Source organism: Tachyglossus aculeatus, unplaced genomic scaffold, assembly GCF_015852505.1.
Source record: "Tachyglossus aculeatus isolate mTacAcu1 unplaced genomic scaffold, mTacAcu1.pri scaffold_101_arrow_ctg1, whole genome shotgun sequence".
Classification (NCBI taxonomy): domain Eukaryota; kingdom Metazoa; phylum Chordata; class Mammalia; order Monotremata; family Tachyglossidae; genus Tachyglossus; species Tachyglossus aculeatus.
Window position 1 is genome coordinate 1293088 of NW_024044842.1, and position 63673 is coordinate 1356760.

At 50.5% G+C, this 63673-nt stretch overlaps 4 protein-coding genes across 4 annotated transcripts; 3 read left to right on the forward strand and 1 right to left on the reverse strand.

The window, feature by feature from the left end:
- Positions 1–1214: 1214 nt before the first annotated feature.
- PSMB9 (proteasome 20S subunit beta 9) lies at positions 1215–11196 on the reverse strand. Its single transcript, XM_038742247.1, has 6 exons — positions 11109–11196; positions 6450–6517; positions 3487–3618; positions 3241–3370; positions 1575–1716; positions 1215–1431 (listed from the first exon to the last, which is right to left on the reverse strand). The coding sequence occupies exons 1-6, from the start codon at positions 11136–11138 to the stop codon at positions 1304–1306; spliced, it is 630 nt and encodes a 209-aa protein (XP_038598175.1). The 5' UTR covers positions 11139–11196; the 3' UTR covers positions 1215–1303.
- A 1680-nt stretch (positions 11197–12876) lies between these two features.
- Positions 12877–28941, forward strand: TAP1 (transporter 1, ATP binding cassette subfamily B member). Its single transcript, XM_038742244.1, has 11 exons — positions 12877–13466; positions 16314–16428; positions 19037–19167; positions 20125–20330; positions 22290–22487; positions 23400–23528; positions 24527–24715; positions 25511–25684; positions 25936–26095; positions 26796–26932; positions 28648–28941. The coding sequence occupies exons 1-11, from the start codon at positions 12938–12940 to the stop codon at positions 28876–28878; spliced, it is 2199 nt and encodes a 732-aa protein (XP_038598172.1). The 5' UTR covers positions 12877–12937; the 3' UTR covers positions 28879–28941.
- Positions 28942–35095: 6154 nt separating this feature from the next.
- Positions 35096–41866, forward strand: PSMB8 (proteasome 20S subunit beta 8). Its single transcript, XM_038742223.1, has 6 exons — positions 35096–35224; positions 37475–37622; positions 38850–38961; positions 39054–39183; positions 40392–40596; positions 41643–41866. The coding sequence occupies exons 1-6, from the start codon at positions 35096–35098 to the stop codon at positions 41729–41731; spliced, it is 813 nt and encodes a 270-aa protein (XP_038598151.1). The 3' UTR covers positions 41732–41866.
- Positions 41867–43695: 1829 nt separating this feature from the next.
- Positions 43696–56758, forward strand: TAP2 (transporter 2, ATP binding cassette subfamily B member). The gene is made up of 12 exons (XM_038742221.1): positions 43696–43727; positions 45963–46490; positions 48068–48182; positions 49139–49269; positions 50494–50699; positions 51579–51776; positions 52483–52611; positions 53036–53224; positions 53822–53995; positions 54530–54689; positions 55271–55407; positions 56465–56758. Exons 2-12 carry the CDS (start codon positions 45971–45973, stop codon positions 56651–56653), a joined length of 2148 nt encoding a protein of 715 aa, XP_038598149.1. The 5' UTR covers positions 43696–43727; positions 45963–45970; the 3' UTR covers positions 56654–56758.
- The last annotated feature ends 6915 nt before the right edge of the window (positions 56759–63673 follow it).

A 63673-nucleotide genomic window follows, 5' to 3' on the forward strand; every position in this document is an offset into this window, starting at 1 on the left:
CTCAGTTACTTCATCTGTAAAATGGAGAGTAAGACCATGAGCCCCACATGGGACGAGGACTGTGTCCGGCCTGCTTATTTTGTACCTTCCCAGCTCTTAGTACAGTGCCTGGCACATAGCGCTGAACAAATATGATGGTTAAAATAAAAAAAAAACTAACAAAAGGGACCATAAGGAAGGCAAAAATTGCTAGCGTGAAAAGGAGAAATTCCATCCACTACAGGGATACCTTTTGGTACAGTGAGGGAGACAAAGGTGACTTGCTAATGAAAATGAATGAGGTTTAGTTTGTTTGTTTTTGATTTTCCCCAAGCCGGGACAGCCCCTGCTGGGCTGGATTATGACCCTTCTTGCATTTTTGTGACCCCCACATCTATGGGGAGTGTGGGGGTGGAATGTAGAAGGGGGCAGGGAGACCCCCGACTGACTTGGAGAAGTTTTACTCCTGCATAAACGCAGCCCCTAGCCCCACTTTTTAAAGGTTGGCTCTTTCCCGGTGGACTTACCTGTGATCCAGTAGCTGTGATCTTTGATATTTTTCTTATTTTAACCGTGGATAAATTGAAATGAAAAAACTTTATTCCTCCTGCCTGTGTTGGTTTATTTGGGGCCCAGGTTGGGGGGTTGGAAGTGGGGAATGGGTCGTGGGAACTAAACTTGGTTCTCCCCTCGGCCAGCAGAATTTTATGTATATACGTATAATAATAATGATAATAATGGTATTTGTTAAGCGCCTACTATGTGCCAGGCACTTTACTAAGCCCTGGGCGGGGATACAAGCAAGTCAGATTGGAAAAAGTCCCTGTCCGGCATAGGGCTTACAGTCTTAGAGCATGGCTCAGTGGAAAGATCACCGGCTTTGGAGTCAGAGGTCATGGGTTCAAATCCCAGCTCCACCAATTGTCAGCTGTGTGACTTTGGGCAAGTCACTTAACTTCTCTGTGCCTCAGTTACCTCATCTGTAAAATGGGGATGAAGATTGTGAGCCCCCCGTGGGACAACCCGATCACCTTGTAACCTCCCCAGCGCTTAGATCAGTGCTTTGCACATAGTAAGCACTTAATAAATGCCATTATTATTATTAGAGAGCGAGAGTGCGTGTGTGAGTGCATGCACAAACAGTCTCCCCTCTGCCCCCAAAGTCCCTTGGGCTGTAACACCAGAAATGCTGAATAACGTAATTATTATAATACAGTCCTCCTCCTCGTTTGAATAGTGGGAAATCACTGAGGCCGGGAGCAACGTTTTTATTACAAAAGAGAAAAAAGTGGAGGTCGATGGTGGGGCGGGGGTGGGGTGGGGATCACTTATCAAAGAACTGGGGCAGATCCTTGCCGGAGATGACTTGATGTTCCACGCCCGAGGCTGTGATGGTGACCAGATGGATAACGCCGCCACTGACCGCATCCCGGCCCATGGCCAGAGCGATGGCTGATGGACAGAGAGGGGGCCGAGGGGTCAGGACTCCAGCCACCGGCACGTTCCCCCTGCTCTCCGGCCCCCGACCCGCTCCGTCGGTCCACTCCCACGCCCGCCCCCCCGACCCCGGGGACCCTTCCCCAAGGGGCAGTTACCGTCAGTGGTGAAACGGCGGCACTCAGCCGGGGTCATGTCAGGTCTGTAGGCCGCGTCAACGTAGCCGTAGATGTAGACGCTTCCAGAACCACCCACGGCAAAGGGCTGGCGGGTCAGTATGCCCCCCAGGGTCCCATATACCTGGTGGGGGGGGGGGGGGGGGGGGGTTGAGGGCCGCCCCCACCCCGGGAGTCGAAGCTCTCTCTCCTCCTGGGGGCCTGGCTTCAGCCTGTCCTCCTACATGTTCCCTGCCCACAGCAAGCTTACAGTTGAGAGACTGTTGCTCCCTTACATTCATTCCATCGTATTTATTGAGCACTTACTGCATGCAGAGCACTGTACTAAGGGCTTGGGAGAGGACAATACGACAATAAACACTATGTTCCCTGCCCACAGCAAGCTTACAGTCGAGAGATTGTATACTCTCTTCTTTCTCCACCCCCGCCCTCAGTTCCACAGCACTTATGGACCTACCCATAATTTATTTCTATTCATGTCTATCTCCATCTCTAGACTGTGAGCTCGTTATGGGCAGGGAATGTGTCTGTGTATTGTTATATCTCTCAAGCGCTTAGTACAGTGCTCTGCACACTGTAAGTGCTCAATAAATACAATTAATTGAGTGATTGGAGCCTTCCCTGTCTGAACCTTCATTTCCTCTTCTCCCACTTCCTTCTGTGTCACCCTTGAACTTATATTTGTTCCCTTTCTTCACCCCTCCCTCAGCCCTGTGGAACTTATGTACATATCTGTAATTTAATTATTTATGTTTGTGTCTCTCTACACTGTAAGGTTCTTGTTACCAACTCTGAGAGTTGTATACCAATTCTGTTATATTGGACTCTCCCAAGTGCTTAGTACAGTTCTCTGCACAAAGTAAGCCTTCAATAAATATGATTGATTGATTGATTGATTGATTGGGGCATGGGTCTGACCTGAACCTCGAGACTCTGGGGTAGGGGAGGAGGAGAGAAGGGATCAACGTTTCTTTGCAAGCTTCTTGAGGGCAGGGAACGTCTCACTTCTTGTTTGCACTTTCTCAAGCTGTACTGTACCCAGTGGAAGCTCAATAAACTCCACTACCACTGCTGCATCATGGGGAAGACTCCTTCTCACACTCTCATTCAATCCTATTTATTGAGCACTTACTGTGTGCAGAGCACTGTACTAAGCACTTAGGGGACTAATAGTGATAATTATGGTATTTGGTAAGCACTTACTATGTGCCAAGCATGAGCTGGGGTAGTTACAAGGTCATCAGGTTGTCCCACGTGGGGCTCACAGTCTCAATCCCCATTTTGCCGGTGAGGTAACTGAAGCCCAGAGAAGTGAAGTGGCTTGCCCAAGGTCACAGGGCAGACAAGTGGCAGAGGCGGGATTAGAACCCACGTCCTCTGACTCCCAAGCCCGTGCTCTTTCCACTAAGCCACGCTGCTTCTCAACACCACAATGTTGGTGGATACGTTTCCCGGCCCACAGTGAGTTTGCGGCTGGAGGATTTTGTCTATCGATCAAGGGGATTTAGTGAGCGCCTACTGTATGTAGAGCACTATACTGAGCTCCTGGGAGAGTACAATTTAACAGGGCTGGTAGACACGACAAGGGGTGGGACTGGGAGCCTGGGAGGAGGAAGAGGGGGGGTGGTCTGAGTGTGGGGATTCTCACCTGTCCCCCTTTTTGGCAATCCCACCCGGCTATCAGCATGTTGGCGGAAAGCTCTTCTCGATACTTGTAAGTTATGTTCTTCACCACGTTGGCAGCGGCAACCACCGGCGGGGAATTCTCCAGCTCCATGCTGAAGGGACGGGGAGCGGGACCGATATTACCGGGGTCCCCCTGTGCGGACCCCCACCCCCGAGACCCAACCCCAGGAAGCCCTCGGAGAGGGAGAGGGAGGGACGGAGTTCGAACCTGTGTAGCTCCAGGTGATAGGCGGCCATGTCGGACACGGCCTGCACGTCCGCCAAGGATCCGGCCACGGCGCAGTAGATGTGGTCGTGCAGCCGAGCGAGTTTGTCAAACACCCGACCGACCACCGCCTGCCTGGTGTAATAATAATAATAATAATGTCATTTGTTAAGCGTTTACTAGGTACCAGGCCCTACACCAAGCGCTGGGATCGATACAAGCGAATCGGGTTGGACACAGTCAGATTCACAGTCTAAGTCCCCATTTGACAGGTGAGGTAACTGAGGCCCAGAGAAGTGAAGTGTATATATGTATACATATATACACTGTATATATATATATGTATATATACATATATATATGTATATACGTTTTATACATATTTATTACTCTATTTATTTATTTATTTTACTTGTACACATCTATTCTATTTATTTTATTTTGTTAGTATGTTTGGTTTTCATCAATCGTATTTATTGAGCGCTTACTATGTGTAGAGCACTGTACTAAGCGCTTGGGAAGTACAAATTGGCAACATATAGAGACAGTCCCTACCCAACAGTGGGCTCACAGTCTAAAAGGGGGAGACAGAGAACAAAACCAAACATTCTAACAAAATAAAATAAATAGAATAATGTACAAATAAAATAAATAAATAGAGTAATAAATATGTACAAACATATATACATATATACAGGTGCTGTGGGGAAGGGAAGGAGGTAAGATGGGGGGGATGGAGAGGGGGACGAGGGGGAGAGGAAGGAAGGGGTTTTGTTCTCTGTCTCCCCCTTTTAGACTGTGAGCCCACTGCCGGGTAGGGACCGTCTCTATACGCTGCCAACTTGTACTTCCCAAGCGCTTAGTACAGTGCTCTGCACACAGTAAGCGCTCAATAAATACGATTGATGATGATGAAGTGACTTTCCCAAGGTCACACGGCAGACCAGGGGCGGAGCCGGGATTAGAACTCAGATCCTCCTGACTCCCAGGGCCGTGTCTAGCCACTAGGCCACCTGCTTCTCTGGGGGTGGGGAGGGCGGGGTGAGAGGGGAGGGAGATAGGATTCCTATGATTTCTTTAAACCACTTGCTTCGTGGGGGCCGAGAGTTGTATTTTTTTTATGGTATTTGCTAAGGGTTTACTACGTGTCAGATACTGTTCTGAGCGCTGGCATAGTGCCATGTAAGTTAAGTTTAGACACGGTCCCTGTCTCACAAAGTAGGAAGGAGGACAGGACAACTGAGGCACAGGGAAATGACTTGCCCAAGGTCACACAGCAAACAATTGGCAGAGCCGGGTTTAGAACCCAGGTCGTCTGATTCCCAGGCCGTGCTCTTTAATAATAATGATGGTATTTGTTAAGCGCCTAATATGTGCCAAGCACTATTCTAAGCAGGGGGGGGGGGGGGTAGATACAAGGTTAAAATAATAATAATAATGGTATTTTTTAAGCACTTTCTATGTGCCAAGCACTGTGCTAAGCTCTGGGGTGGACACAAGATAATCAGGTTGTCCCAAATGGGGCTCACAGCCTTAATCCTCATTTTACAGAAGAGGTGATTGAGGCCCAGAGAAGTTAAGTAGCTTGCCCAAGGTCACACAGCAGACAAGTGGCGGAGTGGGGATTAGAACCCATGACCTCTGACGCCCAAGCCCGGGCTCTTTCCAGAAAGCCACGGTGGTTTTTTTTGTTGTTGGGCACAGTCCCTGTCCCATGTGGGGCTCACAATCTTAATCTTAATTTACTAAGCGCTGGGGTAGCTGGAAGGTAATCAGGTTATTACTCTATTTATTTATTTATTACTCTATTTATTTATTACTCTATTTATTTATTTATTTATTTATTCTACTTGTACATATCTATTCTATTTATTTTATTTTGTTAGTATGTTTGGTTTTGTTCTCTGTCCCCCCGTTTTAGACTGTGAGCCCACTGTTGGGTAGGGACTGTCTCTATATGTTGCCAATTTGTACTTCCCAAGCGCTTAGTACAGTGCTCTGCACATAGTAAGCGCTCAATAAATACTATTGATGATGATGATGATAATCTCCATTTTACAGATGAGGTGACTGAGGCACAGTGAAGTGAAGAAGCAGTGTGGTTTAGTAGAATAGTGCTTGGCACACAGTAAGCGCTTAACAAGTACCATCATGATTATTATTATTATTATTTGCCAAGGTCACACAGGAGACAGGTGGTGGAGCGGTATTAGAATCAATCAATCATATTTATTGAGCGCTTACTGTGTGCAGAGCACTGTACTAAGTGCTTGGGAAGTCCAAGTTGGCAACATAACCCAGAATATAACCCAGAACCCAGATACTTCTGACTCCTAGTCCATGCACTATCTTCATGGCTCTAATGGAACGAACACGGGCTTTGGAGTCTCAGTGGAAAGAGCCCGGGCTTTGGAGTCAGAGGTTTTGGGTTCGAATTCCAGCTCCACCACATGTCTGCTGTGTGACCTTGGGCAAATCACTTAACTTCTCTGAGCCTCAGTTACCTCATCTGTAAAATGGGGATTAACTGTGAGCCCCACGTGGGACAACCTGATCACATTGTATCCCCACCCCCAGCGCTTAGAACAGTGCTTTGCACATAGTAAGCGCTTAACAAATGCCATCATCATTATTATTATTTGGAGTCAGAGGTCGTGGGTTCAAATCCCGGCTCCGCCAGTTGTCAGCTGTGTGACTTTGGGCAAGTCAACTTCTCTGGGCCTCAGTTACCTCATCTGTCAAATGGGGATGAAGACTGTGAGCCCCCCGTGGGACAACCTGATCACCTTGTAACCTCCCCAGCACTCAGAACAGTGCTTGCACATAGTAAGCGCTTAACAAATGCCATTATTATTATTATTATTCTAGGCCATGCTGCTTCTCCCTTTCCCTGTATTCCCGTTTTTTCCCCCTCCCCAAATCTCCCCCCTTCTCCCAGAGGGACCCGATCCAGACGGAGGACTTACCCGGCCGAGACCCTGGAGTCCGAGCCTACCACGACCCCCCCGTCGAACTCCACCGCCATGATGGTCGTCTGGGGAGAGAGAGGGGGTCGTTTAATCCAGGAGTTTTCCCACCCACCCACCTGTTGTTTCCAACCCATCACCCCCCAAAAACCAGAAACCCCTACCCCCTGCTCCTAGCCCTCAGACCTGACGATGATGACCATGGTATTTGTTAAACCCTTACTATTTGCTAAGCGCTGTGGTAGCTACAAGGTAATCAGGTTGTCCCACAGCCTTCATCCCCATTTTACAGATGAGGGAACTGAGGCACAGAGAAATGAAGTGGCTTGCTCAAGGGACCTGGGGAGTTCCCCTCTCCCACTGCCCTCCTCTACTGGCTGAGCCCCTAATGGCTTAGTTGGAGGGGGGTCGGTCCACCACCACCAGTGGTATTTATTGAGTGCTTCCTGTGGTGCCAAGCACTGTAATGAGCACTTGGGAGAGTACAACATAACAGAGTTGTCGAGGATTTCAAATTATGGTGTTTACTGAGGGCTTACTATGCGCAGAGCACTGCATTAAGCGCTTGAGAGATTACAATACAACCAAATCAGCGCATACATACCCTGCCCATAAGGCCTAGCGGGGCCTTGGAGTCAGAAAGTCCTGGGTTCTAATCCCACCTCTGCACTTGTCTGCTGTGTGATCTTGGGCAAATCACTTCACTTCTCTGTGCCTGTTGCCTCATCTGTAAAATGAGACTGTGAGCCCCCCGTGGGACAACCTGATTACCCCGAATCTACCTCAGTGCTTAGAACAATGCTTGGCACAGAGTAAGCGCTTAACAAATACCATCATTATTATTACTTAACTTTTCTGCGCCTCAGTTCCCTCTTGTGTAAAATGGGAATTAAGACTGTTAACACCCATGTTTGTACATATTTATTACTCTATTTATTTATTTATTTATTTTATTTGTACATATCTATTCTATTTATTTTATTTTGTTAGTATGTTTGGTTTTGTTCTCTGTCTCCCCCTTTTAGACTGTGAGCCCACTGTCGGGTAGGGACTGTCTCTATGTGTTGCCAATTTGTACTTCCCAAGCGCTTAGTACAGTGCTCTGCACATAGTAAGCGCTCAATAAATACGATTGATGATGATGCTGATGTTAACCCCATGTGGGACAGGGACTGTGTCCAACCTGATTAGCGTGTATCTACCCCAGCGCTCGGTACAGTGCCTGACATACAATAAGCACTTAAATATCATTAAAAAAACTTTACCATCTAGGGGGGAAAACAGATATTAATATAAATAACGAATTTAACCGCTTACTTCTTCCTTGCAGGGGACAGGGGGACTTTCAGGTGCTGGATTGTGGCAAGACAGGGGTGGCCTGACTCTGTTCTTGGGGAAAAAGTTCGTGGGGCACGTATAGGTGCAAACAGGTGCCCATGGGGGAGGGAGGGGAGTTGTCTACTACAGTGTACTCCCCCAAGCGCTTAGTGCAGTGCTTTACACACAGTAATCGCTCAGTAATTGCTTGATTGACTGTCACTGTGGTTTAAGGGAGGAGTCAGAGCAGGGATTGGAAAACCCAGATAATTGGGAACGGGTCTGCTGATTGTTATACTGTACTCTCCCAAGCGCTTAGTACAGTGCTCTGCACATGGTAAGTGCTCAATAAATGCTATCGACTGAAGACAGAGAGGGAGTCCGACCCTCCGGTGGGCCTTCTCCCCCGGGAACACCCCCCCGGGACCTCCCCCTCAAACTGAAGCATAATGGCTTAGTGGCAAGAGCTGGGGCTTGGGAGACAGAGGACGTGGGTTCTAATCCCGCCTCCACCTCTTGTTTGCTGCGTGAGCCTGGGCAAGCCACTTCGCTGGGCCTCAGCTTCCTTATCTGTGAAATGGGCATGAAGACTACGAGCCCCGTGTGGGACAACCGATGACCTTGTCTCTCCCCCAGCATTTAGAACAGTGCTTGGCACATACTAAGCACTTAAACACCGTTATTACTATTACTATTCGTACCTCATTATCATTCTTATTATTACTACAAGGACCTGAGGACCTTTTATCTACCCTAGTGCTTAGACCAGTGCTTGGCACAGAGTAAGCGCTGACCAAATACCATCATCATAAAGAGTAAATTCCCGCCTGCCGGGGAAGTGAAAGCGAAAGCTGCCGGGAGTCGCTTCCCCCGCTCCCAGGGCCGAGTCCCATCCCCCCAAGAGACAGAGAAGTGGCTCAGTGGGAAGAGCCCGGGCTGGGGAGTTAGAGGTGGTGGGTTCTAATCCCGACTCCCCCACTTGTCAGCTGTGTGACCTTGGGCCAGTCACTTCTCTGGGCCTCAGTTCCCTCATCTGTTAAATGGGGACTGAGAGTGGGAGTCCCACAGTTCAATGGGGATGACCCTGTATCCCCTCCAGCGCTTAGAACAGTGCTGGGCACATAGTAAGCGCCTAACAAATACCAACATTATAGTAATAATAATTATTATTACTCGTCCCCCCAGGGATTGAGACTGTGAGCCCCACAGTTAAATGGGGATGACCCCGTATCGCCCCCAGCGCTTAGAACACTGCTTGGCACATAGTAAGCGCCTAACAAATACCAACGTTATAGTAATAATAATAATTATTATTATCATAATCCCCCCTCGTCCCCCCAGGGATTGAAACTGTGAGCCCCACAGTTAAATGGGGATGACCCCGTATCACCCCCAGCAAAGAGAACAGTGCTTGGCACATAGTAAGCGCCTAACAAATACCAACATTATAGTAATAATAATAATTATTATCATAATCCCCCCCTCGTCCCCCCAGGGACTGAGACTGTGAGCCCCACACTTAAATGGGGATGACCCTGTATCACACCCAGCGCTTAGAGCAGTGCTTGGCACATAGTAAGCGCCTAACAAATACCAACATTATAGTAACAATAATTATTATTATCATAATCCCCCCTCGTCCCCCCAGGGATTGAGACTGTGAGCCCCACAGTTAAATGGGAATGATCCCGTATCGCCCCCAGCGCTTAGAACAGTGCTTGGCACATAGTAGGCGCTTAACAAATACCAACATTATAGTAATAATAATTATTATTATTATAATTTCCCGGCCGCCCCCGCCAGGGATTGAGACTGTGAGCCCCACACTTAAATGGGGATGACCCTGTATCGCTCCCAGCACTTAGAACAGTGCTTGGCACATAGTAGGTGCTTAACAAATACCAACATTATAGTAATAATAATAATAATTCTCTATTATTAGAGAAGCAGCGAGGCTCAGTGGAAAGAGCCCGGGCTTTGGAGTCAGCGGTCATGGGTTCCAATCCCAGCTCCGCCAACTGTCAGCTGTGGGACTTTGGGCAAGTCACTTCACTTCTCTGGGCCTCAGTGACCTCGTCTGTAAAATGGGGATTAAGACTGTGAGCCCCCCCATGGGGCAACCTGATCAGTTAGTAACCTCCCCAGAGTTTAGAACAGTGCTTTGCATATAGTAAGCGCATAATAAATGCCATCAAAAAAATATCCCCCCGCCTCGTCCCCCCAGGGATTGAGACTGTGAGCCCCACAGTTAAATGGGGATGACCCTGTATCAACCCCCAGTGCTTAGAACAACTCAGTTCCCTCATCTGTAAAATGGGGATGAAGACTGTGAGCCCCCCGTGGGACAACCTGATCACCTTGTATCTACCCCAGCGCTTAGAACAGTGCTTTGCACATAGTAAGCGCTTAACAAACACCATTATTATTATTATTATTATTATAAGGACCGTCTCTATATGTTGCCAACTTGACCCTGTATCTCCCCCAGCGTTTAGAACAGTGCTTGGCACATAGTAAGCGCTTATAGGGACCGTTCCATATGTTGCCAACCTGTGCTTCCCCAGCGCTTAGTCCAGTGCTCTGCACACAGTAAGCGCTCAATAAATACGATTGAATGAATTAACAGACACCAACATTATAATGATAATAATAATAATTATTCCATGTTGCCAGCCTGTGCTTCCCAAGCGCTTAGTCCAGTGCTCTGCACACAGTAAGCGCTCAATAAATACGATTGAATGAATTAACAGACACCAACATTATAATGATAATAATTATTATTATTCCATGTTGCCAACTTGTGCTTCCCAAGCGCTTAGTCCAGTGCTCTGCACACAGCAGGCGCTCAATAAATACGATTGAATGAATTAACAGACACCAACATTATAATGATGATAATAATTATTATTCCACGTTGCCAACTTGTGCTTCCCAAGCGCTTAGTCCAGTGCTATGCACACAGTAAGCGCTCAATAAATACGATTGAATGAATTAACAGACGCCAACATTATAATGATGATAATAATTATTATTCCATGTTGCCAACTTGTGCTTCCCAAGCGCTTAGTGCAGTGCTCTGCACACAGTAGGCACTCAATAAATACGATTGAATGAATTAACAGACACCAACATTATAATGATAATAATAATTATTATTCCATGTTGCCAACTTCTGCTTCCCAAGCGCTTAGTCCAGTGCTCTGCACACAGTAGGAGCTCAATAAATACGATTGAATGAATTAACAGACACCAACATTATAATGATAATAATAATAATTATTATAATAATCCCCCCACGTGTCCCCCCCCACCAAGAGATATGATCCTGGGGTCCCGGCTCACCCCGGTGCTGACATCCCCGGAGGTCTGCATGGCTCCCTACTAGACGCCACTCTGACCGGTCCCGTCCCGCCCCGGCCTGCTAACCTGCGTCAGGAGGATCTGCCCGGCAACAAGTGACGCGCCCACCAGCCGGCCTAAAAATAACAATAACCATGATGGTATTTGTTAAGCGCTTACTGCGTGCCAAGCACTGTTCTAAGCGCTGGGGGGATATATATGTTTGTACATATTTATTACTCTATTTATTTATGTATTTATTTTACTTGTACATATCTATTCTATTTATTTTATTCTGTTAGTATGTTTGGTTTTGTTCTCTGTCTCCCCCTTCTAGACTGTGAGCCCACTGTTGAGTAGGGACTGTCTCTATATGTTGCCAACTTGGACTTCCCAAGCGCTTAGTACAGTGCTCTGCACACAGTAAGCGCTCAGTAAATACGATTGATTGACTGATTGATCAGGTTGTCCCACGGGGGGGGGCTCACAGTCTTCATCCCCATTTTACAGAGGAGGGAACTGAGGCCCGGAGAAGTGAAGTGACTTACCCAAGGTCACACAGCTGACAATTCATAATGGCATTTGTTAAGCGCTTACTATGTGCAGAGCACTGTTCTAAGCGCTGGGGAGGTTACAAACTGATCAGGTTGTCCCACGGGGGGGCTCACAGTCTTCATCCCCATCTTACAGAGGAGGGAACTGACACCTTGTCACCTCCCCAGCGCTTAGTACAGTGCTTTGCACATAGTAAGCGCTTAATAAAATGCCATCAAAAAAAAAAAAGTGCCTTGCCCAGGGTCACCCATCAGAGGAGTGGCAGAGCCGGAGGACAAATCAATCAATCAATCGTATTGATTGAGCGCTTACTATGTGCAGAGCACTGTCCTAAGCGCTTGGGAAGTACAAATTGGCAACATATAGAGACAGTCCCTACCCAACAGTGGGCTCACAGTCTAAAAGGGGGAGACAGAGAACAAAACCAAACATACTAACAAAATAAAATAAATAGAATAGATATGTACAAGTAAAATAAATAAATAAATAAATAAATAAATAGAGACAAATCAATCAATCAATCGTATTTATTGAGCGCTTACTATGCGCAGAGCACTGTACTAAGCGCTTGGGAAGTACAAATTGGCAACACATATACGAGAAGCCCCTGGATTAACGGTGAGGAAGACGCCCTTTGGGGACGGGGCAGCGGGAGGAACCGGGCTGTTCCTGGGGGTCCCCGGTCCGGGGGGAGGAGGACCACACGCTCCTTGAGGGCAGGGCATCCTGGCGTAGACTATCCAGACTGTGAGCCCACTGTTGGGTAGGGACCGTCTCTATATGTTGCCAACTTGGACTTCCCAAGCGCTTAGTCCAGCGCTCTGCACACAGTGAGCGCCCAATAAATACGATTGATGATGATGATGTTGCCGACTTGTAGCTCCCAAGCGCTTAGTCCAGTGCTCTGCACCCAGTAGGGGCTCAGCAAAGACGACTGAATGAATGATCATAATGCACGTGCTCGGCCCCCGAATCAATCAATCGTATTTATTGAGCGCTTCCTGTGTGCAGAGCACCGGACTAAGCGCGCGTCATGTACTTCCCAAGCGCTTAGTACAGTGCTGTGCACCCGGTAAAACGATTGAATTTTGAGTGGAGGGGGGAGGCTTGCGGTGCCAGGCTTGAGAAGGGGAGGGGGGAAGGCAAAGAGGCGTCGTGGCTTTCACTTTCCCTTTCCTCTAAACCGTTCCTCTGTTGGGGTGAGGACACTGGGCCTGCTCTTCCTGCTCAACCGGCCTGCGGGTGGCTTGGACTCTCGGGCCTCCCATCCCCAACCCATGGCTGGCTGCCCCTCCGCCGCCTCCTGGAGGCCCTCCAGGCTGCCCCCCGTCTGGCTGTGGGTGCCCTTGCTGCTTCTGCTGGACTGGGCAGTCCTGCGCCCGGTGCTGCCCAGGCTCCTGGCCTGGTTGATGCCAACTGCAGGCCCACTGGGGCGGCTGTGGGGGGCCGGCCTGGCCCGCTGGGGCATCCTGGGGTTGGGGGCACGTTGGGCAGGCAGGGCCCAGGGATGGAGGGCATCCCTGGGACCCTTGGTGGCAGCCCTGACCCTGGCAGTGCCCGGGCTGGCCTCGCTCCAGGCCCTGGGTGCCCCCGAGAAGGCAGGACCCCTGCACTGGGGGAGCCGCCCTGACGCCTTCGCCCTTGGGTACCTGGCGGCCTTGGCCGCCTTCGCCCTGTGGCACCACCTGGGGAGGCTGGCCCTGCCCAGGGGGCACGGAGGGCGCCTGCGGAGACTTCTGAGCTGTCTGGGACCCGAGCTGAGCCGGTTCCCGCCCGTCCTCATCATCCTGGTGCTGTCCTGCCTCGGTGAGGGACCCTCGGGGGGCAGGGGAAGGGCTAGGGAATGTGGCCTGGATTTGGGGGCGTCAGGGATAATAATAAGAATGATGATGAGCATGGTTATTATTATTATTGCATCCCCCAGCGCTTAGAACAGTGCTTTGCACATAGTAAGCACTTAACAAATGCCATTATTATTATTCTTGTATCCCCCAGTGCTTAGAACAGTGCTTTGCACATAGTAAGCACTTAACAAATGCCATTATTATTATTCTTGTATCCCCCAGCGCTTAGAACAGTGCTTTGCACATAGTAAGCACTTAACAAATGCCATTATTATTATTCTTGTATCCCCCAGCGCTTAGAACAGTGCTTTGCACATAGTAAGCACTTAACAAATGCCATTATTATTATTATTGTATCCCCCAGCGCTTAGAACAGTGCTTTGCACATAGTAAGCACTTAACAAATGCCATTATTATTATTATTGTATCCCCCAGCGCTTAGAACAGTGCTTTGCACATAGTAAGCACTTAACAAATGCCATTATTATTATTATTGTATCCCCCAGCGCTTAGAACAGTGCTTTGCACATAGTAAGCACTTAACAAATGCCATTATTATTATTATTATTGTTATGATTATTATGAGGGAACTGAGGCGCAGAGAAGTGAGGTGACTTGCCCAAAGTCCCACAGCTGACAAGCGGCAGAGTCGGGATTTGAACCCATGACCTCTGACTCCAAATTCCGGGCTCTTTCCCGGGCTTCTCTAAGTATCTATCTGTATATATCTGTAATTTATTGTTTTATCTATTTGTCTTAATGTCTGTCTCCCCCGCTAGACCGTGAGCTCGTTGTTGGGTAGGGACCGTCTCTATATGTTGTCAACTTGTACTTCCCAAGCGCTTAGTACAGTGCTCTGCACACAGTAAGCGCTCAATAAATACGACTTAATGAATGACTCCCCACAGCACATATGTATCTATCTGTATATATCTGTAATTTATTGTTTTATCTATTTGTATTAATGTCTGCTCCCCCCCCCCAGATCGTGAGCTCGTTGTTGGGTAGGGACTGTCTCTATATGTTTCCAACTTGTACTTCCCAAGCGTTTAGTACAGTGCTCCACACACAGTAAGCACTCAATAAATACGACTGAATGAATGAATGAATACTATTATTATTATTTGTTAAGTGCTTACTATGTGACAAGCGCTGTTCTAAGCGCGGAGGTATCAGGTTGTCCCACAGTGGGGCTTACAGGCTTGATCCCCCTCTTACAAATGAGGTAATAATCGTAATAATGGTGTTTGTTAAGCGCTCACTATGTGCCAAGCACTGTTTGCACATAGTAAGCGCTAAACAAATACCATTATTATTATTTGTTAAGTGCTTACTATGTGCCAAGCGCTGTTCTAAGCTCAGAGGTATCAGGTTATCAGGTTGTCCCACAGTGGGGCTTACAGGCTTGATCCCCCTCTTACAAATGAGGTGATAATCGTAATAATGGTGTTTGTTAAGCGCTCACTATGTGCCAAGCACTGTTCTAAGCGCTGGGCAAAATACAAGGTGATCAGATTGTCCCACATGAGAGCTTACCTCCTCCAGGAGGCCATCCCAGACTGAGCCCCCTCCTTCCTCTCCCCCTCCTCATCCCCCCCACCTTACCTTCTTCCCCTCCCCACATTCATTCATTTATTCATTCAGTCATATTTATTGAGCACTTACTGTGTGCAGAGCACTGTACTAAGCGCTTGGCAAGTTGGCAACATATAGAGACAGGTGCTGTGGGGAGGGAAAGAAGGTAAGGTGGAGGGGATGGGGAGGGGGAGGGGAAGGGGAAGGAGGGGGCTAGCACCTGTATATATGTATATATGTTTGTACATATTTATTACTCTATTTTACTTGTACATGTTTATTCTACTTATTTTATTTTGTTAATATGTTTTGTTTTGTTGTATGTCTCCCCCTTCTAGACTGTGAGCCCATCTTACCTCCTTCCCTTCCCCACAGCACCTGTATATATGTATATATGTTTGTACATATTTTTTACGCTATTTATTTATTTATTTTATTTTATTTTATTATTTTATTATTTTATTTGTACATATCTATTCTATTTATTTTATTTTGTTAGTATGTTTGGTTTTGTTCTCTGTCTCCCCCTTCTAGACTGTGAGCCCACTGTTGGGTAGGGACTGTCTCTATATGTTGCCAATTTGTACTTCCCAAGCGCTTAGTACAGTGCTCTGCACATAGTAAGCGCTCAATAAATACGATTGATGATGATGATGATGAGCCCAATGTTGGGTAGGGACCGTCTCTATATGTTGCCAACTTGTACTTCCCAAGCGCTTAGTACAGTGCTCTGCACACAGTAAGTGCTCAATAAATACGATTGAATGGATGAATGAATGGGGCTCACAGTCTTCATCCCCGTTAGACAGATGAGGGAAGAGAGGCCCAGAGAAGTGAAGCGACTTGCCCAAAGTCAAACAGCTGACCAGTGACGGAGCCGGGATTAGAACCCACGACCTCTGACTCCCAAGCCTGGATTGGCTACACCACGGGATTCATTCATCATCAATCGTATTTATTGAGTGCTTACTGCGTGCAGAGCACTGTACTAAGCACTTGGGAAGTACAAATTGGCAACATATAGAGACAGTCCCTGCCCAACATTCATTCCTTCAGTCGTATTTATTGAGCGCTTACTGTGTGCAGAGCAGTGGACTGGAGAGAGGGTAGCGAACAGAGAGGACCTGGAGTCCCCTCGGGGAGGAGTTAGGGTCCCTGGCCCTGGCTGGATTTGGGGGCTTCCAGGGGGAGGAGGGAGGCCAGACGGGTGGTGACGGGGTCTCTACCCCTCCAGGGGAGATGGCCGTACCTTTCTTCACCGGCCGCCTGACCGACTGGATCCTGCAGGATGGCGCCGCTGCTGCCTTCTCCCGCAACATCGGACTCATGGCCTTCCTTACCTTGGCCAGGTGAGGGTCAGGGATGGAAGGGGGAAGTGGGTTGGGGACCCATTCATTCAATCGTATTCATTGAGTGCTGACTGTGTGCAGAGCACCGTACTAAGCGCTTGAGAGACGACAATGTGACAATAAACAGACCTTCCCTGCCCACAACGAGCTTACAGTCTAGAGGGGAAGATGGGCATTAATAGACATAAATAAATGACAGCTATGGACATAAGTGGTGTAGGCCTGGGAGGGGGGATCATCAATCAATCATCATCAATCGTATTTATTGAGCACTTACTGTGTGCAGAGCACTGTACTAAGCGCTTGGGAAGTACAAATTGGCAACATGTAGAGACAGTCCCTACCCAGCAGTGGGCTCACAGTCTAAAAGGGGATGAATAAAAGGAGCAAGTCAGAGTGACGCAGAAGGGAATAGTACAGTGCTTTGCACATAGTAAGCGCTTTATAAATGCCATTATTATTATTAAGGGAATGGGAGAAGAGGGAAAGGGGGGTTTAGTCAGGGAAGGCCTCTTGCAGGAAATGGGCCTTCAGAAAGGCTTTGAACAGGGTGAGAGTCATTGTCAGATAGGAGGAGGGAGGACGTGGGCGACGAGATAGACGAGATGGAGGCCCAGTGAAAAGATTGGCATTAGAGGAGCGAAGCGTGTGGCTTGGCTTGGAGTAGGAGAATAGCGAGGTGAGTTGGGAGGGGGCCAGGGGATTGAAGGCTTTAAAGCCATGGTGAGGAGTTTTTGTTTGATGCGGAGGCGGATGGGCAACCACTGAAGTGTCTTGAGGAGCGGGGTGACAAATCTGGAACGTTTTTGTACGGAAATGACCCGGGCACCAGAGTGAGGTATGAACTGGAGTGGGGAGAGACAGGAGGCAGGGAGGTCAGCAAGGAGGCTGAGGCAGTAATCAAAGGGGGATAGGATCAGTGATTGTATTAACTTGGCCAGGAGATACCTCGGAGTAGAGGCTGGAACTCACACTCCGCCTCCTCCCTCCAGACCCGTCCTCAATCAACACCATGCTGCTGTTTCCCTCCACATTATCCTCCCCCCCAACCTCAGTCCCTCCTACCAGCGTGGCCCGGTGGAAGGAGCACGGGCTTGGGAGTCAGAGGTCCTGTGTTCCAATCCCGACTCCATCACTTACCCTGCTATGTGACCCTAGCAAGTCACTTCACTTCTCCGTTCTTCACATCCCTTAACTGCAAAATGGGGATTCGATCCCTGTTCTCCCTCTTCCTTAGACTGTGAGCCCCATGTTCATTCACTTATTCAATCGTATTTATTAAGTGCTTACTGTGTGCAGAGCATTGTACTAAGTGCTTGGGAAGTACAATTTGGCCACCAATAGAGACAATCCCTACCCAACAACGGGCTCACAGTCTAGAAGGGGGGAGACAGACAACAAAACAAGTAGGCAGGCATCAATAGCATCACTATAAATAAATAGAATTATAGATATATACACATCATTAATAAAATAAATAGAATAATAAATATGTCCATATATACATAAGTGCTGTGGGGCTGCGGAGAGGGGGGTAGAGCAGAGGGAGGGAGTTGGGGAGATGGGAAGGGGAGGAGGAGCGTATTATTGCGGGACCTGATTATTGTGCACTCTACCCCCAGCATTTAGTACAGCCCTCGACACATAGTAAGCGCTTAATAAATGCCTATTATTATTGTTATCATTATTATTATTCTGGCTCCGCCACTTGCTTACTCTGTGACCTTGGCCAAGTCACTTAAATTCTCAATGCTGTGGTTTCTTCATTTGTAAAATGCAGTTTAAATCTCTCTTCCCCCCTTAGACTGTGAACCCCCAAAATTAATCAGTAGTATTTATTGAGCACTTTCTATGAGCAGAGACTGTACTAAGCACTTTTAAAATTATTATTATTAAATGTCGAGTCATTTCCGATTTATAGCTGCTCCATGGGTATATTTTCTCCAGAGCATCCTGTCCTCGGCCATAATCTGCAGCCTTTCTAACGGTTCTTCCGTTCTCGTTCTTATGGTCTCTGCCTGTCTAGCTGCCGGGCTGCCTCTTCCATGTTTTCCCTGAACTTTTCCGGGCATTAGTGTCTTCTCCAGAGAATCAGTCCTCCTAATGATGTGTCCCAAATATACTCATCTAAATCGAGTCATTTGGCCTTCCAAAGCCCACTTTGGTTTAATTGGCTCCGAAATCCATTTGTCTGTTTTTCGGGCAGTCCACGGTATTTGCAAAAACCTTTCTCCAACACCGCATTTCAAAGGAATCGATGTTCTTTCCGTCCTGTTTTTTCACCATCCAGCTTTCGGAGCCATACATTGTCACTGCAGACACCACAGAGTTGACAATTTGTATTTTTGTGGCAATTATTGCATCACTAAGCGTCTGGGAGAGTACAGTATAACAGAGTAGTTAGCCACACTCCCTGCCCACGAGGAGCTTATAGTCTAGAGGGGAAGACAGACGGGGACCGTGTCCGCCCTGATTTTCTTATTTTTACCCCGGCTCTCGGCACCTGATAAGTGCTCAACCGATGCCACAGATATTATTATAATATTATTATGATTCTGCCCCCACGTGTTGCCATCTCCCCTTACCGGCTCTTCCCTTGCCCCCCCAGTGCCGGGCTGGAGTTTTTGGGTGACGGGATCTATAACAGGACGATGGGCCACATGCACAGCCGCCTACAATCCCAGGTGTTCAGGGCTGTCCTGCGTCAGGAGATGGACTTCTTTCAGCAGAATCAAACAGGTCTGGGTCACCCTGGCACCACCGAGACCCCTCCTCATTGCTCCCTCGTCCCCTTCCTCGGCCTTCCACTGCGACCCACTCCCCTCCGCTAAACACCCCTTCCCCGAGAGAACAACTGACCCCGCGTAACCTCGGGGACACTCTTGTATCCAAGAATCTCTCACCCCTGTACCTCCTGCATACACCCCCGCCATGTGCTCCGAATAATAATGATGGTATTTGTTAAGCACTTACTATGTGCCAAGCGCTGTTCTAAGCGCTGGAGTAGATACAAGGTCATCAGATTGTCCCATGTGGGGCTCACGGTCCCATTTTACAGATGAGGCCACCGAGGCCCAGAGAAGTGAAGCGGCTTGCCAAAGGTCACCCAGTAGACAAGTGAAACAACGTGGGTTAGTGGAAAGAGCATGGGCTTGACAACCAGAGGTCGTGGATTCTAATCCTGGCTCTGCCACTTATCAGATGTGTGACTTTGGGCAAGTCGCTTCGCTTCTCGACGCCTCAGTTCCCTCATCTGTCAAATGGGGATTAAGACTGTGAGCCCCATGTGGGACCACCTGATTACCTCGTATTTACCCCAGTACTTAGAACAGTGCTTGGCACATAGTAAGCGCTTAACAAATACCATCATCGTTATTATTATTACCGTTAAGTGGTGGAGCCGGGATTAGAACCCACATCCTCTGACCTCCAAGCCTGGGCTCTTTCCACTAAACCACGCCGATGATGATGATGGTATTTGTTAAGCGCTTTACTCTGTGCCAAGCACTGTTCTAAGCACTGGGGAAGATACAAGGTAATCAGGTTGTCCCACGTGGGGCTCACAGTCTTCATCCCCATTTTGTACCCACCCAGCTGCGTGCCCCGGATCCACCCCCTCCATGCGCCCCTTTCTCCACCCCCCGCTAAGCGCTCCCACAGGCACAGGCAGACCCCCCTCCCCTCTTCCCCACTCAGGTGCCATCACATCACGGGTGACAGAGGACACGGCCGTGCTGAGCGAGTCCCTGAGCGAGAAGTTGAACCTGCTGCTGTGGTATCTGGTCCGGGGCCTGTACCTCCTGGGGCTCATGTTGTGGGCTTCTTCCCGCCTCACCCTGCTCACGCTGCTGGCACTGCCCCTGCTCCTCGTCCTGCCCAAGCTCCTGGCCAAGTGGCAACAGGTACAGCCTGGGATGACCCCCCCTTCTCCGGACACTCCAGGAACACTAATAATCATCATCAATCGTATTTATTGAGCGCTTACTGTGTGTAGAGCACTGTACTAAGCGCTTGGGAAGTACAAGTTGGCAACATATAGAGACAGTCCCTACCCAACAGTGGGCTCGCAGTCTGAAAGGGGAAGACAGAGAACAAAACCAAACATACTAACAAAATAAAAAAAAATAATAATAATAATGGTGGTATTTGTTAAGCACTTACTATGTGCCAGGCACTGTTTTATGAGCTGGGGTGGATACAAAGGGTAAAATGGGGATTAAGACTGTGAGTCCCACATGGGATAACCTGATTACCGTGTATCTACCTCAGTGCTTAGAGCAGTGCTTGCCACATAAATCATCAATCGTATTTATTGAGCGCTTACTATGTGCAGAGCACTGTACTAAGCGCTTGGGAAGTACAAATTGGCAACATATAGAGACAGTCCCTACCCAACAGTGGGCTCACAGTCTAAAAGAATCTATAAATAATCATAAATACCATAATTATTATTATAATTATAACTCCCCCCCCCCTTTCAGAGTGCATGCTCCTCTGGGACCCTCTCCCCATACCATCCCTCAGAGAAATTCCCCCTGGGGACCCTCACTCATGTGGGCCCTCCCCCATAAGTCCCCCCAGGGACTCCCAAGCGCTTAGTACAGAGCTCTAAGCCCACTAAGCGCTTAATACAAACTGATAGTACTAATGACTCCCCCGACTCTATCCCTTCCCCAAGATCCTCACTGGAGCCCTCCCCTGAGGAAACACCCTCCAAGCAACCCTCCTCCCCATTTTTTTATGGTATTAAATTCAATTCACTGAGTCGTATTTATTGAGCGCTTCCTGTGTGCAGAGCATGGTATTAAGCGCTTGGGAGAGCACAATAGAACAATAAACAGACACGTTCCCTGCCCACAATGAGCTTACAGTCTAGAGGACGAGTTTACAGTTTAGAGACTCCCCTACCTCTTGGAGTCCACTGAGGCATCCCCCGCCCCAAACCCCAGGTCCTCCCTTAAAGCCACAAACTAATAATAATAATAACTACTATTATTGTAATAACTGTGGCATTTGTTAAGCGCTTACTATGTGGCAGGCACTGTGCTAGGCGCTGGGGTAGACACAAGTTAATCAGGTTGGACACGGTCCCTGTCCCACATGGGATTAACAGTCTTAATCCCCATTTTACAGATGAGGAAACTGAGGCACAGAGAAGCGAAGGGACTTGCCCAGGGTCACACAGCAGGCAAGCGGCGGAGTGGGATTAGAACCCAGGTCTTTCTGACTGGCAGGCTCGTTGTGCTCTATCCATTAGGTCACGCTGCTTCCTCTTAGAACCCCTCCCCACTCAGAACGCTTCCCCAACCTTCCCCGGACATTCCCTTGGAATTCTGCCACAAGATGTCTTCCTGTTGGCCCTTCCCTGGGATTCTCCCTAGGGGATCCCCCTGCCCCTGGGCTCTCCCCCCAAGAGAATCCCCCCAGAACACCCCCACCACAGAATCAATCAATCGTATTTATTGAGCGCTTACTATGTGCAGAGCACTGTACTAAGCACGGAATGCGAGAAGCAACGCGGCCTAGTGGAAAGAGCACGGGCTTGGGAGTAAGAGGACCTGGGTTCTAATCCCGGCCCCGCTGTTTGTCTGCTGTGTGGCCTTAGGCAAGTCACTTCACTTCTCTGGACCTCAGTTCCCTTATCTAGACAATGGGGATGAAGACTGTTAGGTGTGTATCCAACCTGATTTGCTTGTGTCCACCCCAGCGTGGCACCTAGTAAGCGCTTACCAAATACCGCAGTTATTGTTATTATCCCGGCACTATGCTCCGAGTGGGTGGGGGTTGTTGGTGGTCCCCACCTTTAGATCCCAAGCTCCCTCCCCACAAGGCCTCCTGACCCCCCGTCCCCTGGTCCCCAGGGCCTGGCGGCACAGGTGCAGGCATCGCTGGCCGAGTCGAGCCGGGTGGCGGTGGAGGCACTGTCTGCCATGGCCACCGTGCGCGGCTTTGCCAACGAGGAGGGCGAAGCCCGCAGGTACGAGAAGCGGCTACAGGAAACGAGGCGACTCAACCGGATAGAAGCAGGAGCCTACGCCGTCTCCATGTGGACAAGCAGCGTGAGTAGCGGGAGAAGCGGCGTGGCCCAGCGGTTAGCGCCCAGGCCCGGGAGTCGGAAGGACCTGGGTTCTAATCCTGGCTCTGCCACATGTCTGCTGGGTGGCCTTGGGCGAGTCACTTCGCTTCTCCGGACCTCAGTTACCTCGTCTGTGAAATGGGGATTATGGGTGGGAGCCCCACGTGGGACGGGGTCTGTGCCAGACCTGATTAACTTGGATCTGTGCCGGCGCTTAGAACAGTGGTTGCCGCACAGAGAGCGCTGAACAAGTTCATCCATTCATTCAGTCGTATTTACTGAGTGCTCCCCTTGTGCAGAGCACTGTACTAAGCGCTTGGGAGAGGTCAATACAACAATAGTCTCATTCCCTGCCCACATCATCATCATCATCATCAATCGTATTTATTGAGCGCTTACTGTGTGCAGAGCACTGTACTAAGCGCTTGGGAGAGGTCAATACAACAATAAACAGTCTCATTCCCTGCCCACAGCGAGTTTACAGCTAGTTTACAAGTACCATAATTATTATTATTATTATCCGAGACCCCCGACCTTCCCCACTCCCCAGATCACCCGCCCACCCCCCAATCCTGAGACCACCCAGAACCCCCGACCCGCCACTCCAACTTCTTACCCTCTTGAAACAGCGTGGCTCAGTGGTAAGAGCCCGGGCTTGGGAGTCAGAGGACGTGGGTTCTAATTCCGGCTCCGTCACTTGTCTGCCGCAAGTGGGCCAGCCACTTCACTTTTCTTGCCTCATCTGTAAAATGGGGATGAAGACTGTGAGCCTCACGTGGGACAACCTGATGATCTTGTGTCTACCCCAGCGCTTAGAACAGTGCTCGGCACATAGTAAGTGTTTAACAAATGCCGTCATTATAATTATTATTATTATGCCTCCGCCCCCCTGCAGCTGTCGGGGCTTCTGCTGAAGGTGGGGATCCTGTTTGTGGGGGGACGACTCGTGATGAGCAGCTCCGTGAGCAGCGGGGATCTCGTCACCTTCGTCCTCTACGAGATCCAGTTCACCACGGCCGTGGAGGTAAGTAAAGTCCAGAACCCCCTCCCCTTCCTCCTTCCCCTCCCTGCCAACACCCCCTCCATGCCCCTAATCGGTTTTCTCCCCCTCCTCCTTCGTCCCCTCCCCAAGCCCTCCGCCTGCACTCTTTCCCCTCTGTGCAGACATAATAGTAATAATAATAGTATTTGTTAAGCGCTTACTGTGTCCCGAGCACTGTTCTAAGCTCTGGGATGGATACAAGGTGATCAGGTTGTCCCATGTGGGGCTCACAGTCTTCATCCCCATTTTACAGATGAGGCACAGAGAAGTGACTTGCTCAAAGTCATACAGCTGACATGTTTGTGGCATGTGGCGTGAACTTTGTGTGTCATGTGCAGACAGGATATAGAGAAGCAGCTCGGCCTAGTCGATAGAGTTTGGACCTGGGAGTCGGAAGAACCTGCGTTCTAATCCTGGGCTCCTCCCCTTCGTCTCCTGTGCGACCTTGGACAAGTCACTCCACTTCCCTGTGCCTCAGTTACCTCATCTGTAAAATGGGGATTGAGACTGTGAGCCCCTCAAGGGACAGGGATTATGTCCAACCCGATTTGCTTGTATCCACCCCGGTGCTTAGTACAGTGCCTGGCCCATAGTAAGCACTTAACAAATACCATTATTATTAGTATTAAGCCAGTTCTTAACTCAAGCTTAACTTCTCTGTGCCTCAGTTAATTCACCTATAAAATGGGGATTAAAACTGTGAGCCTCACTTGGGACAACCTGAGCACCTTGTATCTACTCCGGTGCTTAGAACAGTTCTCGGTAAATAGTAAGTGCTTAACAAATACCATAATTATCATTATTATTATTATAGATTAATTCGTATCTACCCCAGTGCTTAGAACAGTGCTTGGTGTGTAGTAAGTGCTTCATGAGTACCGTAATTATTGTAAATTATTAACCCATGCACAGATATGTTTGTAGCACGTAGCCCGGTGGCCTGGCCGGGGGTCTTCTCATGCATTCCGTCCCTGGCCCAGGTGCTGCTGTCCACATTCCCCAGCATCCAGAAGGCGGTGGGCTCGTCGGAGAAGATCTTTGAGTACATGGACAGGACGCCCCGCTGTCCACCCAGTGGCACCTTGGCCCCCGCCACCCTGAAAGGACTTGTGAAGTTCCAGGACGTCTCCTTCGCTTACCCCAGCCGGCCTGACACCCCCATACTGCAGGTACCGCAAGCCCCCACCCCCTCCGCGTTCGCAGCCTTCTCCGGGGAAACCTCCAGATCATTCATTCACACATTCATCCAGTCGTATTTATTGAGCGTTTACCGTGTGTAGAGCCCTGTACTAAGCGCTCGGGAGAGTCCAATAGAACCTTAAACAGACACATTCCCTGCCCACGATGAGCTTGCAGTCCAGAGGGGGCGAGAGACATTAATATAAATAAATCAGTGACCGACATGGACATAGGTGGTGTGGGGCTGGAAGGGGGGGATGAATAAAGCAGAAGCAGCGTGGCTTAGTGGATAGAGCATGGACCTGGAAGTGAGAAGGACCTGCAGCCACTTGTCCGCTGTGTGACCTTGGGCAAGTCGCCGCACTTCTTTGTGCCTCGGTTCCCTTGTCTGTACAACGGCGATTAGGACTGTGTCCAGCTTGATTAACTTGTACTCATTCATTCAATTGTATTTATTGAGCGCTTACTTAGAACAGTGCCTGGCACATAGTAAGCGCTTAACAAACACCACAGTTATTATTTTTATTATTATTACTCTCCCCACAACCTTTCTCCCTCTCTGCAGGCCCTCCTCCCTCTGCCCCCCATCTTGAGATGCGAGGCTGGGGTGAAAGGGGGGTTACTGCCACTGTCTCTCTATCCTTTCTGACTCTCTCCCTCCTTGAGTTAGGGGAGGTCTCAGATGCCGTGTATGAAGCAGGGGGTGGGTAAGGGCTACGTCTCCCCCGCATCTCTCTGTCTCTGTCCATGCGCTGACCGTCAGCGGTGTCCGCTCCCCTCCGCAGGGCGTGACCTTCACCCTGCGACCCGGGGAGGTGACGGCCCTGGTGGGGCCCAACGGCGCGGGGAAGAGCACGGTGGCCGCCCTGCTACAAGGCCTCTACCAGCCCACCGCTGGATGCCTGCTCCTCGACGGTCAGCCCCTGGACTGCTACCAGCACCGCTACCTGCACGCCCAGGTCAGGCGGCCGCCACCGAGTGATGGTTTGTGTCGGTGGGAGGGCGGGGGGCACCGTTACTGGATACCCAGGTGAGGCACGAGGGGGATACAGTGCCTGGCACCTAGTAAGTGCTGAACAAATACCATAATTATTATTATGAATTATTATCAGCCCCCCATCCCCCAGGGAGTGGTCCTGCCCTCACCTCCCTACCCCCTGCCCCGGGAGGGTGGTCCTGTGCCCACCTGCCCATCTCCCCATCCCCCCAGGTAGCGGCGGTGGGCCAGGAGCCGCAGCTGTTTGGACGGAGCTTGCACGAGAACATCGCCTATGGGCTGGGCCCCCAGGGCCGGGACAAGGTCACCGCTGCAGCCTGCCTGGCCGGAGCCCACGACTTCATCTCCGGCCTGGCCCAGGGCTACGACACAGGTACACCCTCCCCTCCCTTCCTCCCAGGACACTGGGCCAACTTGTACTTCCCAAGCGCTTAGTACAGTGCTCTGCACACAGTAAGCGCTCAATAAATACGACTGACTGACTGACTGGGCCACTCGTTCATTCAGTCAGTCGTATTTATTGAGCGCTTCCCTAAGAATGGCTTAGGGGCTAGAGCACAGGCCTGGGAGCCAGAAGAACCAAGGTTCTAATCCCAGCTCCGCCACATGTCTGCTGGGTGACCTTGGACAAGTCACGTCACTTCTCAGTGCCTCAGTTCCCTCATCTGTAAAATGGGGATGAAGACTGTGAGTCCCCCAATGGGACAGGGAGTGTGCCCAACCTGTTTACCTTGTATCTACCCCAGTGCTTAGAACAGTGCTTGACAAATAGTAAGAGCTTAACAAGTACCATAATAATTATTATTATATGTGTCAGTTCATGGTTGTGTATGTCTCTACGTGACTGAATTTGTCTGTATTCTTGTGGGCCTGTTTGTATCTGTGACTGTATTGATCTTTGTGTTTTGCATGTGTGGAGGGGTACGTGTGTATATTCTGTGTATATATAAATGAGTGTGTGTGTGTGCACAGGTACACATGTATATTCTGTGTATATGTGTAGGTGTATATGTATATATAGGTGTGTGTGTGTGTGAGCGATCCCCTCATGCTCTCATTCCATACCCCTGCAGATGTGGGCGAGTCCGGAGGAAAACTGTCTGGGGGTCAGAGGCAGATGGTGGCCCTGGCCCGGGCCCTGATCCGAGAACCCCGGGTCCTCATCCTGGATGATGCCACCAGTGCCCTGGACACCAAGAGCCAGAAACAGGTCAGACCCCACACCCCACCACCCCCGACCCCCCAAACTAACACCCTGAACACCAACACCGAGCCAGGGATTCATTCATTCAGTCAGTCAGTTGTGTTTACTGGGCGCTTACTTTGTGCAGAGCTCACACCCCTTCCCCCACATTACCCCTGCCCCTCTAAACCCCTAAATCATCATTCATTCGAACATATTTATCGAGCGCTTTCTGTGTGCAAACACTATACTAAGCATTTGAGAGAGGACAATACAGCAATAAACAGAGTCCCTGCCCGTAACAAGATAATCATCCTGGGCATTATCAGTCGGTCATGGGTTGGGAAGTAGCATGGCATAGTGGCTAGAGCCCAGGCTTGGGAGTCAGAAGGTCATGGGTCCTAATGCCGGCTCTTCCACTTGTCTGCAGCGTGACCTTGGGCAAGTCACTTCCCTTCTCTGGACCTCAGTTACCTCATCTGTAAAATGGAGATGAAGACTGGGGGGCCCATGAGGGACAGGGACTGTGTCCAGCCCGATTTGCTTGTATCCATCCCAGTGTTTAGTATAGTGCCTGGCATATAGTAAGCGCTTAACAAATCCCGTCATTATTACTGTTATTACCCCTACTCCCCTAAACCCTCAAATCATCATCTTGGACACTGTCAACCAGCCACGGGTCACAAACCCTTTCCCCACATTACCCCCAGCCCCCCTAAACCCCATAATCATCACCCTGTGAGCCAGCCATTGCTTCCCCCACTATCCCCACTCACCCAAACTTTCAGATCTTCACCGTAGACACGGATAACCAGTTACAGGCCGGACCCTACTCCTCTGCTTCCTCCCCCCACCCCCAACCCCTCAAACCAGCGCACTGGACACAGACAGCCAGCTACGGGTCAGACCCCCCCCCACCTTTCCCATCACCCCAACCCTTCCCGTGACTGGTCCCTGATTCTTAGCCCATGCTTCACCACAGATTTCTCTCCTGATTTCTTTCTGCCGTCCAAATCTGGTTCTTGGTCAGGTCTGCAGACAGTTGGGGAGTGGCCAGCCCACCCTGGCTATCTTTCCAGGGCTTGGCTACATTCCCAGATTTAGATGTCAGACCTCCTCCAAACAAACATTCCACCCGCTATCTCATAGATTCCCCCATTACTTCTTCCTGCCCCACCCTCCAAATTTACTTCAGTCAGTTACAGGAGAAAACCCCACATTCCCACCCCGAGCCAGTAACCCCAATCCCAAATTTCCCTGGGATATAATCTCCCATAATCCTCCTTCCTTTCTCCATTCCCCTTAATCCTCCTCCACTCCAACTCCTATTATCCTCATTTTGCATCCCAAGTCCCACGATCCTCCCTCCTCCATTCCTAGAATCCTCCTTCCCCCAACTCCCATAACCCTTCTGCTCCTCCTCTAATTCCCCAAATCCTTCTTCCTCCAGCCTCAGTCCCCATGATCCTTCTTCTCCATAACCCTCCTTCCACCAGCCCCAATTCCCAGAATCTCCCTTTCTCACCTCAGCTCCCGAAACCCTCCCTCCCCACTCCAACTCCCGTAATCCTCCTCTCTCACCTCTGTCCCATAATAATCCTTCTTCCCGCCCAACTCCCAAGGGGGTCACCACGGGGGTCAGGCGATGAACAGGGGGGTCTTGCCTCAAAGATCCCCGCTTGAGGGAGGGTGTCAGGTTTAGAGTCAGTGCCTGGACAAGCGGTCTTCCTTGTCTCCCACAGGTTGAGCGACTCCTCTATGATCATGGGGAGCGGACGAGTCGGACGGTCCTGCTCATCACTCAACGCCTCAGCTTGGCAGAGCGGGCCGCCCAGATCCTCGTCCTGGAGGAGGGGGTCTTGCGGGAGGTGGGCACGCACGAGGAGCTCATGGCGTGTGGAGGCCGCTACCGGGACATGGTGGAAGCCCAGTGGGCCTCAGTGGAGCCAGAGGATGAGGCTCCTCAGAAGTGAAGCAGCATGGCTTAGTGGATAACATCAGGCCTGGGAATCAGAAGACCCGGGTTCTAATTCCAGCTCGACCAATGCATGCTGTGTGATCTTGGATAAGTCACTGAATAATAAGAATTGTGGTATTTGTTAAGCACTGCTCTAAACGCTGGGGTAGATCCAAGTTAATCAGGTTGGACACAGTCCCTGTCCCACATAATCATAATAATGATGACATTTATTAAGTGCTTACTACGTGCAAAGCATTATTCTATACACTGGGGAGGTTACAAGGTGATCAGGATGTCCCACGGGGGGCTCACAGTCTTAAACCCCATTTTACAGATGGGGTAACTGAGGCACAGATAAGTTAAGTGACTTGCCCAAAGTCTGACAATTGGTGGAGCCGGGGTTTGAACCTATGACCTCTGACTCCAAAGCCCAGGCTCTTTCCACTGAGCCACACTGCTTCTCTGGGGCTCACACTCCTAATCCTCATTTTACAGATGAGATGACCGAGGCCCAGAGAAGGGAAGTGACTTGCCCAAGGTCATTCAATCATTCAGTCATATTTACTGAGAGCCTACTATGTACAGAGCACTGTACTAAGTGCTTGGGAGAGTACGCCAGAATGTGTCAGGGCCGTGATTAGAACCCACATCCTCAGGCCCGTGCTCTTTCCAGTAGGCCAAGCTGCTTCTCACTCGACTTCTCTGTGCCCTCCACTGTAAAATGGGGATTCAATCCCTGTTGCTTCTCCTACCCCAGGTGGGACAGGAATTTTGTGCAGCCTATCTAATTTATACCTATCCCAGTGCTTAGAACAGTGTGACACATAGTGAGCACTTAAATAGCGCTTAGTACAGTGCTCTGCACACAGTAAGCGCTCAATAAATACGATTGATTGATTGATTGATTAAATATCATACCAAAAATTATCACCCCACTTCTGGTAAGGACCCAGATGAGAACTGGGCCCCTTGGCCCAAACAGAAACCTTGTGTGTCAGTAAGAGCACGCGGGAGAGGGGCCAGGCCTCTTCGAGATCTCTCTCTCTCCTACACAGTGAACGCTCAATAAATACGACTGAATGAATGAATGGGGGAGCTTATACCATCCGCCACCCAAGGAATGGATTTTTACAGTTCTCTTTGATTAATTTGATTTCTACTCCCCGAAGCTTATTTTTTCTCTCTTAATTAGGGTCAAGCCTGGATAAACCGCAGAATTTATTTATTTATTTATTTATTTTTTAATCTGGTTAAATTTTTCTGAACATCTTTCCCTGGCCAGAAATCAATTTGCAGTCCATCCTTGGGCTCTGGTTGTTTAAATCCCGAGAGCTCAGGCACGGGATAACTTGTCATCCATTCCTTCATTCAGTTGTATTTATTGAGCACCTCCTGTGTGCAGTGCACTGTACTAAGCGCTTGGGAGAGGACGATATAACAATAAACTGATACGTTCCCCACCCACAGCGAGCTTACAGTCTAGAGGAGGAGACTGACATTAATAGAAATAATTGTCAGTATCTCTGGACTGTAAGCTCTTTATGGGTAGGGAGTGTGCCTGCTAATTCTGTTGTATTGGACTCTCCGAAGCGCTTAGTACAGTGCTCTGTACATAGTAAGTGCTTAATAAATACCATGGATTGATTGATTGATTGATCCATGGCCCTGGCTCTAGCCTGTCATGATGCTCTATCCTTCCTTGATGCCCCTAAACTCCGCCTCTCACGGCCCCTTAGTCGAGGTTAGGGGATATGTAGACGTGTCCCCGAAGCAGCATGGCCTAGCGGCTAGCGCACAGGCCTGGGAGTGAGAAGGACCTGGGTTCTAATCCCCGCTCTGCCACTTGTCTGCTGTGTGACCTTGGGCAAGTCACTTCACTATTCCTCAGTTACCTCATCTGTAAAATGGGGGTTAAGACCGTGAGCCCCACGTGGGACGGGGGCTGTATCCAACCCGACTTGCTCGTATCCACCCCAGTACTTAGTACAGTGCCTGGCGTGTGGTAAACGCTTAACAAATACCACAATTACTATTATTATTATTATTGGTTTTGTTATTATTAAGAAGACACCGCTGAGTGTGATGTGCTAAAAATCCCGGATTGTCCATCGCTAATTATCGCCGCCTGAAGAAAGGGGAAACCGAGGCGAGACCCCTCAGGCTGACCCTCGCCCCAACAAGATGATCAACACTGGGCCCTGCCAAATCCTCCTCCCCTCTGGGGATCAGTACCGAACAGTGTCCCCCGCCTCTGCTCCTGGTGCAGGTTCTTGGCGCTTTCTGAGTGTGAGATAAACTTTCTGTTTTTAACTGAGGTTTCCGGGGTGTTTCTTCCTTAAATGCCTCTGCCCACAAAATATAGTTCAGAACAGAACTTCACCAGGGTCTCCCCACCCCTCGTCCACAGCTCCCTTCCCAGACATGAGACAGAGTGGGCCTGTTGCTGCTTCCATAAATAGGGGAAATCCAGTGCTGGAAATAAGCAGGGTACAGTGCTCTGCACACAGTAAGCGCTCAATAAATACGATTGAGTGAATGAATGAAAAGCAGGGAGAGGTGGGGGGCTGTCGTTTAGTTGGGATTTCCTGATCCTGGGGGGAAAGGGGAGATTTGTGGGTTGGGAGGAGCAGAGAATAGAGGGAGGATTTGAGGGTCGGTTTAGGGAGGAAAGAGAGCTGCAAATGATAATACTACTACTAGAAATAATAGCTTTAAGCGCTTACTATGTACCAAGCACTGTGCTAAGCGCTGGGGTGGATCATCATCAGTGCTGAAGTGGACCCAAAGAATAATAATAATAATAATAATGGCATTTATTAAGCGCTTACTATGTGCAAAGCACTGTTCTAAGCGCTGGGGAACTTACAAGGTGACCAGGTTGTCCCACGTGGGGCTCACCGTCTTAGTCCCCATTTTACAGAGAAGGTAACTGAGGCCCAGAGAAGTGAAGTGACTTGCCCAAAGTCACACAGCTGACAAGGGGCAGAGCCGGGATTTGAACCGATGACCTCTGACTTCAAAGCCCGGGCTCTTTCCGCTGAGCCACGCTGCTTCCCAACTTCCCAAGCGCTTAGTACAGTGCTCTGCCCACAATAAGCGCTCCATAAATACGACGGAATGAATGAATGAATGAATGAAGCACTGTTCTAAGCGCTGGGGGGTTACAAGGTGATCAGGTTGCCCCACGCCGGGCTCACAGTCTTCATCCCCATTTTACGGTTGGAACTGAGGCCCAGAGAACTGAAGTGAGAACTGAAGAAAAGAAGCAGCATGGCCTAGCAGATAGAGCCCGGGCCTGGGAATCAGAAAGACATGAGTTCTAATCCCGGCTCTGCCGCGCGTCTGCTGGGTGACCTTGGGCAGGTCACTTTCATTCATGCAATCGTATTTATTGAGCGCTTACTGTTGCAGAGCATTGGAAAGTATAATACAGCAATAGAGAGGGACAATCCCTGCCCACAATGGGCTTACTTCAGTCCCTGCATCTGTAAATCGGGGATTGGGACTGTGATCCCCACATGGGATGGGGCCTGCTTCCAACCCGGTTTGCTGGCATCCACCCCAGCGCTTAGTACAGTGCCTGACACATAGTAAGCGCTTAACAAATGCCACAAGTATTTGCATACAGCTCGGGGCCCTGGAGAGGAGGTGTCCTGGGAGAAAGGGCAAAGTCCCCAACCCACAAAGGAGAAAGAGAAGTCACAGACACGGCCCGGAGGAAGCATCATCGGTTGCTAGGTAGATAAGCCTCGCCCAGGTTGAGAGAAGGATTGGCCCTCAATCTTTTCTGCCTGAGAAGGCAAGGGTGTACCCTTTTATTAATAATAATAATAATAATAATAATAATAATGGCATTTATTAAGCGTTTACTATGTGCAAAGTACTGTTCTAAGCGCTGGAGAGGTTACAAGGTGATCAGGTTGTCCCACGGGGGGCTCACAGTCTTCATCCCCATTTTACAGATGAGGCCCAGAGAAGTGAAGTGACTTGCCCACTTTCATTCACTCAATCATATGTACTGAGCGCTTACTGTGTGCAGAGCACTGTACTAAGCACTTGGGAGGGCCCAGCTTAGGAGAAGCAGCGTGGCGTAATGGCTAGAGCTCGGGCCTGGGAGTTAGAAGGTCATGGGTTCTAATCTCGGCTCCATCACTTGCCTGCTGTGTGACCTTAGCCAAGTCACTTCACTTCTCTGGGCCTCAATGACCTCATCTGGAAAATGGGGATTGAGATTGGGAGCCCCACGTGGGACAGGGACTGTGTCCAACCCGATTTGCTTGTATCCAGCCCAGTGCTTAGTACATTCATTCAATCGTGTTCACTGAGCGCTTACTGTGTGCAGAGCACTGTATTAAGCTCTTGGAAAGTACAATTCAGCAAAGTCAGCAAATAGTACAGTGCCTGGCACATAGTAAGTGCTTTACAAGTATTATTATTATTATTATTATTATTACCCCATCTGGAAAATGGAGATTGAGACTGGGAGCCCCACGTGGAACAGGGACCGTGTCCAACCCAATTTGCTTGTCTCCACCCCAGCACTTAGTACAGTGCCTGGCACCCAATAAGCGCTTAACAAATAGCCCAATTATTATTATTGTTGTTGTGTGGATCCATCCCAGCGCTTAGTATAGTGCCTGGCACCTTGTAAACGCTTAACAAATACCATAATTATTATTGTGTGCCTCCAACCCAGCGCTTAGTACAGCGCTTGGCACACAATAAGGGCTTAACAAATACCACAATTATTATTGTGTGCATCCATCCCAGCGCTTAGTACAGTGCCTGGCGCCCAGTAAGTGCTTAACAAATATCACAATTATTATTGTGTGCATCCATCCCAGCGCTTAGTACAGTGCCTGGCGCCCAGTAAGTGCTTAACAAATATCACAATTATTATTGTGTGCATCCATCCCAGCGCTTAGTACAGTGCCTGGCACCCAGTAAGCGCTTAACAAATATCACAATTGTTATTGTGTGCATCCATCCCAGCGCTTAGTATAGTGCCTAGCACCTTGTAAACGCTTAACAAAAACCATAATTATTATTGTGTGCCTCCAACCCAGCGCTTAGTACAGCGCTTGGCACCCAATAAGGGCTTAACAAATACCACAATTATTATTGTGTGCATCCATCCCAGCGCTTAGTACAGTGCCTGGCGCCCAGTAAGTGCTTAACAAATATCACAATTATTATTGTGTGCATCCATCCCAGCGCTTAGTACAGTGCCTGGCGCCCAATAAGTGCTTAACAAATATCACAATTATTATTGTGTGCATCCATCCCAGCGCTTAGTACAGTGCCTGGCGCCCAGTAAGCGCTTAACAAATATCACAATTGTTATTGTGTGCATCCATCCCAGCGCTTAGTACAGTTCCTGGTAGCCAGTTAGTGCTTCAGAAATAGCCGAGTTCATTCATTCATTCATTCATTCATTCATTCATTCAATCGTTTTTACTGAGCACTTACTGTGTGCAGAGCACTGTACTAAGCGCTTGGGAAGTCCAAGTCGGCAACATATAGAGACGGTCCCTACCCAACAAAGGGCTCACAGTCTAGAAGGGGGAGACAGACAACAGAACAAAACATTTAGCCAGGTGTCAAAACCGTTAGAATAAATAGGATTATAGCTACATGCACATCCTTAATCCTTAGAGAAGCATCCTTAATGCACATCCTTAGAGAAGCAGTGTGGCTCAGTGGAAAGAGCCCGGGCTTTGGAGTCAGAGGACATGGGTTCAAATCCCGCCTCCGCCACTTGTCAGCTGGGTGACTTTGGACAAGTCACTTCACTTCTCTGTACCTCCATTACCTCATCTGTAAAATGGGGCTGAAGACTGTGAGCCCCATGTGGGACAACCTGATGACCTTGTAACCCCCCCCAGCGCTTAGAACAGTGCCTTGCACATAGTAAGCACTTAATAAATACCAGTATTATTATTATTATTATTATTATCCTTAATAAAATGGAGTAGTAAATATGTACAAGTAAAATAGAGAAATAAATCTGTACAACTATATATACAGGTTGTTATAATTATTGTGTGGCTCCACCCCAGCGCTTAGCACAGAGCCTGCTAGTGAGCGCCCAGCAAAGAGCTCCGTCGTCATGGTGCTGGGCGGTCGGAGCTGTCGGGCCGGGGGATGGGGGAGGAAATTCAGGGTTTTGCCGGGGCTTTCACTTTCGAAAAGCGGGGTGGAGGGAGGGGAGCCCTGTCTAATCAGAGATCATGGCGTTGCAGCAAGTTTGCGGCCCCTTCCCGGGTTGGAAGGACTGTCCAGCGCAGTCCCCATCGGAGCCCGGCCACTACAGCTTCGCCCTAAGGACCCAGGAGTTGGCGGTGCCCAGAGGCCTGCAGGTCAGCCTCTCCACAGCCAACGAGACCCTTCCCCCCTTCCCTCTCCTTCAAATAATAATGATCACAATTACCTTAATAATAGTATTTGTTAAGCGCTTACTATAATAATACTAATAATGATGGCATTTATTAAGCGCTTACTATGTGCAAAGCGCCGCTCTAAGCGCTGGGGAGGTTACAGTGTGATCCGGTTGTCCCACGGGGGGCTCACGGTTTTAATCCCCATTTTCCAGATGAGGTCACTGAGGCCTAGAGAAGTTGAGTGACTCGCCCAAAGTCACACAGCTGACAGTTGGCAGAGTCGGGATTGGAACCCAGGACCTCTGACTCCAAAGCCCGGGCTCTTTCCACTGAGCCGTGCTGCTTCTCTAATGCGCCGAACACTGTCCTAAGCGCTGGGGGAGATCAGGTTGTTCCAAGTGGGGCTCGCGGGCTTCATCCCCGTTTTACAGATGAGGGGACCGAGGCCCGAAGAAATTAAGTGACTGGCCCGAAGTCACACAAATTGACAAGTGGCGGAGCCGGGATTAGAACCCACAACCTCAGACTCCCGAGCCCGTGATCTTTCCACTAAGCCACGCTGCTTCTCCCCTCCCTTTCCTCCAAGTAATAATAATCGTAATTATGGTACTTGTTAAGGAGTGCTTACTACGGGCCGAACACTGTTCTAAGCGCTGGAGGAGATACAGTTTAATCAGACTGGACACAGTCCGACTCTGCCACCGCCTGCTGTGTGATTTGGGGCAAGTCACTTTACTTCTCTGGACCTCAGTTTCCACATCTGTAAAATGGGGATCAAGACTGTGAGCCCCACGTGGGACAGGGACTGTGTCCAACCCGATTTGCTTGTATCCACCCCAACACTTAGTACAGTGCTTGGCACTCAACAAAAACTCCTCACCCTGGGCTTCAAGGCTGTCCATCCCCTCGCCCCCTCCTACCTCACCTCCCTTCTGTCCTTCTCCAGCCCAGCCCGCACCCTCCGCTCCTCTGCCACCGCTCACCTCCTCACCGTACCTCGTTCTCGCCTGTCCCACCGTCGACCCCCGGCCCACGTCCTCCCCCAGGCCTGGAATGCCCTCCCTCCCCACATCCACCAAACTAGCTCTCTTCCTCCCTTCTCAGCCTACTGAGAGCTCACCTCCTCCAGGAGGCCTTCCCAGACTAAGCCCCCTCCTTCCTCTCCCCCTCGTCCCCCTCTCCATCCCCCCATCTTACCTCCTTCCCCTCCCCACAGCACCTGTATATATGTTTGTACGTGTTTATTACTCTATTTTATTTGTACATATTTATTCTATTTATTTTATTTTGTTGATACATTTTATTTTGTTCTCTGTCTCCCCTTTCTAGACCGTGAGCCCACTGTTGGGTAGGGACCGTCTCTATATGTTGCCAACTTGTGCTTCCCAAGCGCTTAGTACGGTGCTCTGCACATAGTGAGCACTCAATAAATACGATTGAATGAATGAATGAATGAAATACCTCAATTATTATTATGATGTCCATATCTGAAAGCGCTTAACAAATACCACAGTTATTATTATGTCCATATCTGTATTTTATTTATTGCTAATAATGTCTGTCTCCCCCTTTAGACTGTAAGCCCTTTGTGGGCAGAGTACCTCAGACCACCTAGGTCATACTGTACTCTCCCAATCGCTCAGTACAGTGCTCTGCTGCGAAGCAGCGTGGCTTAGTGGCAAGAGCACAGGCTTGGGAGTCAGAGGTCTTGAGTTCTAATCACAACTCCCCCACTTGTCTGTGGTGTGACCTTGGGCGAGTCACTTCCCTTCTCTGGCACTCAATTCCCTCGTCTGTGAAATAGGGATGAAGACTGTGAGCCCCACGTGGGACAACCTGATGACCTTGTACCTCCCCCAGCGCTTAGAACAGTGCTTGGCACATAGTAGAGAAGCAGCATGGCTTGGTGGAAAGAGCACGGGCTTGGGAGTCAGAGGTCATGGGTTCTAATCCCAGCTCCCCAACATGTCTGCTCTGTGACCTTGGGCAAGTCACTTAACTTCTCAGTTCCCTCATCTGTAAAATGGGGATGAAGACAGTGAGCCCCACGTGGGACAACCTGATCACCTTGTATCCCCCCCAGCGCTTAGAAAAGTGCTTTGCACACTGTAAGTGCTTAACAAATGCTGTTATTTTTATTATTATTATAGTAAGCACTTAACAAATACCATTATTATTAATAATAGGTACACAATAAAGGTGATTGATTAATTGATTGATTCCACGCAGCCTACCGCGTTCCTGAAATCCCTGGTGGGCGACAGGGATGACCGCATCCAGATCAAGTTGTTCAAAGGCACCACTACCCTCGCCTTCAAATTCCAACACGGTGTGGTGGTAGCCGTGGATTCAAGAGCGACGGCCGGCAACTATATTTGTGAGTGTGGCCAGTTCTGGGGACCCTCTGCCTCCAGCTGGGGGGAGGAGGAGACCCTTTAAGGGGGGACAGGGAGGGAGAGGAGCCCAGAATGCAGGGAGTGACAACGACGGAGAGGAGCTTGGGTTTGGGGGCAAGTGGAAGTTGGGGCTCGGGGGGACGGCCAGGCAGTAGAGCGTTAGCGAGGCCTAGTGAAAAGGGCACAGAACTCAGAATCAAGAATTTGGGGTTCTAATCCCAGCTCCATTTTGTGTTTACTCTCCTACTTTTGTTTTCTCACTTCCCTTTTTTTTTTAAAAAAAAAATGATACTTATTAAGCGCTCAGAACTGTGCTAAGAACCGGGGTAGATACAGGCTAATCATGTGGGACACGGTTCATATCCCACAAGGGGCTCACAGTCTTAATCCCCATTTTCCAGCAGAGGAAAGTGAGGAACGGAGAAGCAAAGTGACTTGTCTAAGGTCACACAGCAGACAAGTGGAGGAGCAGGGGTTAGAATCCAGGTCCTCTGACTGCCGGGCCCTCCTCTGTGTCTCGTTTTCCTCAGATGTAAAGTGTGGATGGGATTACTGTTCCCTCATAATGATAATAATAATAGTGGTATTTGTTCAAAACACTTACTATGTGCCAAGCACTGTTCTAAGTGCTGGGGTAGATACTCGGTAATCAGGTTGTCCCACATGGGGCTCATAGTCTTAATTCCCATTTTACAGATGAGGTAATTGAGGCACAAAGAAGTGACTTGACTAAAGTCACACAGCTGATAAGTGACAGAGCCAGAATTAGAACCCATGACTTCTAACTCCCAAGCCTGGGCTCCTTCCACTAAGCCACCCTGCCCTCTCCCCATTACATCGTGAACCCCTATTAGGGCAGGGACCTAATCCAGTCCTGTAGCTACCACAGTACTTGGCATTGACTATTATTGTCATTGATTATTATTATAGTATTGTTATTCATTCATTCAATAATATTTATTGAGCGCTTACTGTATGCAGAGCACTGTACTAAGCGCTTGGGAGAGTCGAGTACAACAATAAACAGACACAATCCCTGCCCTTATCATTATCTTTAATTGGCCCAGTGGATACAGAATGGGCCTGGCTTCTAATCCCAGGTCTGCCACTTGTCAGCCGTGCTTGCCACATAGTAAGGGCTTAACAAATGCCAGTGTTATTATTATTATTATTATTTTCCACTGATCAGCTCCTCCCTCTCCCCCCAGGCAGTCAAACGACGAACAAGGTCATTGAAATCAACCCCCGATTATTGGGCACCATGTCCGGCTGTGCCGCTGACTGTCAGTATTGGGAGCGTCTGCTGGCCAAAGAATGCAGGTAAGAGGTGGTCAGGGAAGGCCTCTTGAAGGAGGTGGGCCTTCAATAAGGCTTTGAAGGGGGCTGGAGAGAGTCACTGTCTTGTCCCCCAGGTTGTACCACCTGCGTAATGGGGAGCGGATCTCAGTGTCGGCCGCCTCGAAGCTGCTTTCTAACATGATGTGTCAATACCGCGGCATGGGTCTGTCCATGGGTAGCATGATCTGCGGCTGGGACAAGAAGGTGAGTCTTCCCCTCCATGCTCATCTGAACCCCCCTCCGTGCACCCTCCCCTCTCTTTCCCCCCCCACAGACTCTGCACCCCTCCCCCATTTCGGCATTCTGGTCCTCCCCTTCCCCATTCTATCATTATTATTATTATTATGGTATTTGTTAAGCACTTACTGTGTCTCAAGCACTGTTCTAAGCGGTGGGGTAGATAATAAGCTAATCAATCAATCAATCAATCAATCGTATTTATTGAGCGCTTACTATGTGCAGAGCACTGTACTAAGCGCTTGGGAAGCACAAATTGGCAACATATAGAGACAGTCCCTACCCAACAGTGGGCTCACAGTCTAAAAGGGGGAGACAGAGAACAAAACCAAACATACTAACAAAATAAAATAAATAGAATAGATACGTACAAATAAAATAAATAAATAAATAGAGTAATAAATATGTACAAACATATATACATATATACAGGTGCTGTGGGGAAGGGAAGGAGGTAAGAAGGGGGGATGGAGAGGGGGACGAGGGGGAGAGGAAGGAAGGAAGCTAATCAGGTTGGACAGAGGCCGTGTCCCAGATGGAGCTCACAGTCTTAATCCCCATTTTACAGATGATGGAGAAGTGAAATGACTCGCCCAAGGTCACACAGCAGACAAGTGGTGGAGTAGAGATTAGAACTCAGGTCCTTCTGACTCCAAGCCCTTGCTGCTTCTCTGCCTATGCCTTCACTCTACGTCTCTCTCCTTCCCCCTTGCCATCATGGTCTCGTAGCATACAATGTGCTCTGTGCTTTCCTCCACCCCCGCCCCCCACAAGAACACCCAACCTTTTCTCCTTTCCAACCAGCCCCCTCCCGCCCCACCACCCTACCGGGAAGCAGCCTGGTTTAGCGGGAAGTGCATGGGCTTGGAAGCCAGCGGTCATGGGTTCCAATCCCGACCCTGCCACTTAGCTGCGTGACTTGGGGAAAGTCACTTAAGCCTCTCAGTGCCTCCGTTCCCTCGTCTGTAAAATGGGATTTAAGTCTGTGAGCCCCACATGGGACAACCTGATGACCTTGTATCTCCCCCAGTGCTTAGAGCAGTGCTTAACAAATACCATCATTATCATCATCGTCACCACCCTCTGAAGAAAGAGATCAGAGGGGTGGATTGCACTCACTCGATCAGGTCCACCCCCAACCCTCCCAAATTTCCCTCCCACACTCTTCCTCTCAGGGTCCCGGCCTGTATTACGTGGACGAAGACGGGGTGAGGCTCTCGGGACTGATGTTTTCCACGGGCAGCGGAAACAGCTACGCGTACGGGGTGATGGACAGTGGCTACCGATACGACCTCACTCCCGAGGAGGCCTACGACCTGGGTCGCCGCGCCATTGTCCACGCTACCCACCGCGATAGCTACTCGGGCGGCTTGGTCAACAGTAAGGGGCTCCGCGGACACCCCCCAGAAGGGGCCGGAGGGTGGGGGCTTGTCAATGTGGAGGAGGCCAGGGGCGTACTAAGCGCTTGGGAGAGTCCAATACAACAGAGTTGGTGAGCAGCAGCGTGGCTTAGTAGAAGGAGCACTGGCTTGGTAGTCAGAGGACATGGGTTCTAATCCCGGCTCTGCCACTTGTCTGCTGTGAGACCTTGGACAAGTCACTTTACTTCTCTGGGTCTCGGTTCCCTCATCTGTAAAAGGGAAATTAAGTCTGTGAGCCCCACGTGGGACAACCTGATGATCTTGTATCTACCCCAGTGCTTAGAACAGTGTTTGGCACATAGTAAGCGCTTAACAAATACCATCATCACTATTATTATTATTATAAACCCTGCCTACAATGATTTTAGTCTAGAGGAATTAGTCAATCAATAAATGGCATTTATTGAGCGCCGTGTGCAGAGGACTGCATTAAACCTTGGGGGAGAGGCCCACAAAGAGTTTACAGTCTAAAGGAATCTATCAATCAATGGCATTTATTGAGCGCTTACTCATCATCATCATCATCAACAATCGTATTTATTGAGCGCTTACTGTGTGCAGAGCGCTGTACTAAGCGCTTGGGAAGTACAAGTTGGCAACATATAGAGACAGTCCCTACCCAACAGTGGGCTCACAGTCTAAAAGGGGGAGACAGAGAACAAAACCAAACATACTAACAAAATAAAATAAATAGAATGGATATGTGCAAGTAAAATAAATAAATAGAGTAATAAATATGCACAAACATATATACATATATACAGGCTTACTGTGTGCACAGCACTCAACTTGGGAGAGTACAATATGATAGTTGGTAGACATATGCCCTGCCTACAACAAGCTTACAGCCTAGAGGAATTAGTCAATCAGATAACGGTATTTACTGAGTGCTTACTGTATGCAGAGCTCTGCATTAAGCACAGGGGAGAGGACAGTATAACAGAGTAGGTAGTTTTACACATCCTTTGCCCACAGTGAGCTTACATTTGGCGCCTCTCTCTGTAGTGTATCACATGAAACAGGACGGCTGGGTCAAGGTGGAGCAGACGGATGTCAACGGCCTGCTTCTGTCCACCCTGGAAGCCCGAGTGTGAATTATTCGGCGGCCATCTGGAGTCTCAAGGGTTGGGGATGGCCGAAGTCTCCACGCAAGGAACTGGGGGTGGCGCGTTCCGACGAAGCTGCTTGGGATGGACGGGAAGGGCGATGGGCAAAATAAAGGAAAAATATCTCGCAAACGGATCTCTGTGTTGGGGCTTCTAAGGGAGGTGGTGGGGGTTGAATAAAGGGGGAGGGATTGTAGCATTCCGACTACTCGAAACCAATGTGGAGTGTCCCCTCCCTCTAATATAATAATAATATGGTATTTCTTAAGCGATTACTATGTGTGAAGCGCTTTTCTAAGCTCTGAATACAAGCTAACCAGGTTGGACACGGACCCTGTCCCCGGTGGGGCTCACAGTCTTAATCCCCATTTTCCAGATGAGGGAATTGAGGCTCAGAGAAGCTAAGCGACTTGCTCAGGATCACCCAGCAGACATGTGGCAGAGCTGGGATTAGAACCCAGATCCTTCTGACCCCCAGGCCTGGGCTGTAGCCACTAAGCAGGAGGGATGGGTGAGGGTGGACAAGTGGAAGTTTCCTGACCTGCTTGTCCCACCTGTCATGGCTCCCAATCCTGCCCACGCGGTGGGAATCCGACCGCTGACCAGACCACTGTGGAGAAGGAGGGAAAGAGGAAGAAAACGGTTTGTCTTGTCCTCCAGGACTGGGACAGGGCCCTGGTTGGGGATTTTCCAGGGGGAAATCCCTCTAGGATTTGGGGTCTGAGGTTTTTGGCTTGGGGGCGGGGGGAAAGGGAGTACTTCAGTTTGTGGGGGACGTTGTGGCCTGGTTCATAGAGCACAGATCTGGGAGTAAGAAGGGCCTGGGTTCTAATCCCGGCTCCACCACTTGTCTGCTGTGTGGCCCTTGGGCAGGTCACTTCGCTTCTCTATGCCTCAATAACCTCATGGGTAAAATGGGGATTAAGACTGGGAGCCCAACGTGAGACAGGGACTGTCTCCAACCCAATTTGCTTGTAGCCACCCCTGTGGTTAGTTCAGTACAGTACTATAGTACAATAGTACAATATAGTACAATAGTACAATACTATTCTGGTCCTCAAAATCCTCAAAAATCCTCAAAAATCTCCAGTGGCTACCAATCAATCTGCGCATCAGGCAGAAACTCCTCACCCTCAGCTTCAAGGCTGTCCATCCCCTCGCCCCCTCCTACCTCACCTCCCTTCTCTCCTTCTCCAGCCCAGCCCGCACCCTCCGCTCCTCTGCCGTTAATCTCCTCACCGTGCCTCATTCTCGCCTGTCCCGCCGTCGACCCCCGGCCCCCGTCATCCCCCTGGCATGGAATGCCCTCCCTCCCAACATCCGCCAAGCTAGCTCTCTTCCTCCCTTCAAGGCCCTACTGAGAGCTCACCTCCTCCAGGAGGCCTTCCCAGACTGGGCCCCCTCCTTCCTCTCCTCCCCGTCCCCCTCTCCATCCCCCCGTTTTACCTCCTTCCCTTCCCCACAGCGCCTGTATATATGTATATATGTTTGTACATATTTATTACTCTATTTATTTATTTTGCTTGTACATATCTATTCTATTTATTTTGTTAATATGTTTGGTTTTTTTCTCTGTGTCCCCCTTCTATACTGTGAGCCCACTGTTGGGTAGGGACTGTCTCTATATGTTGCCAACTTGGACTTCCCAAGCGCTTAGTACAGTGCTCTGCACACAGTAAGCGCTCAATAAATATGATTGAATGAATGAATAGTCCAATAGTACAATATAGTACAATAGTACAATCCTCTTCTGGTCCCCCTCCTCGGCCCAGAATCCGGTCCTCGGGCTGTCGAGCGCCTCCCCGTGGCCGCGGAGGCTATAGCAGGCTATAACGGGAACGGTAGGGGGATTCCGGGAAACAGAAAGCGAAAGCCGTTGCGGAATGGAGCAAAGGGGGCGGGAACGGCATGCAGTGGGAGGAGGCGGCCCACCCAAACCCACCCCGGCCCCAGACGCATCCCCAGGCCCGCCTGGACTCCGCAGGTGAGCCCCACCGCCCCTGGACCACCCCCATCCATCAGCTAGGACCTTTCCCCCAACCCCCAGCCTTCTTCTCCTGCCCCTGGACCACCCCCATCCATCAGCTAGGACCTTTCCCCCAACCCCCAGCCTTCTTCTCCTGCCCCTGGACCACCCCCATCCATCAGCTAGGACCTTTCCCCCAACCCCCAGCTTTCTTCCCCAGCCCCTGGACCACCCCCAATTGCCCCCCAGGCCCGCAGGCCCGGCTCAGCTAGAACCCTTCCTCCCCCAGCTCTCTGCCCCAGCCCCTGGATTCATCCATTCAATCGTATTTCTCACCCCCATCCATTCAGTTAGGCCCCCCACGACCCCCAGCTTTTTTCCCAAGCCCCTGGACCACCCCCCAATTCGCCCCCAGGCCCCCAGGCCCGGCTCAGCTAGAACCCCTCCTCCCCCAGCTCTCTGCCCCAGCCCCTGGATTCATCCATTCAATCGTATTTCTCACCCCCATCCATTCAGTTAGGCCCCCCACGACCCCCTGCTTTTTTCCCCAGCCCCTGGACCACCCCCAATTGCCCCCCAGGCCCGGCTCAGCTAGAACCCTTCCTCCCCCAGCTCTCTGCCCCAGCCCCTGGATTCATCCATTCAATCGTATTTCTCACCCCCATCCATTCAGTTAGGCCCCCCACGACCCCCAGCTTTTTTCCCCAGCCCCTGGACCACCCCCAATTGCCCCCCAGGCCCGGCTCAGCTAGAACCCCTCCTCCCCCAGCTCTCTGCCCCAGCCCCTGGATTCATCCATTCAATCGTATTTCTCACCCCCATCCATTCAGTTAGGCCCCCCACGACCCCCAGCTTTCTTCCCCTGCCCCTGGACCACCCCCAGTTGCCCCCCAGGCCCCCAGGCCCGGCTCAGCTAGAACCCTTCCTCCCCTAGCTCTCTGCCCCAGCCCCTGGATTCATCCATTCAATCGTATTTCTCACCCCCATCCATTCAGTTAGGCCCCAAACGACCCCCAGCTTTCTTCCCCTGCCCCTGGACCACCCCTAATTGCCCCCCAGGCCCGCAGGCCCGGCTCAGCTAGAACCCTTCCTCCCCCAGCTCTCTGCCCCAGCCCCTGGATTCATCCATTCAATCGTATTTCTCACCCCCATCCAATCAGTTAGGCCCCCCACGACCCCCAGCTTTTTTCCCCAGCCCCTGGACCACCCCCCAATTCGTCCCCCAGACCGGGCTCAGCTAGGGCCTCCCGACCCCCAGCCCTCTGCCCCAGCCCCTGGACCACCCCCATCCATATTTACTCTTCTATTAATTTTGTTAATAATGTGCATATGGAGAAGCAGCGTGGCTCAGTGGAAAGAGCACGGGCTTTGGAGTCAGAGGTCATGGGTTCAAATCCCGACTCCGCCAACTTTGGGCCAGTCACAACTTCTCTGTGCCGCAGTTACCTCATCTGGAAAATGGGGATTAAAACTGTGAACCCCCCCATGGAACAACCTGATCACCTTGTAACGTCCCCAGCGCTTAGAACAGTGCTTGGCATATAGTAAGCACTTAACAAATACCATTATTATTATTATTATATGGCTATGATTCTATTTATTCTGACGATTTTGACACCTGTCTCCATGTTTTATTTTATTGTCAGTCTCCCCCTTCTAGACTGTGAGCCCGTTGTTGGGTAGGAACCGGCTCTATATGTTGCCGACTTGTACTTTCCAAGCACTTAGTACAGTGCTCCGCACACAGTAAGCACTCAATAAGTACAATTGAATGAATGGATAAAATCATTCAGCTAGGACCCCCCGACCCCCAGCCTTCTTCCCCAGCCCCTGGACTACCCCCAATTCTCCCACAGAACGGGCTTAGCTAGGGCCCCCGACCCCCAGCCCTCTGCCCCAGCCCCTGGACTTCTCCCATCCATGCAACTAGGACTCCCAAACCCCCAGCTTTCTTCTCCAGTCCCTGGACCACCCCCAATTCTCCCCTAGACCGGGCTCAGCTAGGGCCCCCAGCCCCCCAGTTCTCTGCCCCAGCCCCTGGACCACCCCCATCCATTCAGCTGGGACTCCCCAAGTCCCAGCCTTCTTCCTCAGCCCCAGGACCACCCCCATTCACCCCCAGGCTGGGCTCAGCTAGACCCTCACAACCCCCAGCCCCCCATCTTCTGGCCTAGCCCCAGCTGGCCGGCCGGCCCCAGCCCATATCCCTATCCAACAGCGAATGCCCCTCCGTGACCCCTCCATCTTCCTCAGGCCCCGCCATGCCGCTGCACATCCTGCTGCTGTGCGGGCCGCTGGTCCTCTTTGACCTGACCTTGCTGTGGCTGCTGAAGGTGACACCCTGGGCCCTCCTCCCCCTGAGCCTCCCCCACCTCTGGATCGAGGGGGTCCTGCGACTGGGGGCACTCCGGGGGTTGCTGGGGACCCTCCAGGGATCTTTGGGGCCCACGGCGGGGGGACGGCTGGAGGGGCTTCTCCCCTCGCTGTGCTTGAGCCCGCCTCTGTTCCTGTCTCTCCGGGCCCTGGTCGCCCAGACCGCGGACGCGCCCCCATCCCTGATGGCCTCGTCTTCCTGGTCCTGGTTGCTGCTGTCTTACGGGGCAGCGGCTCTGAGCTGGGCAGTGTGGGCCGTGCTCAGTCCGCCCAAGGCTCCCGCCTCGGCTCGGGAGAAGGAGCGAGGCCGCGAGCTCAGGGTCATGGTCAAGCGCCTGCTGGACCTGTCTCGGCCGGACCTGCCCTGGCTGGTCGGAGCCTTCCTCTTCCTCACGGCTGCGGTGATCGGTGAGTGTCCTCCCCGTCCGGCCCCGAGAGATCTCCCCCTCCGAGAGACATCAGACCCCGGACAGTGACGCCAGCTTCTGGGGCCACCCAGCGCAGGACTCTGCTGGACAGGGTCACCAGGACCCCGGGAGGACCCCAGGATCGTGTGACCTGGAGCGAGTCACTTAACTTCTCTGGGCCTCAGTTACCTCATCTGTAAAATGGGGATGAAGACTGTGAGCCCTACCTGGGACAACCTGATTACTTTGTATTTACCCCAGTGCTTAGAACAGTGCCTGGTACCTGGTAAGCACTTAACAAATACCAACATTATTATTATTATTATCTCCCACCCTCGTGGTTAGGGATGGAATGTCCGACATTCCTGATTCTCCCCTCTCCATCCCTGACTCTCCTCCGGGGACCCAGCATGGACCCTCCAACATCCTTGACCCTTCGTGCTCCATCCCTGACTCCCCCCAAGGGACCCATCACAGACAATCGTCCATGGGTCTGTCCAACTTCCTCTGGGCCCAGCGAGCATCTCCGGGTACTCAGCTCTCTGTTCGCACACAAACCTGTCACCTCTACCGCAAAACCTCTTCCTGCACAACAGGCTGCTCCCTCATGACTTCCGCCCGTTCCCCCTCCATTGCTACCGCTTACCCTCCCTCTTATTTTTTAAAAACATGGCATTTATTAATTGCTTACTATGTGCCAGGCACTATATTAAGCACTGGGATGAATACAAGCCAGTCAGGTTGGACACAAATTCCCGTTCCACATGGAGGTCACAGTCTTACCGTTTTACAGAAGAAGGAACTGAGGCACAGAGAAGTGAAGTGATTTGCCCAAGGTCCCACAGCAGACAAGTGGCACTACCCGAGTGCCACCCCCACCCCCCCACCACCCAGACGGGTGTCTGAGGTCCAGGATCAGGTCCAATGGTGATAATAATAATAATAATAATAATGATGGTATTTAAGCGCTTACTATGTGCAAAGCACCATTCTAAGCTCTGGGGAGGTTACAAGGTGATCAGTTTGTCCCACGGGGGGCTCACAGTCTTAATCCCCATTTTACAGATGAGGTAACTGAGGCCCAGAGAAGTGAAGTGACTTGCCCAAAGTAACACAGCTGACAATTGGCGGAGCCGGCATTTGAGCCCATGAACTCTGACTCCAAAGCCCAGGCTCTTTCCACTGAGCCACGCTGCTTCTCCCATCATTCGATAGCCCCAGTAGGACCTCTTAAGTAGTGTGGCCGAGTGGATAGAACCCAGGCCTAGGAGGCAGAAGGATGTGGATTCCAATCCCGGCTCTGCCGCTTGTCTGCTGTGTGACCCTGTGCAAGTCGCTTCCACTTCTCTGTCCCTCAGTTACCTCATCTGTAAAAATATGAACCTCATGTAGGCCGCGGACCTTGTCTAATCTGATTAGTTTGAATCTACTCCAGCGCCTAGTACGGTGCCTCGCACATAGTAAGCACTTAACAAATACCAGAAAAACAGCCAAAAAATAAGCCTACGTTCTCCCTGGGGAACATCGGGGCTGCCTTTTATGGAACCGGGTAGGGAGTTCTCACCCGCTTCTTCCCAGGCGAGACGACAATCCCCTACTACACGGGCCGAGTGATCGACATCTTGGGCGGCAGCTTCGAACCCGAAGTCTTCGTCAGCACCATCGGCTTCATGTGCCTTTTCTCCCTCGGAAGGTCAGTCTCCCCGCCCCCATCTCCACCCCCGAATCCCCCCTCGCAGTCGAGCAGTGCGGGGGGGCACTTGGGGTGGGCTTGTCTCCTTGAGAAGGGCAGAGGTTCACCTCAGAGAGTCAGGAGATTAGAATGAAAAGAGAGGCAGTATTGCCTAATGGATAGAGCGCAGGTCTTGGGAGTCAGGAGGACCTGAGTTCTAATCCCCTTGTCAGCTGTGTGACTTTGGGCAAGTCACTTAACTTCTCTGTGCCTGTTACCTCATCTGTAAAATAGGCTGTGAGCCCCACGTGGGACAACCTGATCACCTTGTATCTACCCCAGCGCTTAGCACATAGTAAGTGCTTAACAAATACCATCGTTATCATCCCCACTCTGCCGCTTGTCTGCTGGGTGAACGTGGACAAGTCACTTCACTTCTCTGTGCCTCAGTTTCCTCATTTGTAAAATGAGGATTGAGACTGGGACAGGGACCGTGCCTCACGTGGGACATGGACTGTGACCAACCTTATACCTACCCCAGAGATGAGTACAGTATCTGGAACGTAGTAAATGCTTAACAAATGCCATTAAAAAAAAAAAAGTAGTGGCCATGCTCTTAAGTTCAAGATGGGGTGCGATTTTGTGGCCGGTCAGGTTCCCGGGCCCTTTTAGCCCCCCCATGAATCCTTGACTTTGTGTGACTTTGGGCAAGTCACTTCACTTCTCTGTGCCTTAGTTACCTCCTCTGTAAAATGGGGATTAAGATTGTGAGCCCCCTGTGGGACAACTTGATCACCTTGTATCCCCCCAGCGCTTAGAACAGTGCTTTGCACATAGTAAGTGCTTAATAAATGCCATCATTATAAGCGCTTAGTCCGGTGCTCTGCACACAGTAAGCGCTCAATAAATACGATTGAATGAATGAATGAATCCATTTCCGATGAGCCCATCTGGGTTCCTCGGACTCCCACCCCCAGCTCTGTGTCTGCCGGCTGCCGTGGGAGCCTTTTCATGGTCGCGATGTCCCAACTAAACCTGCGCCTGCGACGGATGCTCTTCTCTTCGCTGCTGCGCCAGGATCTGGAATTCTTCCAGGAGAGCAAGACAGGTGGGTGGGCCCTGGAGCCGGGTGGGCCGGGCCTCGGACCCCTCCTCCACACCCACCCACTCTTATCTTTGCCTCGATGTACCCTTCCATCACCTAGTGAGCACATTTAGGGCTGAAAATCTGTGGTTGTGGAGAGACCAGTCAATCAACTGTACTTATTGCGCGTTTACTGTGTGCACAGCATTGTCCTAAGCGCGTAGCCAGGCATGTGATACTCCCTGGGGTTGGGGATAGATGGAATCAGTCTGTCAGGTCATTATGGGCAGGAAACCTGCCCGCTGCTTCTTATTTATCGGGCACTTGTGTTCGTAACTGTAATTTATTTATTTCTATTAATGTCTGTCTCCTCCTCTATCAATCAATCGTATTTATTGAGCGCTTACTGTGTGCAGAGCACTGTACTAAGCACTTGGGAAGTACAAGTTGGCAACATATAGAGACAGTCCCTACCCAACAGTGGGCTCACATCATCGTCATCAATCGTATTTATTGAGCGCTTTCTGTGTGCAGAGCACTGTACTAAGCGCTTGGGAAGTACAAATTGGCAACATATAGAGACAGTCCCTACCCAACAGTGGGCTCACAGTCTAAAAAGGGGAGACAGAGAACAAAACCAAACATACTAACAAAGTAAAATAAATAGAATAGATACGTACCAGTAAAATAAATAAATAGAGTAATAAATATGTACAAATATATATATATATATATATATATATATACAGGTGATATACATATATACAGTCTAAAAGGGGAAGACTGTAGACTGTAAGCTCATTGTGGGCAGGGAATGTGTCTGTTTATTGTTCTATTGTACTCTCCCAAGCACTTAGTACAGGGCTCTGCACATAGTAAGAGCTCAATAAATACGGCTGAATGAAGGAAATACTTTCCCAAGTGCTTAGTACAGTGCTGTGCACATATGAAGTGCTCGATAAACACGACTGAGTGAAATACTTTCCCAAGCACGTAGTACAGTGCTCTGCACATAGTAAGTAGTCAATAAATACGACCGAATGAAATACTTTCCCAACCGCTTAGTACAGTGCTTTAGTAAGAGCTCAATAAATACGACTGAATGTCCCTCAAGGACGTGTGTGTCATGTCTCCCTCTTCCTGTGTCTGTTATATTATCCTGTTGTTCTCTCCCAAGCGCTTAGTACAGTGCCCCGCACATGCGAAGAGCTCAGTAAATATGATTGATTGATTTTCTCCCACCCCCAGGGGAACTGAACTCCCGCATCTCGTCAGACACGACCCTCATGAGCCGCTGGCTTCCGCTGAACGCTAACGTGTTCCTGCGCAGCCTGATTAAAGCCCTGGGGCTCTATGGCTTCATGTTGCCCCTGTCCCCTCGTCTCACCCTGCTCTCCCTGCTCGATTTGCCCCTCTCCCTGACGGCCGAGAAGGTCTACAGCAGCCGCAGGCGGGTACGGAGCAGCGCGGGCTGGGAGGGGACCCGGCTATGTGCTGAGCGCTTACTCTGAAGCAGCGGGACGTATGGTATGCGCTCAACAAATGCCTCTGTTATTATTAAAAAAGCAGCCTGGCGGAGTAGACAGAGCCCGGGCCTTGTTGTCAGAAGGTCACGGGTTCTAATCCCGGCTCCGCCACTTGTGTGACCTTGGATGAGTGACCTTTTAGACTGTGAGCCCACTGTTGGGTAGGGACTGTTTCTATATGTTGCCAACTTGTACTTCCCAAGCGCTTAGTACAGTGCTCTACACACGGTAAGCGCTCAATAAATACAATTGATGATGATGATGATGATGAGTCACTTCACTTCTCTCGGCCTCAATTACCTCATCTATAAAATGGGGATTGAGACTGTGAGCCCCGTGTGGGACAGGGACTGTGTCCAACCCAATTTGCTCGTATCCACCCCAGCGCTTAGAACAGTGCCTGGCACATAGTAAGCGCTTAATAAATACCACTATTATTGTTATTATTAATAATAATCATCAATCGTATTTATTGAGCGCTTACTATGTGCAGAGCAATAATAATTAACAAGTACCAAAAAAGGACTGTATTGAGCACTTACTGTGTGCACAGCACTGTACTAAGAGCTAGGGAAAGCGTGATACAACAATACAGGGTCACATTCCCCGACCACAACAAGCTGAGAGTCGAGAGCACATGGACTGAGATCCCCAGATGGGGCCCGAAGGGAAGGGACGAGACATCAATACAAGTCAGCAGGCATCAATGTCCATAAATCGAATTCCAGATATGGACATAAGCGGTGTGGGGCGGGGAGAGGGAAGGTGACCTCTGACTTCTGAACTGTCCCCCTCACCCCCCCCAAGGAAGTGCTGCACGCCATCCAGGAGGCGACGGCGGCTGCGGGGCAGGTGGTACGGGAGGCGGTGGGGGCGATGGAGACCGTGCGCAGCCTGGGCGCGGAGCAGGAGGAAGCGCAGCGCTACGAGGCGGCACTGGAGCGCCTTCGCCTGCTGCACTGGCGCAGAGATCTGGAGCGTGCCCTCTACCTGCTGTTCCGCAGGGTGAGCCCGCCGGGGGGCTGGGGGGGGGACCGGTCCTCTGACCCCTCCTCTCCCTGACCTCTGACCCCTCCTTTGCCCCCCTTCTACCTCCCCTCTGCCCCCTCCCTCTGCTCCCCTTCCATCCCTCTGCCCCTTCACCCCCCCTTTGCTCCCTTTCCGTCCCCCCTTGCCCCCTTCCTTCCCACCTCTGCCCTCCATCCCCTCCCTCCTTCCCCCGGCCCCCTCTCGCCCCTTCCTCCCCACCTCTTTCCCCCCTTCCCTCCTCCCCACCGGGACCCAGTGGACAGAGCACAGGCCTGGGAGCTAGAGGGTCATGGGTTCTAATCCCTGTTCTGCCACTTGTTTGCCGCGTGACCTTGGGCAAGCTACTTCACGTCTCCGGGCCTCAGTTCCCTCCTCTGGAAAATGGGGATGGAGGCAGTGAGCCCCCCATGGGACAGGGCCTGGGTCCAAACCGATTCGCTTGGATCCACGTCCAGCACTTAGTACAGTGCTTGGCACGTAGTAAGCGCTTAACAAATACTACAGTTATTATTCGGTCCCTCCTTTCTCCTCCCTCTTCCCCCTTCCTTGTCCCATTTCCATCCCTTCCTCCCGTCCTTCCGTGCCTCCTCCGCCCTTCCCCTGGACTTCACTGGGCCTGATCCCGGCCCGGTCCGGGGTCCAGCCAGACTGGTCAGCCGGCCCCTGTTGTCCCCCCGACCAGGCGCTGCAGCTGGGGATGCAGGTGCTGACGTTATGGTGCGGCCTGCAACAGATCCTGGCTGGTGATCTCACCCGGGGCGGCCTCATCTCCTTCCTGCTCTACCAGGAGAACGTGGGCACGTATGTGAAGGTGAGGGGCTTGATCTCCCTCCCCTCCACGCCGCCCAACTCCCCACCCCAACCTCTCCCTGGGCAGAGGACCACTGGGAGGACGTGGGCTCTAATCCCGGCTCTGCCACTTGTCCGCTATGTGACCTTGGACGAGTCACTTCACTAGGCCTCGTCTGACAAATGGGGATTAAGACTGTGAGCCCCACGTGGGACGGAGACTGTGTCCAACCTGATGCGCTTGTATCGAGCCCAGTGCTTGGTACAGTGCCCGGCGTGTGGTAAGCGCTTAACGAATACCATCGTCATTATTTCTATTATTATTATTACTCCTTGCCCCCCAACTCCCAGCTTCTGCTCCTTCTTCCCTCCTGAAGGAATCCCCCCCCAGACTCCCGCCCCCTCTTCAGGGTACACCTGAGTCCCTGGGGTCTCCTGTGCTTCAGACCCTGGTGTACATCTGCGGGGATATGCTGAGCAACGTGGCGGCCGCCGAGAAGGTGTTTGGATACCTGGACAGGGAGCCCCGCCGACCCCCTCCCGGGAAGCTGGCCCCGGAGACGCTGCAGGGCCACGTGGAATTCCAAGACGTCACCTTTGCCTACTCCAGTTGCCCCAACAACACTGTGCTAAAGGTGGTGCCCGGGGTACCTGGTCATTAGTTACGCGACCCCCCGAGGAGGCCTTCCTAGACTGAGCCCCCTCCTTCCTCTCCCCCTCCTCCCCCCTCCATCCCCTCCGCATTACCTCCTTCCCTTCCCCACAGCACCTGTAAATATGGATATATGTTTGTACGTATTTATTACTCTATTTATTTTATTCTGTTAATATGTTTTGTTTTGTTCTCTGTCTCCCCCTTCTAGACTGTGAGCCCACTGTTGGGTAGCGACCATCTCTATATGTTGCCAACTTGTACTTCCCAAGCGCTTAGTCCAGTGCTCTGCACACAGTAAGTGCTCAATAAATACGATTGAATGAATGAATGAATGAATTCATTACTTCAGCCAAATTTATCGAGCGCTTACTGGGTGTAGAGCACCGCACTGAGTGCTTGGGCAAGTACAGTACGGCAATAAAGAGTGACAGTCGCTGCCCGCAGTGAGCTCGCAGTCTAGAGGGGTGCCCGGGTGGTGGGAATGCCCAGTCTTTGGAGGGCTGTTTGTGTCTCCCCATCATCTCTCTCTGTCTCTGTCCGTGCGCTGACCGTCAGCGGTGTCCGCTCCCCTCCGCAGGGCGTGACCTTCACCCTACGACCCGGGGAGGTGACGGCCCTGGTGGGGCCCAACGGCGCGGGGAAGAGCACGGTGGCCACCCTGCTACAGGGCCTCTACCAGCCCACCGCTGGACGCCTGCTCCTCGACGGTCAGCCCCTGGACTGCTACCAGCACCGCTACCTGCACGCCCAGGTCAGACGGCCGCCACCGAGTGATGGGGGAAGAGGGATGGGGGCTGGACAGAACGCCGGACTGGGAGTCAGAAGGTCATGGGTTCTAATCCCGCAGCTTATCTCAGTGGAAAGAGCACAGGCTTTGGATTCAGAGGCCAATTGTCAGCTGTGTGACTTTTGGCAAGTCACTTCACTTCTCCAGGCCTCAGTTCCCTCATCTTTAAAATGGGGATTAAGACTGTGAACCCCCATGGAACAACCCCATCACCTTGTAACCTCCCCAGTGCTTAGAACATTGCTTTGCACATAGTAAGCGCTTAATAAATGCCATCAGTATTATTATTATTATTCTCTGGGCCTCAGTGACCTCATCTGGAAAATAGGGAGCGAGACTGTGAGCCCCATGTGGGACAGGGACCGTGTCCAACCCGATTTGCTTGTATCTACCCCAGCACTCAGTACAGTGCCTGGCACACAGTAAGCGCTTAACAAGTACCACAGTTATAATTATCAACCCGCTCCGGGCTCACTCGCTCCCTTCTTCCCCTGGCAGGTGTCCGTGGTGGCACAGGAGCCGGTGCTGTTTTCGGGCTCTGTGCGAGACAACATCACCTACGGGCTGGAGAGCTGCAGGGAGGAGGAGGTACGAGCCGCCGTCCGGGACGCCTGCGCCGATGGCTTCATCGCTGAGCTGGCCCAGGGGCTGGACACAGGTGTGGAGACCCCCGCCTCAACATCCGCATCCCTTCCCCTGCCGGCCGACCCGTCTGGCTGCTTGGGGGGCGGTGGGGAAGGAGAAGGGGTGGAGGGTCCTCGTCTTCGCCCTTCAGATCCCCTCATCAAAACTAAAGTCCCCAGCTGGGGGTCCTCCCGCCCCCATTTCCCCACTTGGCCTAGCGGCTAGAGCACTGGGTTGGGAGTCAGAAGGAGCTGGGTTCTAATCTTGGCTCCGCCACTCGTCTGCCATATGATCTTGGGTGAGTCACTTCACTTCTCCAGGCCTCAGTGACCTCATCTGTAAAATGGGGATGGAGCCCCACTTGAGACAGGGGCTGCGTCCAACCCGATTTGCCTGTATCTACCCCAGCGCTCAGTGCAGTGCCTGGCACACAGTAAGCTCTTAACAAATACCACAGTTATTATTACTATTATTATAATTATTAATCCAGCTTTTTTTCCCAGGCCCGTGCTCTATCCACCAGACAACACTGCTTCTCTAGGGTTAAGGGTGAGGAGGGGGTGTTGTCCTCAGTGGGGCTTGAGTGAGGGTCTCCCCGCTCCTTTGTCTTCACAGATGTGGGTGAGAAGGGGAGCCAGATAGCCACAGGGGAGAAGCAGCGGCTGGCCATTGCTCGGGCACTGGTCCGTCGCCCAAAGGTGCTCATCTTGGACGAAGCCACCAGCGCCCTGGACACTGAATGCGAGAAGGCGGTAAGGGACGAGGCCTGGTCTCATTCACTCATTCATTCAATCATATTTACAGAGCACTTACTGTGTGCGGAGCACTGGACTAAGCGCCTGGGAATGTACAATGCAAAAATAAACAGTGACATTCCCTGCCCACAATGAGCTTACAGCCTAGAGGAGGGGAGACAGACAATGATGCAAATAAATAAAATTACAGATATGGACATAAGCTTACAGTGGTCTTACTAGGGTCTCGGCTAAAACCTGAGGGGCTCTGCGGGGAGTATGGTTGGATCTGTTGTGTGAAAGGGGTGGGTCTCTTTTGATCACCCCCTTTCCCCATACTCTGTTTTTTATGGTATTTGCTAAGCGCCTACTATGCGTCAAACACTGTTCTAAGCGCTGGGGTAGATACAAATGAATCAGGTCGGACACAGTCCCTGTCCCGCATAGGGCTCACAGTCTAAGTAGAGGAGAACTGAGGGACAGAGAAGTTAAGTGACTTACCAAGGTCACACAGCAAGCATTTGACTGGGTTGGGAATAGAATCCAGGTCCTCTGAATCCTAGGCCCGGGCTTTTTCCACTAGGGAGGAAGGGAGGAGGATGAGGGGGTCAAGCACAGGAATTCAATTCAATCTATTTATTGAGCACTTACTGTGTGCAAAGCACTGCACTAAGCACTTGGGAGAGTACAATATAACAACGAATAGACACATTCCCTGCTCACAACGAGCTCACAAGTCTAGAGCCTGGAAGGTCCGACCTGATTCAATTCAATTCATTCTTTCATTCAGTTGTACTTCCCAAGCGCTTAGTACAGTGCTCTGCACACAGTAAGCGTTCAATAAATACGATTGAATGAATGAATTGTATTTATTGAGCGCTTACTGTGTGCAGAGCACTGTACTAAGCACTTGGAAAGTACGATACAGCAATAGAGACAATCCCTTGAGCACAACGGGCTTACAGTCTACCTGATAAACTTGTACTTACCCCAGCGCTTAGTACAGTGCCTGGCACATAGTAAGCGCTGAACAGACACCGCAGTTATCCTCCCTCGGCTCTCCTCCCCTCCCCAGATGCAGAAATCGGTGCTGGGCGGAGATCGGACGGCGCTGGTCATTGCCCACCGGCTGGGAACGGTGCAGAAGGCGGACCAGATCCTTGTGTTGGAAGAGGGGCGAGTGGTGGAACGGGGAACCCACGAACAGCTTCTGGAACTTCGCGGCCTCTACTACACTCTTGTGCAGCGGGAGCTTACCGATTGAGCCTGGGTGGGGGTGTGGCCTGGCTAGAAAATGGTCATTTCATAATAATAATGGCATTTGTGAAGCGCTTATTACGTGCCAGGCACTGTACTAAGCGCTGAGGTCGATACAGGCGATTCTGGTTGGACACAGTCCCCTATCCCACACGGGGCTCATAGTCTCAATCCCCATTTTACAGCTGAGGCACAGAAAAGCGAAGTGACTTGCCCAAGGTCACCCAGCAATTTGGAACGACCACCGCGCGATAGGAATAATAATTATGGTATTTGTTAAGCACTTACTATGTGTCGAGCACTGTTCTAAGCACTGGGAAAGATACAAGGTAATCACTCAATTGTATTTGTTGATTGAGCGCTTACTGTGTGCAGAGCACTGTACTAAGCGCTTATCAGGTTGGACACAGTCCCTGTCCCACATGAGGCTCACACTCTTAATCCCCATTTTACAGGTGAGGTAACTGAGGCAGAGAGAAGATAAGTGACTTGCCCAAGGTCACACAACAGACAAGTGGATTAGAACCCACGACCTCTGACCCCAGGCCCAGGCTCTTGCCACTAAGCCATCCTGCTTCCCATGTATATTGGGCTTGGCTTGGGCTGGGTCCTTGTGGCCAGGAAACATGTCTACCAACTCTGTTTTATTGGACTCCCCAAGCGCTTAGTACAGTGCTCTGCATTCATTCACTGATTGGGTGGGAGGAATAATGGGGGAAAGTTTGGGTAACGAGGGGCCCTAGCTAGAAGAGATGCCCTCTTTGAGAGGATGGCAGAGGAGGGATGTCGATCCAGGGGCGGAGAATTAGCGTGGCCCAATGGAAAGCGGCTGGACCTGGAAGTCCAAAGACCTGGGTTCTAATTCTGTTTCTGCCCTCTTGCCTGCTGGGTGATCTTGGACAAATCACCTAACTTCTCTGGGCCTCAGTTTCCTCATTCATTCAATAGTATTTATTGACCTGTAAAGGTCATCCTCTAGACTGTAAGCTCGTTGTTGGCAGGATTGTGTCTGTTTACTGATAAATCGTCCTTTCCCAAGCACTTAGTACAGTGTTCTGCACACAGTGAGCGCTCAGTTAATAGGACTGACTAACCGACTGGAGCTCATGGGAGGTTTTAGAGGGAGGGAGACCGTCGTTCATGTGCTATTGAAAATTTTCAATAAACAGTTGTAAATAAAGCTGCTGTTTCAGGAAATCAATCATTTGAGTGTTTACGACGGGAAGCAGCATGGCCTAGTGGATAAGAGCCCTGGCTCTATTCCCGGATCCCGGCTCTATCACTTTTCAGCTGTGTGGCCCTATGCAAGTCACTTCTTGCTATCTGACCTTGGCTTCACAGACTCCGTCCTCTCCTGGTTCTCCTCTTATCTCTCCGGTCGTTCTTTCTCAGTCTCTTTTGCAGGCTCCTCCTCCCTCGCCCATCCTCTTACTGTGGGGGTTCCCCAAGGTTCAGTGCTTGGTCCCCTTCTGTTCTCAATCTACACGCACTCCCTTGGTGACCTCATTCGCTCCCACGGCTTCAACTATCATCTCTACGCTGATGACACCCAGATCTACATCTCTGCCCCTGCTCTCTCCCCCTCTCTCCAGGCTCGCATCTCCTCCTGCCTTCAGGACATCTCCATCTGGATGTCTGCCCGCCACCTAAAGCTCAACATGTCGAAGACTGAACTCCTTGTCTTCCCTCCCAAACCTTGTCCTCTCCCTGACTTTCCCATCTCTGTTGACGGCACTACCATCCTTCCTGTCTCACAAGCCCGCAACCTTGGTGTCATCCTCGACTCCGCTCTCTCATTCACCCCTCACATCCAAGCCGTCACCAAAACCTGCAGGTCTCAGCTCCGCAACATTGCCAAGATCCGCCCTCTCCTCTCCATCCAAACTGCTACCCTGCTCATTCAAGCTCTCATCCTATCCCGTCTGGACTACTGCACCAGCCTTCTCTCTGATCTCCCATCCTCGTGTCTCTCTCCACTTCAATCCATACTTCATGCTGCTGCCCGGATTGTCTTTGTCCAGAAACGCTCTGGGCGTATTACTCCCCTCCTCAAAAACCTCCAATGGCTACCGATCAATCTGCGCATCAGGCAGAAACTCCTCACCCTGGGCTTCAAGGCTGTCCGTCACCTCGCCCCCTCCTACCTCACCTCCCTTCTCTCCTTCTCCAGCCCAGCCCGCACCCTCCGCTCCTCCGCCGCTAATCTCCTCACCGTACCTCGTTCTCGCCTGTCCTGCCATTGCCCCCCGGCCCACGTCATCCCCCGGGCCTGGAATGCCCTCCCTCTGCCCATCCGCCAAGCTAGCTCTCTTCCTCCCTTCAAGGCCCTACTGAGAGCTCACCTCCTCCAGGAGGCCTTCCCAGACTGAGCCCCTTCCTTCCTCTCCCCCTCGTCCCCCTCTCCATCCCCCCATCTTACCTCCTTCCCTTCCCCACAGCACCTGTATATATGTATATATGGTTGTACATATTTATTACTCTATTTATTTATTTTACTTGTACATATCTATCCTATTTATTTTATTTTGTTGGTATGTTTGGTTCTGTTCTCTGTCTCCCCCTTTTAGACTGTGAGGCCACTGTTGGGTAGAGACTGTCTCTATGTGTTGCCAGTTTGTACTTCCCAAGCACTTAGTACAGTGCTCTGCACATAGTAAGCACTCAATAAATACGATTGATGATGATGATGACTTCACTTCTCTGTGCCTTAGTTACCTCCTCTGTAAAATGGGGATTAAGACTGCTAGCGCTATGTGTGACAGAGAACGTGTCCAACCTGATTAGAACAGTGCTTGACACGTAGTAAGTGCTTAAAAAATACCATCATTATTATTATTATTATTACTCACTTCTTTGTGCCTCAGTTATCTCATCTGTAAAATGAGGGTTAAGACTGTGAGCCCTATGTGGGACTGGGACCGTGTCCAACCTAATTATGTGGTATCTACACCAGCGCTTAGAACATTCATTCATTCACTCAATCGTATTTATTGAGCACTTACTGTGTGCAGAGCGCTTGGGAAGTACAGGTTGGCAACATATAGAGATGGTCCCTACCTGACAGTGGGCTCACAGTCTAGAAGGGGGAGACAGACAACAAAACAAAACATTAACAAAATAAAATAAATAGAATAAATATGTACAAGTAAAATAGAGTAATAAATATGTACAAACATATATACATATATACAGGTGCTGTGGGGAGGGGAAGGAGGTACGGCGGCGGGGGTGGGGAGGGGGAGGAGGGGAAGAGGAAAGAGGGGGCTCAGTCTAGGAAGGCCTCCTGGAGGAGGTGAACTCTCAGTAGGGCTTTGAAGGGAGGAAGAGAGCCAGCTTGGTGGATGGGCAGAGGGAGGGCATTCCAGGCCAGGGGGAGGACGTGGGCCGGGGGTTGACGGCGAGACGGGCGAGAACGAGGCCCGGTGAGGAGGTTAGTGGCAGAGGAGTGGAGGGTGCGGGCTGGGCTGGAGAAGGACAGAAGGGAGGTGAGGTAGGAGGGGGCGAGGTGATGGACAGCCTTAAAGCCCAGGGTGAGGAGTTTCTGCCTGATGCGCAGATTGATTGGTAGCCACTGGAGATTTTTGAGGAGGGGAGTAACATGCCCAGAGCGTTTCTGCACAAAAACAATCCAGGCAGCAGCGTGAAATATAGATTGAAGTGGGGAGAGACACGAGGATGGGAGATCAGAGAGGAGGCTGATGCAGTGATCCAGTCAGGATAGGATGAGAGATTGAACGAGCAGGGTAGCAGTTTGGATGGAGAGGAAAGGGCGGATCTTGGCGATGTTGCAGAGGTGAGACCGGCAGGTTTTGGTGGCAGATTGGATGTGAGGGGTGAACGAGAGAGCAGGGTCGAGGATGACACCAAGGTTGCGGGCTTGTGAGACGGGAAGGATGGGACGGGAAGAACAGTGTTTGATACATAGTCGGCGCTTTACAAATACCATAATAATTTTTATTACCACTTCACTTCTCTTTGCCTCAGTTACCTCATCTGTAAAATGAGGGTTAAGACTGTGAGCCCTGTGTGGGACAGGGACTTTGTCCAACCTGGCTAGCTTGCACCCGCCCCAGCATCTAGAACAGTGCTTGACACATGGGGAGCGCTCAATACCATTATTGTTATTATTATCTGTAGAGCACTATACTAAGCACTTGGAAGAGTTAACAGACATGTTACCTACCCACAAAGAGTTCTGCATTTTAGAAAAACAGGAAACAAGGTCTGCCCCGCCCTCCAGCCCCAGAACAGGGTAAGGCCTACCACCCTTCCCTTTTCTCTAGGCCTCAGAAGAGCTGTGAAACTGCCTGCGCTAGGCCCTAGGGAAACTGAGTCAGCCCTGAGCCCACATTAGACCATGGTGGAATGGGGAAAGGGGGGTGGGTTATAATAATGATGGTATTTGTTGAGTTCCAGGCACTGTACTAAGTGCTGGGGTGCATATGAGCAAATCGAGTTGGACGCAGTCCCTGTCCCACATGGGGTTCAGAGTCTCAATCCCCATTTTACAGATGAGGTAACTGAGGGACAGAGAAATGAAGTGGCTTGCCCAAGGTTATATCTACTCACTACCATCCCTCCTGATGGCTGGAGAAGATGAGCAGGGAGTGTGTCTGTGTGTTGTATTGTACTCTCCCAAGAGCTTAGTACAGTGCTTTTCAAACAGTAAGCACTCAATAAATACAACAATGAATGAATGAATGAACGAAGAGAGAAGCCTCAACCATATTCCGGGAAAGGCAGGGGGCGGAAGTGAAGCGGCCTGGCCTAGTGGATAGAGGGCATGTCTGGGAGTCAGAGGACCTGGGTTCTAATCCTGGCTCCGCCACTGGTCTGCTGTGTGACCTTAGGTAAATTACTTTATTTCCCTTTGCCTGTTACCTCATCTGTAAAACGGGGATTGAAACTGAAGCCCCATATGGGACATGGACTGTGAAACTTTGTCTCAACGCAGTGCTTTGTGGTCAAGCCTTTCCCTGGCTCATGTATGCAAGTGTTTAGCAAATGCCATCATCATTATTATTAGTAGCAGTAGTATTACTGACACTGAATATGTATTAGCTCATGTATATGCATTACTGTCAATGAATACGTATACCGATTAGTTGTGTTGAGCTCCACCCAGGAAAATGGCGACTGGCAAGGTCAGGATCTATTTTATCAGCACCCTATGTAACAACCAATCACTTACCGCAACCGTAACAATAATAATAATAATAATAATGGCATTTATTAAGCGCTTACTATGTGCAGAGCACTGTTCTAAGCGCTGGGATGGTTACAAGGTGATCAGGTTGTCCCATGGGGGGGTTCACAGTCTTAATCCCCATTTTACAGATGAGGGAAATGAGACACAGAAAAGTTAAGTGACTTGCCCCAAGTCACAAAGCTGACAAGGGTGGGACCGTCTCTATATGTTGCCAACTTGTACTTCCCGAGCTCTTAGTACAGTGCTCTGCACACAGTAAGCGCTCAATCAATATGATTGAATTAAGTTGCAGAGCCAACATTTGAACCCATGACCTCTGACTCCAAAGCCCGGGCTCTTTGGGCCCCCATATTATCAGCAATCCCTAGTGGCAATAAATTGCTGGCCGTCGTCCTCAGCCTTGAGACCCCAAATTATCAGCAATCCTGACAGCAGTGAATTACTGACTACAGCCCATTGCCTTGAAACTCAACACCTATGCTTGCTGAAGACTTCTTACTGAAGACTTCAGCCACAGAGTGTCCGCTGGATGACCCAAAGCCAACAGTGAAGAAGCTTGGTGTATAATGAGAGGCTAATGAAGACAACAACAAACAGGGCCAGAGCGGCCCGTGATGTGCCAATCCAGCGCACAAACAAATAGGACTTGAAGGACTTGGCTTTTTATTGCAACAAAATGAATAAAAGGCTGGCCTAACCTGACCCATTACTTGGGATAGTTTCCAACAGCTTAGTACAGTGCCTGGCATTTGTAAGCGCTGAACAAATACCTTCTTTTTAAAAAAAGGGAACAGAAAGAATTCCGGAGCAGCAGGGAAAAATTCCAATCCCGGTCATCACAGGAATGGGAGGAAACTACAGGACATTGGCACATGTGATCCCATCACTAACACGCATGGATCAGATGTGCAGGTGAGGGTTAAAGTGGAGGATTCCGAGCCTGGAAAAGCCACGCCTCGGCCTGGCCCGGCCTTTCCACTCCCTGCTCTGTTTCCGGAGTCCGGTAGGATGACTGCCTTCTTTCCTAGAAACGGAGAGATTATGGGAAAGTGCTACTAAGAGAGGCGGCCAAGCCTGAAAGTCAGAGCTTGGGGCTAGAAGCCACATGAAACAGAAAGTAGAGAAGCAGCATGGTCTAGTGTATAGAACTCGGGCCTGGCATTAATAGTAAAAATAATAAGAGTAATATTTAATAGCCTATTCAGTGTCCAGCATTTCCAAGAGCTGGGGTAAATACTAGCTAATTGGGTTGGACACAGTCCCTGTCCCATATGAGGCTCACACTCTCAATCCCTACTTGACAGATAAGGTAACTGAGGCACAGAGAAGACTGTGAGGTCCCATATGGGACATGGACTGCGGAACTTTGTCTCAACCAGGGCTTAGTATAGTGTCTGGCACTTAGTAAATGCTGAACACATACCCTTTGAAAGAAAAAGGAACAGAAAGAATTCCCAACGAGTTAGGGAAAATCCCAATCCCGATCATCCCAGGAAGGGGAAGAAAGTATAGGACAATGGAGCCATCCGGCGACCACAGGCGTGCACATGATCCCATCATTAACACACGTGGATCAGACGTGCAAATGAGGATTAAAGGGGAAGAATCGGAACCTTGAAAAGCCACACTGAGGCCTGGCCTGGCCCTTCTCTCCCTGCTCTGTTTCCAGGGACAGATTGGGTGATTGCTTTATTTCCCAGAAACCGAGAGGTTATGGGAAAGTGCTAATAAAAGAGACTTGTTTTATGCCGTCGAGTCATTTCTGACCCAAAGTGACTCCATCTCTCCCAGAACGCCCCACCTCCATCTACAATCGTT

Coding starts and splice junctions, on each gene's coding strand:
- PSMB9 (XM_038742247.1), bottom strand. CDS start 11,138: ATGCAGACCTCCGGGGATGTCAGCACCGGG. Junction 3,619..6,449: donor GACTCCAGGGTCTCGGCCGG/GTAAGTCCTCCG, acceptor TTATTACACCAG/GCAGGCGGTGGTCGGTCGGG. Junction 1,432..1,574: donor CCGCCGTTTCACCACTGACG/GTAACTGCCCCT, acceptor TCTGTCCATCAG/CCATCGCTCTGGCCATGGGC.
- TAP1 (XM_038742244.1), top strand. CDS start 12,938: ATGGCTGGCTGCCCCTCCGCCGCCTCCTGGAGGCCCTCCAGGCTGCCC. Junction 23,529..24,526: donor AGTTCACCACGGCCGTGGAG/GTAAGTAAAGTC, acceptor TCCCTGGCCCAG/GTGCTGCTGTCCACATTCCC. Junction 25,685..25,935: donor ACCGCTACCTGCACGCCCAG/GTCAGGCGGCCG, acceptor CCATCCCCCCAG/GTAGCGGCGGTGGGCCAGGA.
- PSMB8 (XM_038742223.1), top strand. CDS start 35,096: ATGGCGTTGCAGCAAGTTTGCGGCCCCTTCCCGGGTTGGAAGGACTGT. Junction 39,184..40,391: donor TCTGCGGCTGGGACAAGAAG/GTGAGTCTTCCC, acceptor TCTTCCTCTCAG/GGTCCCGGCCTGTATTACGT. Junction 40,597..41,642: donor CTCGGGCGGCTTGGTCAACA/GTAAGGGGCTCC, acceptor CTCTCTCTGTAG/TGTATCACATGAAACAGGAC.
- TAP2 (XM_038742221.1), top strand. CDS start 45,971: ATGCCGCTGCACATCCTGCTGCTGTGCGGGCCGCTGGTCCTCTTTGAC. Junction 51,777..52,482: donor TCTACCTGCTGTTCCGCAGG/GTGAGCCCGCCG, acceptor CCCCCCGACCAG/GCGCTGCAGCTGGGGATGCA. Junction 54,690..55,270: donor GGCCCAGGGGCTGGACACAG/GTGTGGAGACCC, acceptor TTGTCTTCACAG/ATGTGGGTGAGAAGGGGAGC.